The sequence below is a fragment of the Bombina bombina genome, chromosome 6 (assembly GCF_027579735.1).
Source record: "Bombina bombina isolate aBomBom1 chromosome 6, aBomBom1.pri, whole genome shotgun sequence".
Taxonomy (NCBI): Eukaryota; Metazoa; Chordata; class Amphibia; order Anura; family Bombinatoridae; genus Bombina; species Bombina bombina.
Window position 1 is genome coordinate 147,815,463 of NC_069504.1, and position 72,089 is coordinate 147,887,551.

The 72,089-nt window shown below is 39.6% G+C and overlaps 1 long non-coding RNA gene across 1 annotated transcript; it reads left to right on the forward strand.

Moving 5' to 3' along the window:
• Positions 1–21,804: 21,804 nt before the first annotated feature.
• On the forward strand, positions 21,805–60,623 carry LOC128664984 (uncharacterized). The gene is made up of 3 exons (XR_008402959.1): positions 21,805–21,844; positions 33,976–34,054; positions 60,510–60,623. It is a non-coding gene; the product is annotated as an uncharacterized LOC128664984 (long non-coding RNA).
• Positions 60,624–72,089: the final 11,466 nt, after the last annotated feature.

A 72,089-nucleotide genomic window follows, 5' to 3' on the forward strand; every position in this document is an offset into this window, starting at 1 on the left:
AACGCATAGATGTACTGCTAAATCTGCTAAATCTTTCTACACACAGTCCCCATTTTTGGAAACAGAGGGGAAAACTTTCTCACCTTTCTACCTAGTGACGTTTCTGAGGCTTGATTGGCTTAAGGAGGTCACCTGAGGTCTGATACAGACACAGGAATCACGAAGGCGCACACGGAGTGCAGACACCGAAGCGGTAGTATCCCTGTTTACATCTAAGGACAACGGCTGGGTCTGAGGCAGTGAAAAACATTCGTCCGGTCCCTGAAAGTTCCAATGTACTGGGTGTGCACTTAATAGGGGTATCCATCAAGCCTTCTGTAAGTCTCCTCTTGTTTACTAGAAGTGTGGATGTGATAATTCAGCTGCTTAAACATATTGCGCTGCTGAACAGACAAGTGTTGTCAAGGTTTGAAATATCACTATAGACATATAACAGAAGTACTGCCACAAGAGTTCAAACAAGCTGGAATGAACTGTGGATTTAACTTGATTTGGAGAGTATCATATGTATGAGGAGTATCATCCTATATAACTAAAAGGCCAAGTTGTGTTTGTCCGAAGCTGTCATGTGCAGTAGAGACTGCGCGCAAGGACAAACACACCTGGCCTTCCAACTGACCTCCTCCTGGCATCTGGCGTCACATGTGGTAAAGTGGGTGTGGCCAGCTGGGTGCGGTGTGCGCGTGGCGTGGGTGTGAATGGGTGTGCATGGGCGTGGCCGGGCATGACACAGGCAGGGCCGGGCAGGGCCAGATACGGCCAGATGCCAGACTGCAGTCAGTGAGGACAGACTGAGAGCTCTAAAAAGGGGGCAATAGAGAGAGCAGCAGAAGAGGGGGGATAAAGAGAGGGAGAGAGGGGGGAAGAGAGCACAAAGAGAGGGGGGGAGAGAGCACAAAAGAGAGGGGGGAGACGAGCACCAAAGAGAGCTGGGAGAGAGCACAAAAGAGAGAGGGGAGAGAGCACAAAAGAGAGGGGGGGGAGAGCACAAAAGAGAGGGGGTAGAGAGCACAAAAAGAGAGGGGGCGAGAAGAGCACAAAAGAGAGGGGGTAGAGAGCACAAAAGAGAGGGGGAGAAGAGCACAAAAGAGAGGGGGAGAGAGCACAAAAGAGAGGGGGAGAGGCACAAATGATGAGGGGGGAGAGCACAAAAGAGAGGGGGGGAGAAAGCACAAAAGAGAGGGGTAGAGAGCACAAAGAGAGGGGGTAGAGAGCACAAAGGAGAGGGGGAGAGAGCACACAAGAGAGGGGGATAAAGAGAGGGAGAGAAGGGGAGAGAGCACAAAAGAGAGGGGGGAGAGAGCACAAAAGAGAGGGGGGAGAGAGCACAAAAGAGAGATGGGATGAGAGCACAAAAGAGAGGGGGGAGAAAGCACAAAGAGGAGGGGGGAGAGAGCACAAAAGAGAGGGGGGAGAGAGCACAAAAGAGAGGTGGGAGAGAGCACAAAAGAGAGAGGGGAGAGAGCACAAAAGAGAGGGGGGGGGAGAGCACAAAAGAGAGGTGGTAGAGAGCACAAAAAGAGAGGGGGAGAGGAGCACAAAATAGAGGGGGTAGAGAGCACAAAAGAGAAGGGGAGAAGAGCACAAAAGAGAGGGTGGGAGAGCACAAAAGAGAGGGGGAGAGCACAAATGAGAGGGGGGAGAGCACAAAAGAGAGGGGGGAGGAAAGAAAGCACAAAAGAGAGGGGTAGAGAGCACAAAAGAGAGGGGTAGAGAGAGCATAAAGGAGACGGGAGAGAGCACACAAGAGAGGGGGACAGAGCACAAAAGAGAGGGGGAGAGAGCACAAAAGAGAGGGAAAGAGCACAAAAGAGAGGGGGAGAGAGCACAAAAGAGAGGGGGAGAGAGCACAAAAGAGAGGGGGGAGAGAGCACAAAAAAGAGGGGGGAGAGAGCACAAAAGAGAGGGGGAGAGAGCACAAAGGAGAGGGTGGAGAGAGCACAAAAGAGAGGGGGGGAGAGAGCACAAAAGAGAGGGGGGAGAGAGCACAAAAGAGAGGAGGGAGGAGAGCAAAAAAGAGAGGGTGAAAGAGCACAAAAGAGAGGGGGAGAGCACAAAAGAGAGGGAAAGAGCACAAAAGGGAGGGGGAGAGAGCACAAAAGAGAGGGGGGGAAAGCACAAAAGAGAAGAGGAGAGAGCACAAAAGAGAGGGGAAGAGAGCACAAAAGAGAGGGGAGAGAGAGCACAAAAGAGAGGGGGGAGAGAGCACAAAAGAGAGGGGGGATGAGAGCACAAAGAGAGGGGAGAGAGAGCACAAAAGAGAGGGGGAGAGAGCACAAAAGAGATGGGGAGAGAGCACAAAAGAGAGGGGGAGAGAGCACAAAAAAAGGGGGAGAGAGCACAAAATAGAGGGGGGGGAGAGCACAAAAGAGAGGGTTGAAAGAGCACAAAAGAGAGGGGGAGAGAGTACAAAAGAGAGGGAGAAGAGAGCACAAAAGAGAGGGGAGAGAGCACAAAAGAGAGGGGGGAGAGAGCACAAAAGAGAGGGGGGAAAAAGCACAAAGAGAGGGGGAGAGAAGCACAAAAGAGAGGGGAAGAGAGCACAAAGAGAGGGGAGAGAGAGCACAAAAGAGAGGGGGAGAGAGCACAAAAGAGATGGGGAGAGAGCACAAAAGAGAGGGGGAGAGAGCACAAAAAAAAGGGGGGGAGAGAGCACAAAAGAGAGGGGGGAGAGAGCACAAAAAGAGGGGGATAGAGCACAAAAGAGAGGGGGGAGAGAAGCACAAAAGAGAGGGTTGAAAGAGCACAAAAGAGAGGGGGAGAGAGTACAAAAGAGAGGGAGAAGAGAGCACAAAAGAGAGGGGGAGAGAGCACAAAAGAGAGGGGGGAGAGAGCACAAAAGAGAGAGGGGGGAAAAAAGCACAAAAGAGAGGGGAGAGAGCACAAAAGAGAGGGGAAGAGAGCACAAAAGAGGAGGGGAGAGAGAGCACAAAAGAGAGGGGGAGAGAGCACAAAAGAGAGGGGGAGGAGAGCACAAAAGAGAGGGGAGAGAGAGCACAAAAGAGAGGGGGAGAGAGCACAAAAGAGATGGGGAGAGAGCACAAAAGAGAGGGGGAGAGAGCACAAAAAAAGGGGTAGAGAGCACAAAATAGAGGGGGAGAGAGCACAAAAGAGAGGGGGTGCACAAAAGAGAGGGGGAGAGAGCACAAAAGAGAGGGGGGAGAGAGCACAAAAGAGAGGGGTAGAGAGCACAAATGAGAGGGGTAGAGAGCACAAAAGAGAGGGGATAGAGAGCACAAAAGAGAGGGGGGAGAGAGCACAAAAGAGAGGGGTAGAGAGCACAAACGAGAGGGGTAGAGAGCACAAAAGAGAGGGGATAGAGAGCACAAAGGAGAGGGGGAGAGAGCACAAAAGTGAGGGGGGAGGAGAGCACAAAAGAGAGGGGAGAAGAGAGCAAAAAAGAGAGGAGGGAAAAGAGCACAAAAGAGAGGGGGAGAGAGCACAAAAAGAGAAGGGGATGAGAGCACAAAAGAGAGGGGGTGAGAGCACAAACAGAGAGGGGGGAGAGCACAAATGAGAGGGGGGAGAGCACAAAAAGAGAGGGGGAGAAAGCACAAAAGAGAGGGGTAGAGAGCACAAAAGAGAGGGGTAGAGAGCACAAAGGAGAGGGGGAGAGAGCACACAGAGAGAGGGAACAGAGCACAAAAGAGAGGGGGAAGGAGAGCACAAAAGAGAGGGAAAGAGCACAAAGAGAGGGGGAGAGAGCACAAAAGAGAGGGGGAGAGAGCACAAAAGAGAGGGGGGAGAGAGAACAAAAAAGAGGGGGGAGGAGAGCACAAAAGAGAGGGGGAAAGAGCACAAAAGAGAGGGTGGAAGAGAGCACAAAAGAGAGGGGGGGAGATGAGCACAAAAGAGAGGGGGAGAGAGCACAAAAGAGAGGAGGGAGAGAGCAAAAAAGAGAGGGGTGAAAGAGCACAAAAGAGAGGGGGAGAGAGTAAAAAAGAGAGGGAGAAGAGAGCACAAAAGAGAGGGGGAGAGAGCACAAAAGAGAGGGGGGAAAGCACAAAAGAGAGGGGGAGAGAGCACAAAAGAGAGGGGAAGAGAGCACAAAAGAGAGGGGAGAGAGAGCACAAAGAGAGGGGGAGAGAGAGCACAAAAGAGAGGGGGAGAGAGCACAAAAGAGAGGGGAGAGAGAGCACAAAAGAGAGGGGGAGAGAGCACAAAAGAGATGGGGAGAGAGCACAAAAGAGAGGGGGGGAGAGAGCACAAAAAAAGGGGGGAGAGAGCACAAAATAGAGGGGGGGGGAGAGCACAAAAGAGAGGGGGTGCACAAAAGAGAGGGGGAGAGAGCACAAAAGAGAGGGGGAGAGAGCACAAAAGAGAGGGTAGAGAGCACAAACGAGAGGGGTAGAGAGCACAAAAGAGAGGAGGATAGAGAGCACAAAAGAGAGGGGGGAGAGAGCACAAAAGAGAGGGGTTAGAGAGCACAAACGAGAGGGGTAGAGAGCACAAAAGAGAGGGGATTGAGAGCACAAAAGAGAGGGGGGAGAGAGCACAAAGGAGAGGGGGGAGAGCACAAAAAGTGAGGGGGGGAGGAGCACAAAAGAGAGGGGAGAGAGAGCAAAAAAGAGAGGGGGAAAGAGCACAAAAGAGAGGGGGAGGAGCGATCACAAAAAGAGAGGGGGAGAGAGCACAAAGAGAGGGGGAAGAAGAGCACAAAAGAGAGGGGGGAGAGAGCACAAAAGAGAGGGGGTGCAAAAAAGAGAGGGGGAGAGAGCACAAAAGAGAGGGGGGAGAGAGCACAAAAGAGAGGGGATAGAGAGCACAAACAAGGGGGGGTAGAGAGCACAAAAGAGAGGGGATAGAGAGCACAAAAGAGAGGGTTAGAGAGCACAAAGAAGGGGGGGAAGAGCACAAAAAAGAGGGGGAGAGAGAGCACAAAAGAGTGTGGAAGAGAGCACAAAAGAGAGGGGGAGAGAGCACAAAGAGAGGGGGGAGGAGAGCACAAAAGAGAGGGGGGAGAGCAACAAAGAGAGGGGGAGAGAGCTCAAAGAGAGGGGGAGAGAGCACAAAAGAGGAGGGGGAGAGAGCACAAAAGAGAGGGGGAGACAGCACAAAAGAGAGGGGGAGAGCACAAAAGAGGGGGGGAAGAGCACAAAATAGAGGGGGTAGAGACGCACAAAAGAGAGGGGGGAGAGAGCATAAAAGAGTGGGGGAGAGAGCACAAAAGAGAGGGGGAGAGAGACCAAAAGAGAGGGGGAGAGAGCACAAAAGAGAGGGGGAGAGCACAAAAGAGAGGGGGTAGAGAGCACAAAAGAGAGGGGGGAGAGAGCACAAAAGAGAGGGGTAGAGAGCTCAAAAGAGAGGGGGTAGAGAGCACAAAAGAGAGGGGGAGAGGAGCACAAAAGAGAGGGGGTAGAGAGCACAAAAGAGAGGGGGGAGAGAGCACAAAAGAGAGGGGGGGAGAGCACAAAAGAGAGGGGGAGAGCACAAATGAGAGGGGGGAGAGCACAAAAGAGAGGGGGGAGAAAGCACAAAAGAGAGGGGTAGAGAGCACAAAAGAGAGGGGTAGAGAGCACAAAGGAGAGGGGGAGAGAGCACACAAGAGAGGGGGATAAAGAGAGGGAAGAGAGGGGGAGAGAGCACAAAAGAGAGGGGGGAGAGAGCACAAAAGAGAGGGGGGAGAGAGCACAAAAGAGAGGTGGGAGAGAGCACAAAAGAGAGAGAGGGAGAACGCACAAAAGAGAGGGGGGAGAGAGCACAAAAGAGAGGGGTAGAGAGCACAAACAAGGGGGTTAGAGAGCACAAAAGAGAGGGGATAGAGAGCACAAAAGAGAGGGGTAGAGAGCACAAAAGAGAGGGGGGGAAGAGCACAAAAGAGAGGGGGAGAGAGCACAAAAGAGTGGTGGAAGAGAGCACAAAAAAGAGGGGAAGAGAGCACAAAAGAGAGGGGGAGAGAGCACAAAAGAGAGGGGGAGAGCACAAAAGAGAGGGGGGAGAGAGCTCAAAGAAGAGAGGGAGAGAGCACAAAAGAGAGGGGGAGAGAGCACAAAAGAGAGGGGGGAGAGCACAAAAGAGAGCACAAAGAGAGGGGGAGGAGCACAAATGAGAGGGGGGGAGAGCACAAAAGAGAGGGGGGAGAAAGCACAAAAGAGAGGGGTAGAGAGCACAAAAGAGAGGGAGTTAGAGAGCACAAAGGAGAGGGGGAGAGAGCACACAAGAGAGGGGGGATAAAGAGAGGGAGAGAGGGGGAGAGAGCACAAAAGAGAGGGGGGAGAGAGCACAAAAGAGAGGGGGGAGAGAGCACAAAAGAGAGGTGGGAGAGAGCACAAAAGAGAGAGGGGAGAGAGCACAAAAGAGAGAGGGGAGAGAGCACAAAAGAGAGGGGGGAGAGAGCACAAAAAGAGAGGGGGAGAGAGCACAAAAGAGAGGGGGTAGAGAGCACAAAAAGAGAGGGGGGAGAGAGCACAAAAGAGAGGGGGGAGAGCACAAAAGAGAGGGGGAGAGCACAAATGAGAGGGGGGAGAGCACAAAGAGAGGGGGGAGAAAGCACAAAAGAGAGGGGTTAGAGAGCACAAAAGAGAGGGGTAGAGAGCACAAAGGAGAGGGGGAGAGAGCTCTAGAGAGGAGGGGGATAAAGAGAGGGAGAGGAGGGGGAGAGAGCACAAAAGAGAGGGGGGAGAGAGCACAAAAGAGAGGGGGGAGAGAGCACAAAAGAGCGGTGGGAGAGAGCACAAAAGAGAGAGGGGAGAGAAAGCACAAAAGAGAGGGGGGAGAGAAGCACAAAAGAGAGAGGGGAGAGAGCACAAAAGAGAGGGGGGAGAGAGCACAAAGAGAGGGGGTAGAGAGCACCAAAAAGAGAGGGGGAGAGAGCACAAAAGAGAGGGGGTAGAGAGCACAAAAGAGAGGGGGGAGAGAGCACAAAAGAGAGGGGTAGAGAGCTCAAAAGAGAGGGGGTAGAGAGCACAAAGAGAGGGGGAGAGAGCACAAAAGAGAGGGGGTAGAGAGCACAAAAGAGAGGGGGAGAGAGCACAAAAGAGAGGGGGGAGAGCACAAAAGAGAGGGGGAGAGCACAAATGAGAGGGGGGGAGAGCACAAAAAGAGAGGGGGGAGAAAGCACAAAAGAGAGGGGTAGGAGAGCACAAAAAGAGAGGGGTAGAGAGCACAAAGGAGAGGGGAGAGAGCACACAAGAGAGGGGGATAAAGAGAGCGAGAGAGGGGGAGAGAGCACAAAAGAGAGGGGGGAGAGAGCACAAAAGAGAGGGGGAGAGAGCACAAAAGAGAGGTGGGAGAGGAGCACAAAAGATGAGAGGGGAGAAAGCACAAAGAGAGGGGGGGAGAGAGCACAAAAGAGAGGGGTAGAGAGCACAAACAAGGGGGTAGAGAGCACAAAAGAGAGGGGATAGAGAGCACAAAAGAGAGGGGTAGAGAGCACAAAAGAGAGGGGGGGAAGAGCACAAAAGAGAGGGGGGAGAGAGCACAAAGAGTGGTGGAAGAGAGCACAATAGAGATGGGGAGAGAGCACAAAAGAGAGGGGGAGAGAGCACAAAAGAGAGGGGGAGAGCACAAAAGAGAGGGGGGAGAGAGCTCAAAGAAGAGAGGGAGAGAGCACAAAGAGAGGGGGAGAGAGCACAAAAGAGAGGGGGGAGAGCACAAAAGAGAGGGGGAGAGCACAAAAGAGAGGGGGAGAGCACAAATGAGAGGGGGGGAGAGCACAAAAGAGAGGGGGGAGAGCACAAAAGAGAGGGGTAGAGAGCACAAAAGAGAGGGGTAGAGAGCACAAAGGAGAGGGGGAGAGAGCACACAAGAGAGGGGGATAAAGAGAGGGAGGAGACGGGGGAGAGAGCACAAAAGAGAGGGGGGAGAGAGCACAAAAGAGAGGGGGAGAGAGCACAAAAGAGAGGTGGGAGAGAGCACAAAAGAGAGAGGGGATGAGAGCACAAAAGAGAGAGGGGAGAGAGCACAAAAGAGAGGGGGGAGAGAGCACAAAAAGAGAGGGGAGAGAGCACAAAAGAGAGGGGGTAGAGAGCACAAAAGAGAGGGGGAGAGAGCACAAAAGAGAGGGGGGAGAGCACAAAAGAGAGGGGGAGAGCACAAATGAGAGGGGGGAGAGCACAAAAGAGAGGGGGGAGAAAGCACAAAAGAGAGGGGTAGAGAGCACAAAAGAGAGGGGTAGAGAGCACAAAGGAGAGGGGGAGAGAGCACACAAGAGAGGGGGATAAAGAGAGGGAGAGAGGGGGAGAGAGCACAAAAGAGAGGGGGGAGAGGAGAGCACAAAAGAGAGGGGGGAGAGAGCACAAAAGAGCGGTGGGAGAGAGCACAAAAGAGAGAGGGGAGAAAGCCAAAAAGAGAGGGGGGAGAGAGCACAAAAGAGAGGAGGGGAGAGAGCACAAAAGAGAGGGGGGGAGAGAGCACAAAAGAGAGAGGGTAGAGAGCACAAAAAGAGAGGGGGGAGAGAGCACAAAGAGAGGGGTAGAGAGCACAAAAGAGAGGGGAGAGAGAGCACAAAAGAGAGGGGGGAGAGCACAAAAGAGAGGGGGAGAGCACAAATGAGAGGGGGGAGAGCACAAAAGAGAGGGGGGAGAAAGCACAAAAGAGAGGGGTAGAGAGCACAAAAGAGAGGGGTAGAGAGCACAAAGGAGAGGGGGGGAGAGCACACAAGAGAGGGGGACAGAGCACAAAAGAGAGGGGGAGAGAGCACAAAAGAGAGGGAAAGAGCACAAAAGAGAGGGGGAGAGATCACAAAAGAGAGGGGGGAGAGAGCACAAAAGAGGAGGGGGGATGAGAGCACAAAAAAGAGGGGGGAGAGAGCACAAAAGAGAGGGGAAAGAGCACAAAAGAGAGGGTGGAGAGAGCACAAAAGAGAGGGGGGGAGAGAGCACAAAAGAGAGGGGGAGAGAGCACAAAAGAGAGGGGGGAGAGAGCACAAAAGAGGAGGGGTGAAAGAGCACAAAAGAGAGGGGGAGAGAGTACAAAAGAGAGGGAGAAGAGAGCACAAAAGAGAGGGGGAGAGAGCACAAAAAGAGAGGGGGGAGAGAGCACAAAAGAGAGGGGGGAAAAAGCACAAAAGAGAGGGGGAGAGAGCACAAAAGAGAGGGGAAGAGAGCACAAAAGAGAGGGGAGAGAGAGCACAAAAGAGAGGGGGAGAGAGCACAAAAGAGAGGGGGAGAGAGCACAAAAGAGAGGGGAGAGGAGAGCACAAAAGAGGGGGGAGAGAGCACAATAGAGATGGGGAGAGAGCACAAAAGAGAGGGGGGAGAGAGCACAAAAAAAGGGGTAGAGAGCACAAAATAGAGGGGGAGAGAGCACAAAAGAGAGGGGGTGCACAAAAGAGAGGGGGAGAGAGCACAAAAGAGAGGGGGGGAGAGAGCACAAAAGAGAGGGGTAGAGAGCACAAAGGAGGAGAGCACAAATGAGAGGGGTAGAGAGCACAAAAGAGAGGGGATAGAGAGCACAAAAGAGAGGGGGGAGAGAGCACAAAAGAGAGGGGTAGAGAGCACAAACGAGAGGGGTAGAGAGCACAAAAGAGAGGGGATAGAGAGCACAAAGGAGAGGGGGGAGAGCACAAAAGTTGAGGGGGGAGAGAGCACAAAAAGAGAGGGGAAGAGAGAGCAAAAAAGAGAGGGGGGAAAGAGCACAAAGAGAGGGGGGAGAGAGCACAAAAGAGAGGGGGAGAGAGAGCACAAAAGAGAGGGGGAGAGAGCACAAAAGAGAGGGGGGAGAGAGCATAAAAGAGAGGGGGTGCACAAAAGAGAGGGGGAGAGAGCGCAAAAGAGAGGGGGGAGAGAGAGCACAAAAGAGAGGGGTAGAGAGCACAAACAAGGGGGTAGAGAGCACAAAAGAGAGGGGATAGAGAGCACAAAGAGAGGGGTAGAGAGCACAAAAGAGAGGGGGGGAAGAGCACAAAGAGAGGGGGGAGAGAGCACAAAAGAGTGGTGGAAGAGAGCACAAAAAAGAGGGGGAGAGAGCACAAAAGAGAGGGGGAGAGAGCACAAAAGAGAGGGGGAGAGCACAAAAGAGAGGGGGGAGAGAGCTCAAAAGAAGAGGGGGAGAGAGCACAAAAGAGAGGGGGAGAGAGCACAAAAGAGAGGGGGAGACAGCACAAAAGAGAGGGGGAGAGCACAAAAGAGGGGGGAAGAGCACAAAAATAGAGGGGGTAGAGAGCACAAAAGAGAGGGGGGAGAGAGCACAAAAGAGTGGGGGGGAGAGAGCACAAAAGAGAGGGGGAGAGAGAGCACAATAGAGAGGGGGAGAGAGCACAAAAGAGAGGGGGAGAACACAAAAGAGAGGGGTAGAGAGCACAAAGAGAGGGGGGAGAGAGAGCACAAAAGAGAGGGGTAGAGAGCACAAAAGAGAGGGGGTAGAGAGCACAAAAGAGAGGGGGAGACAGCACAAAAGAGAGGGGGAGAGCACAAAAGAGGGGGGAAGAGCACACAAGAGAGGGGGAGAGCACAAAAGAGAGGGGGGAGAGAACACAAAAGAGAGGGGGAGAGAGCACAAAAGAGAGGGGGAGAGAGCACAAAAGAGAGGGGGAGAGAGCACAAAAGAGAGGGGAAGAGAGCACAAAGAGAGGGGAAGAGAGCACAAAAGAGAGGGAGAGAGCACAAAATAGAGGGGAGAGAGCACAAAAGAGAGGGGGAGAGAGCACAAAAGAGAGGGGGAGAGAGCACAAAAGAGAGAGGGAGAGAGCACATAAGAGAGAGGGGAGAGAGCACAAAAGAGAGGGAGAGAGCACAAAATAGAGGGAGAGAGCACAAAATAGAGGGGGGAGAGAGCACAAAAGAGAGGGGGGAGAGAGCCACAAAAGAGAGGGGGAGAGAGCACAAAAGAGAGGGGAGAGAGAACAAAAGAGAGGGGGAGACAGCACAAAAGAGAGGGGGGGAGAGATAGTTTTTGATATATGAGATAATTTATTTGTATATCCTTACTGTTTAGATAGGTTGCTAGTTTTATGCGCACCTAATCAGAAACATAGACATGCCCAACAGCAGCATGGCCCCTATCAGTGAATGATTTCTTTTATAGGCGTTTATGGGGTTAATTGAGTAAGTGTATTATGTTTATTTTTTTTTATTAAAATAATTTTAATGTCATTCACATATAGGTACACATTGGTATTGATATATGTATTGAATTCTCAACTGGTTATATGTTGTAGATATGTTTTTTTTTTTAAATCATTTTTATAAAGGTTGAAAAATAAAAACAGTACAAGCATGCCGTAAATACAGCCACCATAAGAAATATGATAGCAATCAACAAAGTCATTGTTCTACATATCATCGTCAATATATGTTCAAAAGGCATGTATTATAGCACATGTTGGCAATTAAATATAACAGTAATCAACCTGAATTTTTCTTTATGTGAGAAAATAAGTATCACCTTCTTGGATTTTGATAAAATATAGATTATAAACTCCCAAACTTATAAACATTGGCCACTCTTGGACCACCAGGGATATGCATCAAACAATAGTAGGGAGGGTTAGGGAAGTGTCATGCCGTGCCGGTGCTAGGGGCGCGGTGTCTTCCCCATGCTCATTGCCTAGGGCTGTGTCGGCTCAGGATGCGTGTGGCGCTGATATCATCACTGCATGCTCCTGATGCCAGCTGGTCTCTTGGCGCCACTCCAGCAGGTACTTTAGTGGGCAGCAAGCGATCTGTCACTGCCCAAGTATAGGTGCTACTTTGTGTACTCCTGGGAGTGACAGATCATCTGCTGGACTGATACTTAGTTGCTGAATCCTTGCCTGTCTTACTACTCTACCTGATTAACCCCTAATCTGCTGGACTGATCCTTGTTACTGAACCCTGCTGTCTCACTAAGCTACTTGGTTAACCCCTAACTTGCTGGACTGACTTCTTGTTGCCGATCCCTGCCTGTCTCACTACGCTACTTGGTTAACCCCTAACTTGCTGGACTGTATTCTTGTTGCTGAACCCTTCCTGTCTCACTTCGCTATCTGGTTACCCCCTTAATTGCTGGCCTGATTTTCTGTTACTGTATCCTGTCTGCCTTATTTGCCTTGTGCTGTCCAGCCTGTGGTGAGTGCCGCTCTCCTCATTACCTGATACTCTCTGCTCTGGGATATTCCCTATCTTTCCGGCTCGACGCCGGGATAACAAGACTACTGGCCGAGTTCAGTCTGATAGAGGAGTATCCCACAAGCCTTACAGGAAGAAACACAATTATATGTGAAAGTAAGTATCACCTTCTAGGAGATTGACAAGTAAGAGTATAAGCTCCCTTGATTATAAACATTGGACCATATATAAACACTATTGGACCAAAGACATAAATCAAACAGCAGAGGAGAGAGTTTAGGGGAGGGACAAAAAGGGTCACTCTTGGACCCTAGCAGATATCTTATTTTGAGAGCATCTGAAGAACCTGGACCCAATATATGGATTGAATATGGAATGCATCACCTAATTTATTTCAATTAAGAGGATTGATAGACATTCTAGTGCTCTAACACAAATCCCTGTTCTCGTTGAGATGCTTTATGGTAAGCTAGAAGTATAGGGCCTGGGTGCGGTTCAAATATTAAGTCAGCTTTATTGCTGGACATCAGTTAGTCTCACAGCACTGAAGGCATGCTGTTTCATGATTATATTAGTCTAACAAGATACATTAGTCAAGAGTTTCTTCAGCCAACTGGAGCTTGCCTAAAACAGTTTCGCTTAATACTACTCTACTGACTAGACTTTTATCATCTAGGGCAATTTTCCATCCTGGAGATATGGACAGTCACTAAATGGTTATGTATTTTGGGTAAAAATATCTCTAAGTCAGGTTAGGCAATCCTAATATTTAAAGGATTGTGACACTTAAGCCTCCTCTTTTCTCTAGTACTCTGTGGTGTAGAAATATGATTACAATAAGATAGGATGCGTTAAGTATAAGCATGATGCTAACATTGAAGGAATTATACTACCCATCTAAGCTGTAGACTCTTGTGAGCTATACACATATGAATCAATACTTATGCAGACAATAAAAACAATTAGAACTAAGACATAATAAACAGCTATTAAGCTAACATTAACAGGAACAGTCCCGTAGATAAACGAACATACATGCTTAACAGTATAACATGGGGCTAAGCACTAGGATCGGTTATTTCACCCTATCTAAGTACAGTGCTGGGAAGTTGAATCTAACGAATTCCCTGCACACAGAGACCATGGTAAGGGTATTGTAACCAGTCCAGATCAATGCCAGAATTAGGCCCAAATGGACCGTCACTACTCAAATGTAGCACCGTTTCCAAACCTCCGATTTGTTATGACCTCCTTTCAAAAGCGACTGTGCATATAGCAGGACAAAATTGGGCTTCCTTTGTTGGGAGTTGTGGTACACCGCTTTTTAGATAACAAACTTCGGATCCGCACTAGCTGTTTTTAACTTCTTGAGGAATGGGCCAATCTCGCCCTGGGGGTGCCTTCCTGTGACTCGACCAGCCGGCTCTGTCAATGGCATGGTTAGAGTTCCCAAGGGTCTCTGCATCCTTCTCCCTTCCTCTCTGCATTGATCTCTCGAAGCCCAGTGTTCAGGGCTCGCAGTCATCACAGCCGCTACATGATCCCCTTCCAGCATCTCCAAAGGAGCTTGATGTGCGAGGGCTGTCGATAGGTTGGCGCAAGTATGTAAGGCCTCTGCAATAAGCTCCGGATCTCTGTATGTAGCTTCTATCTGATCCAGGGGTAAGACCGCTGTTGGGGGACAATTGTAGGTGGTGGATAGTATAGAATCCAGCTACCGCTCCAGTTCCCTGAAATTATTGCTGATTAGCTGTAGGATATTGTTTTCCCATTTGGTTATCGCTTCCATAATGAAATCAAAGGTGCCAGTAGGCCTGTGATAGCTCTTCCTCTTCTTATCTCACTATGTATCTGAAAGATTGCTTAGGGTCCAGACCAACAATGAACAAGTTCATTAGATTGCTCTTGAATAGTAGTTCACTGGAGTATCAAATGTACTCTGTAACCCAGTTGCCTGGGGGGGTATTCTTGAGGCAGCCCGAGCCATGCTGCAATGAAAACTAAACGACAGTCTCCTGAGTAGTGTAGATCCATGTGGCTTTTCTGAAAAGCATAGGCTAGGTTTGTCGTTGAATATCAGCTCCAAATTTCCATTGTTATCAAGCAACTTGTGTCTTTTATCAGACTAGTAATTTAAAGTGAATATTAAAAGTGAAATATATAAAATATTAGTGAAAAGACAACTCTTGGATCAGGAGCTTCACAGAGACGCGTCCTGCCGCTTCAGACATAGGCTCCGCCTCCCATTTTAGATATGTTTTATTCATGTTTAAATATTGATGATAATGACATATTTAGTATTATTTATTATTTGGTGCAAATATATCACCGTTAAAAGGGCAATCATCGTTGTTGGCATGGGTTGCCCTAATTTGTTTTTCTAATCTCAGCATGAGTAGATTAAATGGCCCATATGTGCCATTAGCTGTTAAACTTTACGTGTCACTGTATTTATTCTGTAACTTGTGGTCAGATGGATTGTGATCACCAACGTCGTTCATGCATAATATGGTTGCATTTTTCAATATGCACCTGGATCCAATACGCTCACTTTCAAATACGGAAATTGTGTTATTGTTTGCATTATACATCCAACGTTGACTAAGGCATTTTGGTCACTGTAAAACAATCAATAAACAGGATCAGAAAGTTTGGAATTGACCCTTTAATGTCTCTGCAGGACCAATTTAAATATCAAGTACCATTTAACAATGATACTGAATAAATTTAGATTTTTCATTACTTTATGTGGTATGTTATGTTGCTCCTATTTATTTATTTATTTATTTATAAATGTTATTTGCTTTTGTACCAATAAAATAAGTACAGAGGAAAGGACAAGACGCACTGACTTTCAGCAAGACCATGGAATGGTAACAGGCTGCTTGATATAGCAAAAACTTAAAATACATTTTTCCCTATGAAAGGACCACAGCATCACATATGACTTATGTCATTCTTCCTAGAAGCAATTAAGGTGAGTTGCTGAAGCATTTGGTGCTATGATTGCTACTTATGAAATTGACCTGCAGTGGTATGTGTCTTAGATTACATCTGTTACTGAAAACCCCAATACATATGTCAGTCAACCTATGTTGTTGGTGTCCCTGATAAAATGCAGGAAAAGTTGTAAAACGCAGCAGAATCTGTTGGTGTCCTACAAATAAATTATAATAATAAGAGTTCACTTCTACATAAACACATCTACTACATCTAGTACAAATCATCTTGCTTAAAAAAACAAACCTTAAAAAAGGAGAAAAGACATTGGATTCCTATCAGAGTGGAATTTCTCCTTTCGAGTCAACAGAATTTCAAAATCTGTGACAGTTAGAGGGATATTTACTTAAAATAACTAAATAGTTGTGGAGTATGATACATGCTGTTCTGTGCTGTTTTATATTTAAAGGGACAGTCTACACCAGAATTGTTATTGTTTAAAAAGATAGATAATCCCTTTATTACCCATTCCCCAGTTTTGCATAACCAACACTGTTATATTAATATACTTTTTACCTCTATGATTACCTTGTACCTAAGCCTCTGCAGACTGCCCCTTTATTTTAGTTCATTTTAGCCAATCTGTGCTGGCTCCTAGGTAACTCCTCGTGCATGAGCCCAATGTTATCTATATGGCACACATGAACTAACGCCTTCTAGTGGTGAAAAACTGTCAAAATCACCTGAGATAAGAGGCGGCCTTCAAGGGCTTAGAAATTAGCATATAAGCCTACCTAGGGTTAACTTTCAACTAAGAGAAAAAAGCAAAATTGATGATAAACATACATTGGAAAGTTGTTTAAAATTACATGCCCTATCTGATCCATGAAAGTTTACTTTTGACTAGACTGTCCCTTTAAGTACTAGCAAAAAGTGCGACATAACTGACTGAGCAGTAAGAGCTTGAATTATCAATCAATGGCAGATAGAGATGTACATATTCGCCTCTGTCCACCCGAGCTCTCCTCTGGCGGGCAGCAATCCACTGCCAGAATTTAACATTGCACTCGAGCACTCATGTGCAACCCCTGCCCGCGCACATCCATTCACGCACGGGTAGGAGCTATCAATCTCACTGGTTGAACGAGCCTGAAGAGATTGAAAATATCCACCTAAGAGGTGGAGAACAGGGTTGAGAAGCAGCGGTTTGCTTGACAAATAGTGACTGCAGGTTCTCTTGTGCAAACCTGCAGTCAAAGCGAGAAGGGCTTGGTAAATCGAGACTTAGTGTTGTACTCTGCACATAAACTGACCAAAATAGTCTTCTGGTTTATTTATAACTAAATGTAATTCCTACTTACAACTCTTACATATGTATGTATATACATAGGCATCTATTCATGTATTTATATATTTTAATTAAGTTGACCTCCATATATATTTTAATTTCAAAGTATCCTGTAATCCACAACAAATAATTGACAATAAAGTAATTTTAAAGACAGTAAACATGGAGTCTATTATAATTAATGTTATAATTTAAAAAAAGGTTTTATTTTGCTATGCATTTTAATGTTATACAGCCAGAGATCAACTGCAGTTTAAAATCATCATTTTATTTATTTATCAGTATGCAACTGAATTCACATAACAAATAACATAACAAACAACATAGCGATACAGGAAAAATAGCAAATGCCTTTTATGCTTACTTGCACTTTATCAATTATCTTTTGATTTATTTGATTTCTTTTTTTTGCCAGTAAACTACTCAAGCACAAGAATACCAAAAAAATATGTTTGGAAAATGCCAAGACCTAAATTAAGGGCAAGATTACATATTAACAGCTTTTGCGGGCGGCGCCGTTTTTACGTGGTTTTGGTATCACATATACAGCGTGGCGCGTATATTTCACCCATAATTTTAATCCCATAAGCAAACATAAAACCGCGTCGCAAATCGGTATCACATATTCAGCGCAAGGACTTACGTGGCGAAAATTGAGAAATTTTACTCCATTTTCACCTCGCAATACATAGGTAGGCGCAGCAAGCCTTACGCTTAAAATGTGAGCACTGTAACTCCCGTAACTGCCTAAAAATATTAACTAACACCTAACGCATGCGTAATATCGATCTACCTGTCAACCGCAATCACCAACCGCAATAATTAATAAAGTATATTAACCCATAATCCGCCATTAACCCACATTGCATAAATGTAATAAATGTATTAACCCCTAATCTGCCATTAACCCCCATCGCAATAAACCTAATAAATGTATTAACCCCTAATCCGCCATTAACCCACATTGCAATAAACCTAATAAAACTATTAACCCCTAATCCGCCATTAACCCACAACGCAATAAACCTAATAAAATGGTTAGGCCCCAAACTGCTAAACCAACATAAGGCAATAATCCTAATAAATCTATTAACCCCTAATCTACCAACCCCCGACAACGCAAATAACTAATTAAATTACTAAGCCCCCTAACCTAACACCCCCAAAATTAATCCCAATTACCTAAATTAAAAAATACTGTTACAATTAAAATAAAAAGCTAACATTACTTACAAATAAAAAAAATCTAAAATTAAATGAATCTAAGATTACAAAAAATAAAAAAGTCTATCATTACATAAATAATAAACCAAATTATCAAAAATTTAAAAATTAAATATAATCGCTATGAAAATAAAAAATCCCCCCAAAATAAAAACACCCCCTAATCTAATACTAAACTACCAATATCCCTTAAAAGGGCCTTTTGTAGGGCATTGCCCTAAGTTAAAGAGCTCTTTTACCTTAAAAAATATTAAGTCCCACCTTTAACAGCAAAACCCACCACCCAACAAACCCCCCAAAATTAAAAAACCTAACACTAAAAAACTACCCATTGCCCCTAAAGGTGTATTTGTATGAGCATTGCCCATGTAAGGGCATTCCGCTCTTTCAAGAGTGCCCAATAAATCCCTAAAAAAAAAAAAGCCTAAGTCTATCCCCAAAATATGTACTCACCGTTCCTAAAATCCGACGGAGAAGGTCCTGTTCCAGGCGGTGAAGTCTTCTTTCAAGCGGCCGACGTCTTCTTCCAACCGGGGACCATTTCCTTCTTCATCCAGGACCAAGCCGGCGTGGAGCAGAGATAAGCATGGAGCAGGACCGGCAGGAACAGCCGATACGATTTCAGTAGCTCTCATCCTATTGGCTGATGAATTTGAAGAATCAAATCAGCCAATAGGAATGCAAGGGAGGCCATATTCACTATTCAGTGTACGGCAGCGATCGTACAAGGAGGATCCTCCATGCTCCACGGCTACGCAGTCGCCGGTACTGCTCCGCGCTCATTTCTGCTCCGCGCTGGCTTGGTCCTGGATGAAGAAGGAACTTGTCCCCGCTTGGAAGAAGATGTCAGCCGCTTGGAAGAAGACTTCACCGCCTGAAACAGGACCTTCTCTGCCGGACTTCAGGAACGGTGAGTACCTATTTGGGGGTTAGAGTTAGGATTTTTTTTATTTTTGGGGGGGTTTAGATTAGGGTTTTAATGGGCAATCATAAAAGAGCTGAATGCCCTTTTAAGGACAGTAAAAGAGCTGACTGCCCTTTTAAATGCAATGACCATACAAATGCCCCTTTAGGGGCAATGGGTAGTTTAGGTTTTTTAGTTTTAGGTTTATTTATTTTGTGGGGTTTGGTGGGTGGTAGGTTTTACTGTTAGGGGGTACTTAGAATTTGTTTTTAAATGCAAAACAGCAGTTTAACTTAGGGCAATGCCCTAATGTAGTTTAGCATTAGATTAGGAGGTGTTTTTATTGGGGGGGGGTTTATTTTCATAGGGATTAGGTTTAATTTTTTTATTTTGGATAATTTTGTTTATTATTTTCTGTAATGTAAGACTTTTTATTTTTGGTAATTTCAGATTAATTTATTTTAATTTAATCTTAAATGTATTTTTTTAAGTACTGTTAGGATTTTTTATTTTAATTATAATTTAGTATTTTATTATTTTATATAATTTGGGGCTAATTTAGTGTGTGTTAGGTTAGGGGGCTTAGTAATTAAATTAGTTATTTATGTTGTGGGGGTTTGGTGGATTAGGGGTTAATAGGTTAATTAGGATACTTGCGTTGTGGGGGTTTGGTGGATTAGGGGTTAATAGTTTTATTAGGATTATTGCGTTGTGCAGGTTTGGTGGTTTAGGGGTAAATACATTTATTAGGTAGTTTGCAATGTTGGGGTTGGCGGATTTAGGGGTTAATACTTTTACTAGGTAGATTGCGATGTGGGTGAATGGTGGATTAGGGGTTAATAGTTTAATTAGGCATATTGCGTTCTGGGGGGTTGTCGGTTTAGGGGTCTGTACATTTATTATTAGTTGCGATGTGGGGGGATTGCGGATATAGGGGTTTTACATGTCAACTTTATTGTTGGGAGGCGTGTTAGACTTTTACTGGAGATTTAATATTTTAATTTTTTTTTTTTCTTAGGTGCCCTGGCAGTTTCTAAAGTGCCGTAAGTCACTGGCGACTCCAGAAATGTGTATTTACGCACATTTCTGGACATCGCTAGTTTATCCAATTTACGGCACTTTATGAACTGCCAGCACTGTATATGTGATGCCCGATGTGTGAGGTGAAATTACGGGCGGCGCGGCTTTCAACAGTTGCGCTGAAGCCTGCGCTGTATATGTAATCTTGCCCTAAATGAGCAAATAGAAGTGGTGCTATGGCATGCTTTGAGACTCAATTTTATACAGAAGTTATATTGTAATTTAATCTTTCACTGTTGGGAATCATAACTGTTCAGTCATAATATAAAACTGCATCATTATTCATACATAAAAGTGAACATTGAGATGATGTTATATTATCAATCTTTTATCTTAATGACTTTAACAAACAAGAGTCTAATCTCATTTATACAGAGAATATTTAGATAAAATAAACAGATTCAATATGTTGATGGATACTAAGTGCACTCTTAGCAAACTAGCCCCATCTGAATATCTGAGTTCACTGCAAGTTAATTGGAACAATCACTACCACACTTCATTAAACACTACATTTATGGGTTGTAAATATAGCTTTACAGTAATGTGCTCAGCTAATGATCAAATCATTTAAAGCTAAGCTAATGGAGGATAATCCATAAGTACTCCATAACCATTATTATAGAAAACTTACACCTAGATTTAGAGTTTTGCATTAGAAGGGGTGCTTTAGCTACGCGTGTTTTTTTCCCCCTCGCACCTTTTAAACAACGCTGGTATTTAGAGTTCTCTGAAGGGCTGCGTTAGGCTCCAAAAAGGGAGCATAGAGCATAATTTACCGCCACTGCAACTCTAAATACCAGCATTGCTTACGGACGTGGCCAGCTTCAAAAACGTGCTCGTGCACAATATCCCCATAGGAAACAATGGGGCAGTTTGAGCTGAAAAAAAAACTAACACCTGCAAAAAAGGAGCGTTCAGCTCCTAACGCAGCCCCATTGTCTGCACCTAACACCCTAACATGAACCCCAAGTCTAAACACCCCTAACCTTACACTTATTAACCCCTAATCTGCCGCCCCCGCTATCGCTGACCCCTGCATATTATTATTAACCCCTAATCTGCCGCTCCGTACACCGGCGCAACCTACATTATAGCTATGTACCCCTAATCTGCTGCCCCTAACATCGCCGACCCCTATATTATATTTATTAACCCCTATTCTGTTCCCCCAATGTCACCGCTACCTAACTACACTTATTAACCCCTAATCTGCCGACCGGACCTCGCCGCCACTATAATAAATGTATTAACCCCTAAACCGCCTCACTCCTGACTCAAAAACCCTATAATAAATAGTATTAACCCCTAATCTGCCATCCCTAACATCGCCGACACCTAACTTCAAGTATTAAGCCCTAATCTGCCGACCGGACCTCGCCGCTACTCTAATAAATGTATTAACCCCTAAAGCTAAGTCTAACCCTAACCCTAACACCCCCTAAATTAAATTTAATTTAAATCTAACTAAATAAAATAAATCTTATTAAATAAATTAATCCTATTTAAAGCTAAATACTTACCTGTAAACTAAACTCTAATATAGCTACAATATAAATAATAATTATATTGTAGCTATTTTAGCATTTATATTTATTTTACAGGCAACTTTGTATTTATTTTAACTCGGTACAATAGCTATTAAATAGTTAATAACTATTTAATAGCTACCTAGTTAAAATAATTACAAAATTACCTGTAAAATAAATCCTAACCTAAGTTACAATTAAACCTAACACTACACTATCAATAAATTAATTAACTAAACTATCTACAATTATCTACAATTAAATCAACTAAACTAAATTACAAAAAAACAAACACTAAATTACCAAAAATAAAAAAAGATTACAAATATTTTAAACTAATAACACCTACTCTAAGCCCCCTAAAAAAATAACAAAGCCCCCCAAAATAAAAAAAAAGCCCTATCCTATTCTAAAATAAAAAGTTAACAGCTCTTTTACCTTACCAGCCCTTAAAAGGGCCTTTTGCGGGGCATGCCCCAAAGAAAACAGCTCTTTTGCATTTAAAAAAAACATACAATACCCCCCCAACATTACAACCCACCACCCACATACCCCTTATCTTACCCAAACAACTTTCAGGATATAACAACTTACTATCGTTTACTGTGCCTTTAAGACTGTCATTTGCCTTACCCTATATAAACTCATTCCGGTTACCTTACAGTTCTTGGTGTTTTCAGTCCTAGATAGATCCTTTGTACACTTCAGGGGTTTCCCTGCTACTTCCTGCTGCAACCTTGTGCTGTCACGTGACGTCACACGCCATTCTGTTTACTACGGACCGGGTGAGTCCTGTAAGCTAGCTCGTCTGCTGCATTTAACTCCTCATAAGGTACCTTATTAATGTTATTTAAAACTTATTGCTACCTTATACCGTAGTGTGAACTCTGGGACTTTTGTGCAACTTATTTCCTGACTTTCCTTTCAACTGAAACACAGTAAACTTACTATATTTTGTTCCTCATTATTCTTAGAATTGGTAAGTCTATCTTTTAAGTAATCTGCTGTGTATGCTGCGCCCATCAGCTATAGATTACTTTGAGAAGCATACCTAAATTAAGGAAGATATCCAACTTCACACTGTTCTCTCTTAACATTTGTTGACGTATGATATCTACCACACACAATATATTTTTATCTAAGAGTAACTTATTTCTACAGTTGTGGTTCTTAAAACATACGCTTTATTAAATGTTTTACAGGAAAGGAAACCTGCACTACATATAAAGTGTCATTCTGAAATAGGAATAGGAATTATTCTATCAGTATTTATTCCAATCCTACAATAACTTGCACATATTGTTACATAATTGTTACAGTAAGGGCCTAGCTTGGACAGTAAAATACTTCAAGGTATAGTGGTAATGATGTAGCTCTGAAATAATGTTATTCATAAAGTGGCCATTATGGTCAAATTATTTACCACTAATCTCTAGTTATATCATTGGCTAGTTATAGATATAACATTTTTTGTTAGGTCTAAATAGATCAGACTAGTACATTCACGTTTCAGATGATAGACCAGTACACACTGTTAGTTTATGAATATAGTCCCTCAGAATTTTCTACTACTTTTATTGTAGTATAATGATTGAATACACACAGTGATAGTGTGATCATGCTCCCATAGGTATATATTGGCTCTGAAATGTACTCTTTATGTTTCCCCCTGGACGATGTCAGGATGTATATGCATATATATTGTTTTTAACCTGTTTTTAAAATTTGTGTGTTCACATCCATGTTGTAACATCACATTTAGCACATATTACACTTCATGATGAATACAATGGCCTGCAGTGGTTTAGGGGGTTTCAACTAATATGCTCAAGGTTTAGGTATGGTCTAGATTTTTACCCAACACAATACATGAAATAGGGTGATTAAAACGATGGTATGCGGCACTGGTTTAACACTTTAAGTGTATTTACTGCCACATTAATGGATTCATCATTTCAGTGATCATCCCACAAGAGGGGTGGATATTTGAATTAGTCACATTGTTGATTTGTGTGTTGTACATACACGAATATGCTCTGGATTCTCTCATGGACATACCATCTTACGATTTTAGTAAGATTACACTATTGCTCTATATATGGTCTGTATATGTGATATAGACTAGCAGACCACTCTATGAGGTGGATAAAGCCGGTTTTTTAATAGATTCGATACTCCTAGTTTTGGAGGGTTATGGTGAATACGTTAATAGTGCTTTTGAAAAGGAATATCTAAAATGACCATCATCAAACACTCTAAGGTAACTCATTGATCATCACATGATTTGGTGATATAGGGGAGTGTTAATAATGCTGGTTTGACCTTCATTTGTACGTAGAACTCTGTGTTGTTTTGTTCTTAGGGGATGGTGTACGCCCAAGTGGGCCGACGAGTTGGAGCAGTGATGGCTACAATTGGTTGGTAGTAAGTTACATGCATGCCCACCTAGGAATGACAGCTCTTTGAATGAATGTGGCACCCCGTCTAAGTTGACATTACGACGGTAATACAAAGGGGTCTTTTGGAATAGTGGACTGGCATTTTCACCCCACTATGCACTTCACAGATGACAACACGGCTTGGTGTTATAGTACCTCGCCTAATTATTGGTTGGATCTGTATCCGTAGGCCCTGGGTATAAGACTGCGGAGGATTTTTTTAGTATTTGTTTTTAGTATTTGTTTGATCATGTGATCGTGTTGGCTCAGGGATGGATACTAGGGTGGTTTTAGCGATCGTGGCTTCATGAAAAAACTATATGTTGACACTATCATAAGGTATAATGGTGTGCCGTAATTGGAAGAGCGGATGGTGATGCAGACTTATCGGCTTTTACATTCTCTAGCCAGATTACGTTGATGAGTGAGCGATGTCTATATTTGCATAGATACTGAACAGATCGGGGCAGTTATAGAATGAATGTGGATGACATTAGCAACTCTGACCACATTGTGTAGTAGATAATAGGTTCAATTCCACCAATGATGAACGGGTGAGTTGGGTGAGTTGCTCGTGAAAGAGTGTTTTCAATATACTCTAGAGGATTGGTTGAGAATAGTGGTGTGTGGCCCCGTCCGTGAGCATGGTTGGTCCTGTGTTATAACATGGGAATCTATGATCATAGTGATGTTTTAGCTCTTTGTAATTAGCTATATAGCAATACACTAGGTTGTGTTATGTTTATAAGAAGGTGCATGACCAGGGCCGATTAATTGGAGCAGTTATGGCTGTAATTGTAATTAAATGAGTTGATGGTGATGGAAACTTGTCGGCTCCTACATTCTCTAGCCAGATGATGTTGATAATATGCGATGTCTTTATTTGTAGAAATATTGAATTGACCGGGGCTGTAACATAAGGGGTGTGGTTGTTGTCAGCACCTCTGACGTAACACAGTGTGTAGTAAACAATAGGTTCATGTCCACCAATGCTGAACGATGGGAGTTACACATGAAAAGGTTGTTTCTGATACACCCTAGATGACTGGCTGAGACCAGTGTTGTGTGGTCCCTGTCCGTGAGCGTGATTGGTCCTGAGTTATAACACAGGAATCTACGACCATAGTGATGTTTAAATGCTCATAGGGGTTATTGAATTTAGTTCTAGGAGTATAAAATACCCTGCAGACCTTGAAACAATAAATATACACTTACACACTGGTTTATTTTTTGAATTGCATTCACCAACACATAGGATTACACTTAATGATTAACACATTGTTAACCTATCAGAAACTTTGTTTCTTCTGTCTTGGCACACAGACAGCCGTGATTGGCTGAGATGAAGGGAAGGGTTTCACTTGCCTTTAAAAGTTTGTCATTTTGCACAGATGTTTGTCAGAGGAAGGGACTGTTTTTGTGTCCCGAAACGTCACATTAATAAATATTTGTTGTATCAAAGATGGCTGAAGACCAGTGAGTGCTTAATACCTGAACTTATTCACAAATCTTTATAGCACCCTGGCTGTTGTGGCATGATGGTGAGAGTGCATACACCTAACAACGATTAATATATATATATATATATATATATATATATATATATATATATATATATATATATATATATATATATATATATATATATATATATTTCTGTATATATCAATACAGATATAATCATCTATATATATAGGAATAGATATATATATATTGTGCCAAAATACCACCAAAATATATAAAGAAATATATTTTTATGAATAAACAGACCATATTCTGCTATGTGAAGATTGAACATTTTCATATTTTCATGTCAGGCTAGCGCATTTGAGAATATGTGATCATGCTTACGTGCGAGTAGGGTGTTTTTTTCCACTTTTTTTGCTCCATCGACTTCTAAAGGGGAATACGTTAACTCGGTATTCAAAGTTTGGATTTTTGAGTGCATTGTGTTAGCATGCAAGTGAAAACTGTGTGTGTGTGTATGCTTGTGTGTGTATGTATGTATATGTATGTATGCTTGTGTGTATGCGTGTATATGTGTGTGTGCAAGTGTGTGTGCGTGTGTGTTTGCAAGTATGTGTGTGTGTGTGTGTATGCATGTGTGTATGTGTGTGTGTATATGTATATTTATGTGTGGTGTGTGTATGTGTGTGTATGTATGTGTTTATGTGTGTGTGTGTGTATCTATCTATCTATTGGGTACTTGTAAAGCGCAAACTAATCACCCGTGAGGGTCTCAAGGCGCTATGGGATGAGGAAAAGAGGGGGGCTAAGGGAGGACAATTCATTCGAAGAGCCAGGTGTTGAGGTCATTCCTAAAGTTAGTAAGGGAGGTGGATTGTCTGAGGTGCAGGAGGGTGTTCCATGTCCTAGCTGCCATATAGGAGAAGGATCTTCCTCCAGCTGTTGTTTTCTTGATGCGGGGGATGACTGCGAGTGCTTGGTTGGCAGAGCGGAGTTGTCTGTAAGGGGTGTAGAAATTGATGCAGTGATTGATGTATTCGGGACCGATGTTGTGGAGGGTTGTGAATGCGTGGGTTAGGAGCTTGAAGGTGATTCTCTTGTTGATGGGGAGCCAGTGCAGGTTCCTTAGGTATTCGGTGAGGTGGCTTTGGCGAGGGATGTCGAGGATGAGTCTGGCCGAGGTGTTCTGGATGCGTTGAAGTCGTTTCTGGAGCTTGATGGTGGACCCGGCATAGAGTGCATTGCCGTAGTCCAGTCGACTACTGACAAGGGCGTGGGAGACAGATTTTCTGGTTTCGGTGGGGATCCACTTGAAGATTTGTCGCAGTAGGTGGAGAATGTGAATACAGGTTGAAGAGACAGCATTGACTTGGCAGTCCATGGAGAGTGATGAGTCGAGGATAACGCCTAGATTTTGTGCATGTTGTGTTGGAGTAGGAGGGTGTCCGAGGGCTGTGGGCCACCAGGAGTCATCCCATGCGGACGGTTGTAGTTCATCCAGGTGGTGATTGCTGTTAGTCCTTCATGGACGTTTTTCTTAGCGGTGGCGGGGTCTCGGGTGAGTGAGATGATTAGCTGGGTGTCGTCGGCGTAGGAGATGATGTTGAGGTTGTGTCGTTGGACGATGGCGGCAAGAGGGTCCATATAGATGTTGAAGAGGGTGGGGCTGAGAGAAGAGCCTTGGGGTACGCCGCAGCTGATTGCTATGGGATTGGAAGAGAAGGGTGGGAGTCTGACTTTCTGGGTTCTGCCGCTGCGGAAGGAGGTGATCCATTCCAGGGCCTTATTGCGGATGCTGCTGTCGTGTAGGCAGGTGAGGAGGGTGCTGTTCGACCTCAACTTGTGGTCGGGAGGGAGGTGAAAGAGCAATTGCAGCAGGTGAATGGTCCTCTGGTGTTCGTCGGGGATGCGAGGTGGCATGCTGATGATTTACCGGTGTTGAGAGAGCGGAGGGTGCTGGCGTTATAGCGGTGGCGGGTGCGGAGGTCATGGTTTGTGGCGCTGGGTGCAGTCCAGACGTGGACATGAGCTAACAGGATTGCCTTTGGTGCGCCGTCGGCGCACCTGCTGCGCGGTTGCATGGCAACCGCAAGTAAATAGAGGTGGGAGGGTTTGGAGCAGGAAGGCGGGCGGGCAGCAGCAGAGGGAGCCCAAAAAGATTAAAGGGCAGGGAGTCCCAGAGGGGACTCAGAAGCTGCGGAAGAGACCGCAAGTAAATAGAGGAGGGAGGGTTTGGAGCAGGGAGGCAGGCGGGCAGCGGCAGAGGGAGCCACAAAAAGATTAAAGGGCAGGGAGTCCCAGAGGGGACTGAGAAGCTGTGGCAGAGATCGCAAGTAAATAGAGGTGGGAGGGGAAAGGGTTTGGAGCAGAGAGGCGGGCGGGCAGTGGCAGAGGGAGTCACAAAAAGATTAAAGGGCAGGGAGTCCCAGAGGACTGTGGGTGTATGTGTGTATATGTGTATGTATGTGTGTGTGTGTGTGTGTATGTGTGTGTGTATGCGTGTGTGTATGTATGCTTGTGTGTGTGTATGTGTGTGTATATGTATATGTATGTTTCTGTATGGTGTGTATGTATTTATGTGTGTGCATGTATGTGTGTGTATGTGTTTATGAGTGTGTGTATCTATGCGTCTGTGTGTATGTGTGTGTATGCGTGTGTATGTGTGCATGTGTGTATGAGTGTGTATGTGTGTATGAGTATGTGTGTGTATATGTATGTTTATGTGTGGTGTGTGTGTATTTATGTGTGTGCGTGTATGTGTTTGTATGTGTATGTATGTGTGTATGAGTGTGTGTATGTATGCGTGTGTGTGTCTATGCATGTGTGTGTGTGTATGTGTGTGTGTATGTATATGTGTATGTGTGTGTGCATGTGTATGAATGTGTGCGTGTGTGTTTTTGTGTATGTGTGTGTGTGTGTGAGTGTGCTTGCTACAGCAAGTACAGTTTGCTAATTATTAATCATCTCTGTGCATTTCCTAATGGAATTTTTATATATCGATGAAGAAAAAAATACATTTTTGTATCATAACCTGTTAGTGGAGCTGTCAGTTTCCATCCACTAAATTAATCAGCTAGCCAAATTTGTATCCCATTCCTTTTTCTTGAGTACCTTCCCCAAGCTATACAGCCTGCAATTTATCTTTTAACAGAAATATTATAAATTTAAAATAAATCATCAAAAATGTTCATTTAAATAAAAACAGGCAACAACATTATTTATTAAGAAATCTCATTAATTATGTATGATTTAAAAACAAGATTAATATAAAGGCAATGACAAAGCAACCACACCAAATATCCTGGACATCAAGCACATCCTTTTACAAAGACTAATGAATGCAAAATACCATTCTAAAGTCCTCAAGTAAACAAGAGGCAAACTATCAATTCCATATACCCATGTAGTCTCTCTGCTGTAATAATTTATGATTATAGCCCCTATCAAGGATTATCTCTCCTTTTTTTTTTAACTGATACCCTTAACAAACATAATTGAGCTTGCATGATAATTATTGATAATTTTACTACCAAACAGGCGAAAATACTTCAGGAATCACCCTAAAATATACCCTTAACCCTACTCTCAACATCCAGAATGACCTACATTGGAAAGATTAGACCGGCTGTCCCAACGCTGCTACCAGCCGTGATTACAATCACGGCCTATTGACGCAGTTCCACTGAGACAAGCCGGCTTCTGAGGGCAGAGCACCTGAGTTGCATTCTACTCCAGAGGTTCGGGGATCCGCTCTGGAGCTTAGAACTGCCGCAACAGTGTGTATGATCGGCGGAGAGCACTGAGGCTTTCACAGGTGGTAAGCGGACTATGTAATAACCCACGCAGCCCACTACACACAATAAGCCCAGTCCGACATCCTACCCCAGTCGATAAAGACCTTCCTATTTACCCAGTCACGGATTTACCCTCAATAGACAGAGGGGCTTAGTGTAAAAAGACTTGAGACTTACTTTGGGCCTGCCACCCACGTGGCTCTTATTTGCTATACTTGGGCCTAAATTGCTTACAGTGTGCAATCCACCTAGACTCTATCACATAATACCCTACATCTAACCCTTGCACACCATAAAGGACTCTCTGAAACCTGATTAAACAAGACTAATTCAGCTATGAGCAGTAGCCATCCTGGTGGCCTCATTACAACATCTTCTAAAATTTCACATCAGGATACAGTCCTAGTGAATTGCTGGTATCCCATGAAAATATAGACAGACAAAGAGACGCACCTGAAGTGGAGATTAATTCCACCCCTGACCGGGAGCCTGCCAGTGGGTCATAACCCTCACTCCCTTCCCTACATCATCAATGGATGACACACTTCCCCGGGGAGAGGCACTACTCCACGAGAATACACACACACAGCGAACCCAAGAGGGTCTGAGAGCCATGCCAGTTTCTATAGGAGAGCTCCCCAAGAAACCCAGCCCAAGGATATCAACGTACATATACACCATAATAGCTCCTCTCAATAGGGTGCTCATTTATCTACCTACAGTATATTAATTTACCCTCTACTATGCTGCATGGTAGCTCTCGGATCATGATGGGCTACGCGGTGTGTGGAACACCCAGGGGGAGAACAAACGAAGCGTTACCAATAGGATTCCAGTCTATAGCAGTCTTTCCTGACATCACAATACCCGCTCTAGAAAAGGAGTTCCTTTTCCCTGTTCACTCAAGCTCTCAGGCATCATAACATCAAATACCGCTGGGGATACCCTATCAAACTTATTGCCAACAGGAATGGGACTTTGTACACAGTTATGTCACTGAACAAAGGACTAGACCTACTGAAAGAAGGGACTTGACGGTGTCACCCTCCCTTTTCATCCCAACTCGGGCTCCTAAACCTTTGCAAGCAGCAGCCCCGAAGTGGACACCTCTTCCCCAATGCATAGAGGCTCAGAGAGACAAGGAGGTATCTACCATCAAGATAAGTTAAATATGTCAGGGAGCTCAGTGATAACAGTTGTAGCCTACCCACTATTCACACTCCTCACAGTGTGTGAAAAAATCATTAAACCAAGAAAAAAGGGGGTGTGGGTGGCGCCACTGAAGGCTAACTGTATAACAGATCAAATAAAATCAAATAAATAATATTAATAGTATAATATCAATGTTGTAAATTGATTGCGATCCAATGCATAAAAGAGGTAATAAAATGCCCCTTTGGGTCTATACACAAGGTAATAACTATCAGTATAGATAAATGGATAAGTCACGGGGCTGGGTTATAACAACAAATACTAGTAGGACTCCTATGTAGCTAAAACACACTCAGCTGAAAAATTGTGATACAAATAATGGGGTGTTGAATAAAACTAGTTTAATAAAGGTACATTTACTAATAAAACATTTTATCACAGGACATTCAGACACATATAGCTATAATAGCACCGGTGCTAACAAACTTTAAAAACCTTAATAGAACAATGTTAAATTCATATGAGACTAAAAGTTAATAACGATAATACTAGCTAAGAATAATAAATAAAGAGCTAAATGCATACAAAAAAGGCTCAAAAATAAACCCAAAAATGCAATAAAATGGACATAAGAAAACGTTGTCAAGGAACCTAATACAGCAGCATTTTTCAAAGTCTATTTGGATACCTCTGCTGCGTGAGCACTAGTAATGGTTCTATTTGATACTGTTCCGGACCAGGGTTATAATGTTGCAACATACAGTGAGTAAAGTGATTGTGTCACATGAGTCTTTAAATAACCCGGACTCTTTTTTGGATGTTTGTAACTTTGTAACGAATTTGTGGCTTTATATCAAACTGGAATTAAGTCACAGAAATAATGCTGGATTTTGAATTGACGGTTTTCACTTACTTGAGAAACCACAGACCAGTCTCGGGGTCGAATAACCACCAGGTTAACTTCTTAGCACTTGGAACTTTCACTTACATGAATTAGACGATGTAGCTGGCAGCTCTAAGTATTTGCTGATGCCGTAAGGGAATTCCTTCTGATCCGTCGGTAGTCGTATAGGAACTCAGTGCGCGCACTTTTTTGAAAAAACCCGCTCCTTCCATTCAACCAATCAGCCTTCCTCCTTGCTTGGTCGGTTCAAGCTATTGATCCTGGCTTGATGGTACGGTTCTGGGAGCTCAGTAGCTGTTCATGCGAGGCTTTCAATCAGCCTCTCCTTGTCTTGCAAACACTCTCACAGGTGTTTTAGGGAATCAGTACAATCCACGCGTATCGGCTTTAGGCCTTTGTCAAGATGACTGTTCCCATGTCTTCATCTCCTAATAAAGGCTGCAAAATTAACCCCTTATTGGTTAAGTTACAAACATCATCAAGTTAATTACTTTCATAGTGGCTTCATTTATCCCTTAATCTCCTTCTCCTTATTCGTTTGTTGAAGAATTTTTTCTATTCCTAATTGTCAAAGTCAATCACTATACTGTATTACAAAACATATACATATACAAAAAAATATATAAAAATAGCAGAATCTAATTCATTAGTAAATGGGATATAATTTTTCCTAAAAACAAGCAGGTTTCATTTCTCACCATTTAAATTATTTGAATTATTTGAAGAGCAGAGAAATTTATTTAGTGGAATATCTATTTGGAATATGTACATATATATATTTAATATTTTCAATGTGAAAAAATATTATTTTTTATTTTTTAGACTTCAAAGACTAATCTATAAGGGGCATATTATTGGCTATATCACCTCAAATGGTGAGAAATGAAACCTGCTTGTTTTTAGGAAAAATTATATCCCATTTACTAATGAATTAGATTCTGCTATTTTTATATATTTTTTTGTATATGTATATGTTTTGTAATATAGTGATTGACTTTGACAATTAGGAATAGAAAAAATTCTTCAACAAACGAATAAGGAGAAGGAGATTAAGGGATAAATGAAGCCACTATGAAAGTAATTAACTTGATGATGTTTGTAACTTAACCAATAAGGGGTTAATTTTGCAGCCTTTATTAGGAGATGAAGACATGGGAACAGTCATCTTGACAAAGGCCTAAAGCCGATACGCGTGGATTGTACTGATTCCCTAAAACACCTGTGAGAGTGTTTGCAAGACAAGGAGAGGCTGATTGAAAGCCTCGCATGAACAGCTACTGAGCTCCCAGAACCGTACCATCAAGCCAGGATCAATAGCTTGAACCGACCAAGCAAGGAGGAAGGCTGATTGGTTGAACGGTAGGAGCGGGTTTTTTAAAAAAAGTGCGCGCACTGAGTTCCTATACGACTACCGACGGATCAGAAGGAATTCCCTTACGGCATCAGCAAATACTTAGAGCTGCCAGCTACATCGTCTAATTCATCTAAGTGAAAGTTCCAATTGCTAAGAAGTTAACCTGGTGGTTATTCGACCCCAAGACTGGTCTGTGGTTTCTCAAGTAAGTGAAAACCGTCAATTCAAAATCCAGCATTATTTCTGTGACTTAATTCCAGTTTGATATAAAGCCACAAATTCGTTACAAAGTTACAAACATCCAAAAAAGAGTCCGGGTTATTTAAAGACTCATGTGACACAATCACTTTACTCACTGTATGTTGCAACATTATAACCCTGGTCCGGAACAGTATCAAATAGAACCATTACTAGTGCTCACGCAGCAGAGGTATCCAAATAGACTGAAAAATGCTGCTGTATTAGGTTCCTTGACAACGTTTTCTTATGTCCATTTTATTGCATTTTTGGGTTTATTTTTGAGCCTTTTTTGTATGCATTTAGCTCTTTATTTATTATTCTTAGCTAGTATTATCGTTATTAACTTTTAGTCTCATATGAATTTAACATTGTTCTATTAAGGTTTTTAAAGTTTGTTAGCACCGGTGCTATTATAGCTATATGTGTCTGAATGTCCTGTGATAAAATGTTTTATTAGTAAATGTACCTTTATTAAACTAGTTTTATTCAACACCCCATTATTTGTATCACAATTTTTCAGCTGAGTGTGTTTTAGCTACATAGGAGTCCTACTAGTATTTGTTGTTATAACCCAGCCCCGTGACTTATCCATTTATCTATACTGATAGTTATTACCTTGTGTATAGACCCAAAGGGGCATTTTATTACCTCTTTTATGCATTGGATCGCAATCAATTTACAACATTGATATTATACTATTAATATTATTTATTTGATTTTATTTGATCTGTTATACAGTTAGCCTTCAGTGGCGCCACCCACACCCCCTTTTTTCTTGGTATCTACCATCACACAGGACTCTCCGATTAACCTGGAAACTTAAGCTAAGATACTTTCTCCACATGCTGCTTTTTCAGTTTGAATTGATGTAATGAGAAATTTAGTTAATTATTGTTTATATAAGTTGTTTTTCTGGTTCGAATGGATGTATTGCAAAGTTTAATAAAGTTATAACAGTCACAAGTTGCTATGTTCAAAGTCAAATTGTTATACTGGCTCATTTTCCTGTAATATTGGTTAGAGACCTGTTATGTATACATTCATAATAGCCAGCGTTGGTACCTTTGAGACCACTAACCTGTTTTAAACACTAGCACATACTGGTACCAACCCATAACTTACCCTCAACACAGGTCCCAATTTTGCCTCTTAGAGGTCATGGTCAATATGCCTAGGTCAGGTAGTAGATATGTCACACACTAGTCCACAACCAACTCATCAAACCTTCTAGAGATGGGCGATATCCCTATATGCATACATACTGGATAGATCATATTTCAGTTCTCCCCCCCCCCCCTGGGATATTCCTTAACACCCATTCACCCGGCTATTATTATATTGGATAGTACTACATCTCTCACTCCATCCACCCCCCCCCCACACACACACACTTTTAATTCTCATATTTGATGAGATCAGGGAATTTGCTTATATGTTCGAGTTCCTTGTAAGGCAGTGAACAGGGCCGCCGTGATACACCTATCAGTGTCAGGTACAAAGTGGTTAAGCTGAAACATCTAACTGGTATTCATTGTACTGATTGTTATATGCGGTTTACTGTAGGAGTGTTTTATTACCTATTCTTCAAATAAGACCCTGTTTGATTTCTTACAGAGAAGGTTCCTATATATAGATGCAGCAGTCTCAAGTTGCCACATTCTACAAGGTTTTCTTTGGCAAACTCCACTTCCAGGTAGGATGTAGCTTTCCCCACCCTTCTCCCCCCCTTTTTTTTTTTTTTTTAACATGCATGACAAATTGATAACCCTCACATTTGCGTCCCTGAATTGTAAGGGCCTAAATTCCTCTACTAAACGCAGTCTATTAAGTATCTACTTGCATGCTATTAATGCAAAAGTTGTATTTGTCCAGGAGACACATTGGATGACTACCTCGACTTCCTTACTCAGATCTCCATACTATGCACACTGTATGTCAGCCCCATACACAGATAAATCTAGAGGAGTCGCTATTCTAATACACAAACAGATAAGCTTTGAAAAGCTGTACTTAGAGGTTGACCCTGAGGGCAGATTCCTCATCCTTACATGCAAACTATATGGACAGACGTACACCCTAGTTAATCTGTATGCCCCTAACCAAAACGAACCCCGCTTTCTCAAAATAGTGTTGAACAAAATAGAACGACTTAAGACTGGTATACTCCTTATCGGCGGGGACTTTAACATGATTTGGGACCCAACCTTAGATATGCAAGTTGGTCATAACAAAAAAGTAGATACTTACTCTATCAATACAGCTATCAAATTTTGGGATTACACTACACAACACAATCTATATGACATTTAGAGGGCATGTCATCCCTCTACCAGGGATTGCACATTCTTCTCTAGACCTCATGGTTCATATTCAAGACTGGATTATTTTTTTTATGGATGCCTGGACCCTAAATAGTATCAAAGACGCTAGGACTTGCTCTTGGTCAGACCATGATGCTCTCACTTTTACACTAGACTCCAACTCACACACCACTTCTTTCCCCGGCTGGAGCTGCCAGGCTGTCTATGGTCAGACCCAGAATTTAAAACTCTGATGCAAACCTCTAAACAGGACTATTTGGCGCATAAGTTAGACCCACTGATCTCCAACCAGATAATCTGGGCAGCTATAAAAGCTTACATCAGAGGAGTCTGTATTAGAAAGCAAACCTACATTAAAAACTACGAGGAGCACCCCTAGGGCTCCTAGTTGCCAAGCTAATGGATAAAAAAATAAAATTAAACCCTCTCCAGACATAACCACAGAAATAGAATCCCTACGCAACCAGATCAAAGATATAGAAACTGAATGAGTACAGGAAGCAGCCCTTTGCTATAAACAGCTATTATATTACCAAGGCAATAAGGCTTTGTCCATTCTTGCACATAAGTTGAAAGGTAGATCCGCAAATTCTCATATCCACGCCATCCAAAAAGAAGGCAAACTGGTCACTGCCTCCAGAGATATAAGTGAGGCATTTGCCGCATATTATACTAAACTCTACAACATTTGTGATTCTGTAGCAGACGATAGCTTCCAATCCTTCTTAAGGAAACTTAAACTCCCCGCACTATCAGAGGAAACAAGAGGAACTTTAATGGCCCCATTTTTGATGACTGAATTAAAGGAAGAAATTAAGCAATTGCAGAATAGCAAAGCACCTGGTCCTGATGGCTTCACTGCAGTTTTCTACAAAATTTTCGGGGATTTCTCTCACCTTCTGAGCGCTTTTGCAAAGGCTAGGGAATGTGGATCTTTTAGAAGAGAACTTTTAGAGGCCTTGATCCTTACCATCCCAAAACCCAATAAAGACCCTACTCTATGTAATAGCTACCGGCCCATATCTCTCATCAATATAGATGTCAAACTGTATGCTAAGCTCTGGGCCAATAAGTTGCAAACTGTCACTCCTTCGCTCCTACATCTAGATCAAGTGGGGTTCACATGGGGTTGAGAGGGTCTAGATAACACCAGGAGGTTGCTTGATATTTTCACTGAGGCCCATAGACGGAAGGTTCCCATGCTGGCCCTTTCCCTAGGTGCCAAAAATGCCTTCGACAGGGTCAGATATCAATACCTGTGGGAGGTTCTACTCCAGTTTGGATTTCCTATAGAAATAGTAACAGCCATACAGGCACTATACTCTCCCCCTCATGCAAGAGTCAGGGTATGGGGTTCTGCTCAGAAGAACTCTCAATCACCAATGGAACTCGCCAAGGCTGTCTCCTATCCCCATTCCTTTTTGCTTTAGCTATAGAACCCCTGGCCCAAGCCATTAGATGCTCTGCTGTGATCCACGGAGTCCCACTAAGCCACCAAGGTGAAAAAATAGCACTGTTAGCAGATGACATCACCTTATTCTTAACTAACCCTATTGGATCACTCCCAGTGCTCTTTGACCTCATAGCTTAGTTTAGTGTCTTAAGCTATTATAAGATTAGTTTCTCTAAAACGGAAGCCTTGCCAATTCATATCCCGCAGTTTGAACTGGAGGTCCTCCAAGAGTCTCAAATGGGAATCTGAGACTATTAGACACCTGGGATTGTAACTAGCCACCAATATCCTTACAGTAAGAGACACAAACTATAATACTCTAACTCAGAACATTATGAGTCTCTTGAACTCCTGGACCTTTTGTTAGGTGTTCTGGCTGGGCCGGATAGCCTCGGTTAAAATGACCATTTTGCCAAAAATTCTATATCTCTTCCGCTGCCTACCTCTGAACCTACTCATAGAGTTCATAGACAAGTTAAATGCCCTGATTATGAGATACATATTGCAGAACAAAAAAACAAGAAATTCCAAGAAAATATTACAATAAGAAAAATAGATAGGGAGAGGGGCAACAAGAGATAATAATATGAGGGAAATGTCCCATACCCAGTAACACAAAGAGAGAAAAATTTTGAATACATGTTTTTTTTGTGTGTGTTGTGTGTGTGTGTTTTGTATGAGTGTGTGTGTGTGTGTATCTTGTGTGTATGTGTTTTGTGTGTGTTGTGCGTGTGTGTGTGCATGGTGTGTGTGGTGTGTGTGTGTGTTTTGTATGTGTGTGTGTGCATGGTGTGTGTGTTGTCTGTGTGTGTGTTGTGTGTGTGTGGTGTGTGTTTTGTGTGTGGTGTGTGTGTGTTTTGTATGTGTGTGTGTGCATGGTGTGTGTGTTGTCTGTGTGTATTTTGTGTGTATGTGTTTTGTATGTGTGTGTATTTTGTGCGTGTTGTGTGTGTGTTTTGTATATGTGTGTGTGCGTGGTGTGTTTGTGTTGTGTGTGTTTTGTATTTTTGTGTGTGTAGTGTTTGTGTATGTTAATCAAAATTTCTAAACTATGAGAAGTTCCTGCATCCCAGAAAACACCTACTGAAATCCATGTTTCTGATCTCGGTTAGGTAAATTTCACCATACTCCAACCTCGTGGGAGAGAGTGAAATATATACAATTTTAAGAGGCATTTTACAGAAGAATCAAGTAATAAATTAGTGTATTTTGTAATGCTATTTTTAATTTTGAGACCTCATCCACGTCAGATTAATACCTTTGCTATAGGAACCAGAGTGTCTTAGGTGTAAGGTTGTGCACTGATGCAGCATTACTAACTAAAAATATATTTTCAGTACAGTACCAATAACAAATTAGACTTAATTTGGCCAGATTACAAGTGGCACGCTATTTAGTGACTTTCGTTTGCACGCAAACATTGCTAGAAGTAAACTTTTAACGCACGTGGGTTAGTGTGCATATTACAAGTTGAAAGTAAAATGTTTGTGTGCAAGCGAAACCCAATGCCCGCTAACTTCAGGGCTTCGGATATCACGACCGCATTTGCCCCATAGACTTTCAAGAAGTGCTCTGTTAAAAAAAAATGTAACATTTATTGTTCTCCGACACCGCGTTAGGCCTACATCGCTAAATCCAAAAGTAGTATTTCACATTCCAATGTTCTTCACATAGAAGAAAATATATATATACAGCTATAGATGTATACAGCCTCTCTCTTTTGGTTTGTGAATTGAGTCCTGAACCATCTGCTGCTAAATTCACTGCTTTCTGTTGCTATTGTATCCTATGCAACTCTCTCTTTTGGTATGTCGAAAATAGAAGTGTATATGTGCGCTACAGAAGCGAAGGAGTTGTTATTTTTAGTCTAGGAAATCCCTAATTATATTAAATTATATTGATGCAATATCATTAAAGCAATATGTTTGATTCAATAAAAAACAGAATTTTATAAATTGTGGATGTTTATTGCTATACAAAGTTGCTATGCACTTATTTCTAAAAGATCTTTTTTACTAAAAAGTACACTTCTACACTTAAAATAATGTGATATACACAATTCTAAAAAATAGTATAATATATACAATTCAATAGTGTGATATACACACTTGCTCAAATAATTTCATACACACATTGGCTCACAAAAAATAAATAAATAATAAAAAATATATATATATATATAAACTCTTAAATATGACCGGTCATATGTTTAAACAATATTATTTTAAAATAGTATTGTTTAAACATATGACCGGTCATATTTAACAATTTATATATTTTTTTATTTTTGGGGGGAGCCAATGTGTGTATGAAATTATTTGTGCTCTTTTGTTTACCCAACCCCTTTTAGTGGGTGTCCCAGACTACCTCATCAACAGTGCTAAACTGGGATCTTCTAAGAACATTTTTAATAGGTTTTATACTGGATTTTTAGATCGGTATCTGTGCATATTCTTCTTTATAGTAGTGTCTATTACATGCAGTTATATGAAAATTGATGTATACTATACTGTCCCTTTAAATTTATTTGTAAAAAAAACAAACTACAATCCCCCATAGTGTTGAATCCTCTGTGGACAACTTTGTTACAAATAGTGTACCCATCTAGACTCCAGGTGTACGCTGCTCTGCCTCCCCTGCAAAGTGGGCAGGAAGATGGTCTATAAGTATAGTCATTAAAGGGACACTGAACCCAACTTTTTTCTTCCGTGATTCAGATAGAGCATGCAATTTTAAGCAACTTACTAATTTACTCCTATTACCATATTTTCTTCATTCTCTTGGTATCTTTATTTGAAATGCAAGAATGTAAGTTTAGATGCTGGCCCATTTTTGGTGAACAACCTGGGTTGTTCTTGCTGAATGGTGGATAAATTCACCCACTAATAAACAAATGCTTTCCATGGTTCTGAACCAAAAAAAATAGCTTAGATTTCAAATAAAGAAAGGAAGAGAACGAAGAAAAAATAATAATAGGAGTAAATTAGAAAGTTGCTTAAAAATTGCATGCTCTATCTGAATCACGAAAGAAAAAAATTGGATTCAGTGTCCCTTTAAGAAAGAAATTTCATGTCACTCCTGTAAAAAAAAAAGATTTTTTTTTGTTTAAAAAGATAGATAATCCCTTTATTACCCATTCCCCAGTTTTGCATAACCAACACTGTTATATTAATACACTTTTTACTGCTGTGACTATCTTGTATCTAAGCATCTTCTGACCGCCCCTAATAACATGACTTTTAGTTGTTATCTATTGACTTGCATTTTAGCCAATTAGTGCAGTGTCTGCCACTAGCCACGGGCGTGAACACAATGCTATCTATATGGTTTACCTAAACTACTCTCCCCTGTTGTGAAAAGCAAATACAAAAGCATGTGATTAGAGGCGGCCTTCAAGGGCTTAGAAATTACCATATGAGCCTTCCTAGGTTTGCTCTCAACTAGAATACCAAGAGAACAAAGCAAAATTGTTGATAAAAGTAAATTGGAAAGTTGTTTAAAATGACATGCCATATTTGAAAAATAAAAGATTTTTTTTGGACTTTACTGTCCCTTTAAGGGTTTTTTGTTTTGGAGGTTGCTAGGAAAAAAATCCTTAATTGTCCTTATGCTGAGATGAAGATGCCTTCTCTGACATCCTACATCCACACCTGAATTCCTTGTTTGCTAGTGAATGAATATGGAGAGGCTGCAGAAATAATGATGTTACACAAAGTGATGTTACATGCAATGTGACAGTGCCCAAAGACAGATGTATTTTCTTATTATTCCTTACGCAGCATATATATCTCATATTGTGCACTACTTAAAAGCACAAAAGACTCTTTGAATTTGAAATACTGCATTCTGTTACATGTGGAGGTGATCGCCATAACTACAATTGCCGGAAAAAAAAATCAGGGCGTATTGCCTGAGTGAAAGAAGGGAACTAATGGAGCCCAACCCAATACCCCTCATTTGAAAGAGGAGATACTCCTTTTTCAAATAACTGATTATTTAACGTCCTAGGATTCTGGTGATCACTGTGAGAAATCATCATTAACTAGCCCACTGGACTCCAGTAAAATTATTTAAGGAAGTTTATTTTCTAGTCTTTATTTTAGAATCACTATCCACCTTTTCTTTAGACAAAAGCCCTTCTTTGAGAAAGGTGAATTAATTTTTTTTTAGGAGGGATCGCAGGTCTCTCTAACAAGTATGTGATTGCCATTCTAACAGGTATCATCAGCCTCCTATGTTGTTAAGGTATTTTATAATAATTTGTCTTAGATGCCTGTGGTGCCCAAACAATGGGCTAGATTACGAGTTGAGCGCAATTCATCGCTCGCATGTTACATTTGCTAGACTTAGGCTTTTTGCATGTGTCGGGTAGCATGTGTATTATAAGTTGAAAGTAAAAAGTGTTCACACGAGCGCTAACCCGACACATGCAAAAAGCCAAACTTTAAATATCATGACCGCATTAACGTATTCCCCCATAGACTTCAATGGAACACGAAAAGTGTGAAAAAATCTTACTTGCGCATATATACATGTACCTGTGCATATATACACATACAAATACATATGTACACACATATAAACATATATATATACATACAGTATATATATATAAATATATGTATATATATATATATATATATATATATATATATATATATATATATATATATATATATATATATATATATATATATATACAGTAGACATGTATATGTATGTATTTCTATGTTAAAGCCCTTTGCATTACTTTTTTTTTTCTAACACCTGAGACCCAGGGGCCTATTTATCAAGATCCGTATGGAGCTTGATGCCCCGTGTTTCCTGCGAGCCTTCAGGTTATGAAGCAGCGGTCTAAAGACTGCTGCTCCATAACCTGTCCTCCTGCCAGACATCGCTAAAAATCAACCTGATCCAATACAATCGGGTTGATTGAAATCCCCTGCTAGCGGTTGGCCGCAAATCTGCAGGGGAAGCGTTGCACCAGCAGTTCAGAAGAACTGCTGGTGCAATGATAAATGCCAACAGCGTATGCTGTCGGCATTTATCGATGTGGGGCAGACATGATCCGCAATATCAGATCATGTCCGCTCACACATTAATATATAAGCCCCCCCATATCTTTGAGCCCATATAACTTTTTTATGCAATTTTTTAAAAATAATTTTTATTAGACAGTTTTATTATGAATGCAGCTGTACTTTTAAATGTATTTTTGATGTTTTTTGTGCAACTTTTTTGTCAAGCGTAACAGTTAACCAGAGCTCTATAGTCACGCTATCCCGACACGCGTTAAATTCAATTGTGCTCACATTTACTTTCCACTTGTTATACACACACTAATTCTGAAGCGTGCTAAGAGCCACAATATACCCCTTATGGCTTGCGCACAACAGTTAGCGCGCCACTCGAAATCTAACCCTAAGCCGTTAGTTTTGCATTATTTACTTGTTGCATAGTATATTGCTCAACAGCATCCTCCCAAGTCTCATTGCTCAAGATACTGACAATATTACTAATGTGCAAAACATGACATAAGGGCACTGCCCTACACTGAGATACAAAATGCACGTTACTTTTTATCCAAAATGATTTTTAAACCAAGTATCATGGTTAAAATGCTTAGAATTTGTCCCCTATATTTTGCTATTGGACAACTTTTTTTGCTATATATATGTTATGAATGTTATTGTTTTAAAACATTCTACAATATGGTTACCATACATTTGTAAAAAAATACTTCATCAAACACTAAAGAGCTTTTGCCTTAAGTTGCTTCAGACAGAATGTAACAAGCTTGCTAGTCAGTTTTCTTACATCTGGTGCACACTGTTTTTGTACATCTATGTCTGATCTAACAGATTGCTGAAACCATGAAAAAGAGATAAAACATAATTCACAGATGCATCTCATTATGCGCACCATATACTGTAACGCATCCTTAACTCGGCAGTTGAATCTGCTCCAATTTTTTATCATATAAATTACATTGCAATTTGAGAAAGGTACCCATAGAAACCAAGTGATTATCACTGTATCATCTTTCAGAATTGCTTTCATGCACAACCATCAAAGATATGGATGCTTAATTTCAAAAGAATTATTGTTGATCTATTAAAATATATACTATGTATTGTAGAGATTTATAGAAGTTATCCTTTTTTTATTTGAACTAAAAATTATGTTGAATGACAGTAAACAATAATGATTGTTTTTTAAAAAAAAAATCACAAATGCTATCGAGAAAATTGATAGTTCAATGACTAGGGTGATCATATAATGTGATAAACATTAAACCCACAGCAGCACACGGGGCAGAAGGCAGTTTTGTATAGAATGAAATTCTTTGAAATATTTAACCCTTTTTAACACAATGCTATTTCATGTGAAATAAAAAAAATTTAAATTACATTTCTACCTAACCCAATTAATGGTAAGAAAAAAATATAGCTGAATGTCAGCAATAAAGAATATAATGTTGTCTAGAATCACACTAGGATTACAGGATCTATTTATATACGCTTTGCCTTTGTTCCGGTCATCTAAAATAAGATCTTCTAAAAATAGGACAGACTAAGTCACTCACAAGGACTGCATGACTAGGAAAAGCAAAGATGGAAATTTGAGGATCTGAACATGTACTGTTTACAATGAAGGAATATTAAAAATAATACATGTGTGTGTTAGTGTTTGTGTGTATTTATCTGTGTGTGTGCTTGTGTGTAATGTGTCTATGAGAATGTATTTGAGTGTGTGTTGTATATAAGGTGTATGTTTATGTATAAATGCTTGTGTGTGTGTATGTAGTGTGCATATGTGTATGTATGTATAATGAGTGTGTGCGTGTGTCTATGTATGTATGTCTGTCTGTGTGTGTGCTTGTGTGTGTGTGCGGTTGTGGGTGTGTCTATGTGTATGTATGTATATGCTGGACATGGGTGTGTCTATGTGTATGTGTGTGTTTGTAGTGTGTCTGTATTTATATATGGGTGTGTGTTTGTGGGTAGTACATAGTATCTATGTGTGTATATATATGTGTGTGTAGGTGTGTGTAGTGTGTCTGTGTGTGGGTGTTTGTGCAGTATATTGTGTGTCTATCTGTATTTATATATGAGTAGTGTCTCTTTTTGTATGTATGTATGTGCTAGTGAGTGTAATAAATCTATGTGCTTGTATGTATGTCAGCATGTATGTGTTGTATGTCTATGTGTATGTATGTGTGAATGTATATGTTATATAAACAAATAAATCCTAATTAGGTGACATGAGCAAAACTAATTAAAATTATTAATATTTGTATTATAATGGCACTGCTATATGTTATTAGTATCATTAGGGTTACACAGTGTCAATGATTAAGGGTAAAAGAGAAATACAGTAACATAAAAAAACAAAAACAAACACATCAATATAGAAAGAGGGCCATACCCCCCCCACACACACACATATATATATATATATATATATATATATATATATATATATATATATATATATATGATCTCTCTCTCACTCACTCACTCTCTCTCTCTCTCTCTCTCTCTCTCTCTCTATATATATATATATATATATATATATATATATATATATATATATATATATATATATATATATATATATATATATATAAATATATATATATATATATATATATATATATATATAAACATACATACACACTTATATATACTTATCATCCAATCATTCATGGATTATTTGACAAGATAAAGTAGTCTGTAAAATTCAAACCAGAGTATGCTAATTACACCCATCCCCCTATCTAAAAAGAACCCTTTTATAACCGTCACGCTGTTGTATCCCAGCTGGGATATTTAAAGGCTTTAGCCATCAGCTGCTGCTATAGCACCAGAGCAATGTGCATTCTATAGTTAACAATTGCTTTACTTAATCTAGACATTAGGTAATGAAATTGCTACAACCATAAAAAACAAAGCTTACACAATAAGGGAAGACAATTAAGACGCGTTAGTCCTTAAAACCTTTAATATTATTTCACAAGGTTACAGTTTCTGTGTGCTCTTCAATTATTGCCAAACTATATTCAGAATTTGCAATATCAGATGCTAACAATTTTCTAATTAGAGTAAAGAATAAAATTCCCTTTAATTTAGTGATAAAAATATTAGAAAGCATTAGGCAAAATGCTTACAAATATTGTACAACGTTCTGCAGTTAATTAACTAAAAAAAATTACATTATTCTGTTTATTTTCTGCACTATATATTTTATAAATGTATAATTGTCCATGTGTCCTATTATATTTCTATACTGAATATGATGACTGAATTTGAAACTATAATTACATATATGAATCTTATTGAAGCATAATCAATGCAGTGCTAAATCCAATAATTCTATCATTACATTTCCATCCAGTTTAGATTCCAAATATCATTCTTAGAAAGACAAACAATATATACTGTATATTACAGTTTTTATATTATAGCTCTTAAATAATAAAGCTTTGTGCAGCAGAGAATAGAGGGTTAAGAGCGAGGAATATTTATTATTAATGAACTATTGTAATGATTTTTTCATGAATATATTACATTAATTGAATTAATATATTAAAGCTAACAAATATTTAAAACTATTTAATAAAAAAGTATCCTAGCAGATTTCTTTTTTTTGTGCATACGAGGATTTAAAAATAAATTATATGGATGTGATTGTTTAAACAATCGTTGGATATGTAACTCCAAAACGCGCATTTTCTTTCTTCAGTTTTAGTGAATGTGTTACTGTAACACTGGAAATAGACTTTGGAAACCATATAGTAAACAAGAATTTATTGTCTCACTTTTTTATTCAATAGAAAATTAAATAAACTCCTAGGTCCATGGCATATTTAGGCTTTGGGCTGTTCTAAGCACAGATTAATGATCCAATTTAATGATGTGTGAGCCATATTTCATAACAGTAGATCTATCATTACATTTTGCATTGCTTACAATTGGCTCATAAATCAGTTATGTGCAAGTTGAAATTATTTTTAACATAGCTACTGCTAATTACAGGTTATTTTGCAAATTATTGCTATAAACAGCACAACAGTTACCTTTCAGATACATAGGGCCAAATGTATTAAACAGCATACGAACAAGGTTCTCAACTTGAGAACTTGTCCACACGGTTCAAGCAAGTGTGTAATGCTGCCCTCTTCTCAAGAGCCTGTCAATCACCCTGAGCAAGCATGTTGGAGGTGATATCTCTTCCCCAACTCAGAGGTGATGGCCACTGCTTCTTTCATAGCGGGAAGCAGGTTTGCATGTGCAACCCTGCCCCGCAAGGGCTCCAAAGGAGCTTACGCTGCTTAGTACATGGAACCTATAGGGCCTTATAATCTAATCTCTATTTTTCAGCCTAGTAAGATATACCACACCAACCCTAGCATAGACAGAATTATATAAGAAAAGGGACTAATCAAGGAATTCTTATCAAATTGTGAAAGTAATGAAGCTCATGAGAAAGTGGTATCTAACATGAGAGACAGAATGTGATGGGTTCCCAGCGCTGACACCAACATTTTTTTAAAGCACATACACGTATTTCCTATCCTTTAAGACTAAATTCACCAAAAAATGTTATAAAGAACCCAATTTTTTTATATTTTTTACAATTTCAACTTTGTTTTTGTAAATGAATGTGCACCATAAATACGAGATTTACTATTTATATTGGATACCCATTTTTTTCCCACATACTTTTTTAGGACTTTTTGTCTGCATAATGTAAAATTACAAATTACCGTAGGTTTTTAAAATCTGTTCAGGTGCAAATTGTTTCCAATTTTTTTACGCGTAATAAGATTCTAGTGTGTTATCAATGCACTTTTGATATGCTTAGTTTACTGAACACTATCCTGTGTGTTTGTATCTCACCAACACATACAGAAAGATAGCTCATGCCCCTTTGTGAGATACTCATCTCACAATGCAAAATAAATCTTTAGATCATCGCGTTGTGGACCCCGAAGCACTGACAACCATTTTAGATCATCTTACCTGAGTGAAGAAGTTTAGATCAGCAGCATTAACCTCTTACTTTGGGGCTCTTTAGGGATGAGCATTTGTGGCTAAATTGAAATTCGAATGGTAGAATGAATTTTTTTTTGGGATATTCGTATTATACTATTGAATATTTATAAGAACAAAAATTATCTAAAATTTGAAAATTGAATGTCATTTTCAAATTCCAATTTTATTCTCGAATTTGAATGTTATTTTAAAATTCCAGTTTTATTTTCAAATTCCAATTTTATTTTTGAATTTGAAAGTTTCTTTCAAAATCGAAGGTTTTTTTCTAATTCAAATCTTTCTTTCGAATTTGAATGTTGTTTTTGAAATTGAATGTTGCTTTCAAATTTGAATGTTCATATCAGTTCAAATATACACATTCGATCTTCGAATGTGTATATTCAATATATTATGAACATTCTAAATCATTTAAGTATTCCATCTGCAAGTTATTTTATAAATAATGTATGGCTTCTATATCTTTACATTAAGGCAAATGTTTGCAAATATCAAAAAATGAGCATTAGTTTGCAAATCGGTGCCTATAATAACGCCAGAATTGGCAATAACAATAAGCAACACATTTTTTATCAAGAAATTATCATAAAGCTTATAGCTATTATAAGCAGTTTAAAGAGGAGACAATGCTCCCATGCAGAATCCCCAGAAACGCGTTTCATACTTGTGCTTCCTCAGAGGGGTCTAATAGTGTATGTGTGCAGCTGAATGCTTGTTTTCTAATTAATAAACTTGTGGTGTGATTGAAGAATGAGATAGATCTTTCTATAAGTAAATATGATAATTTGGTAACAACAACCAGATTTATTTTAGGATTTTGCATACTTTTTGAGTTTGGTCTTGTAATTTAAAAATTTTTTTTAGTTAATCAAGACCGGAAGTGTCAGCTCTTAGATATTAAACTATTCTGCTAATACAAATGTTATCAGCCCATCCTTACTTATTCACAAATATAGTTAATTCCACACATTATGCACTGCATTTTCCAGGTTCTTTATTTACCAGCAGTCTTAATATCCTGATACAGCTTTTCTCTCAGTGTACCAATCAATCCTCATAATAGTCTCTCAAAGGCTAAAAACTATTAATAATTATGTTGTTAATGCTTAGAAGTCATAACTTCCACTTAACTACAAGCTGTTTGGTTTGCATCATCAGTGCTTGATAATATATGATCAAAAAACCTCCATGCAATTTTGTTCCATTTGTTTTGTTTAATATTTGGGGTTCATGGGGTTGTTAAGAATTTGGTTGTTAATGAAAATCCATTCATCCAGTATCTCCTGTGGCAAGACCTTAAGTTCTGCAAACGATTGGACAACAATTTAAGTTTAATTGAACATTAAACTGCTGGGTATAACTACAGTAGCACAGTGATAACTCAACATGCTATTGTTTTTCCCCTTGTGTTTGCAGCTCTCTTTAAAGCCATTTACTTATTTTAACATTTTACAAGTGCTGGTTAGCGAAGCTCTGAATCTTTACACTGGGCCCTTCACTACATCTTAAAATACTAATTTGCCAGATGAAGCACAAGTGTAAAGCTGTGAATCTGCAGTGTGTTTAGTAGTGTCACCCTTATCCACATCAAGGTACTAATTATCACAGTTATTGTAATTTGTCACTCACCCTCTGACTGTTGTATTGGTGCCAAAAACGTTCCTTATGGTCACTCAGAAAGAACCGTCTTCTGATCAGGCACAGTACTATTATAGCTGAGAGCTTCCAGTGAAACACTTGAATGCTGAAGTGTGAAACACACCATGTGTGGATGAATGTCGGCTACGGATGATGATGTGTTTAGGGTACGGAGATGCCTTAAACCTCCGCTCAAAATAACAGTGTGAAGTTACATTATATCCCAGATACACGGACCGGCTCATATAGTAAAAACAAACTTTATTATGTGCATTAAAAAAGCATAAATGGTTGCAGTAACCAATACATCACAGCCAGGGTAACTAGCCATCAAAAAAGAATCCTGTCATTGGCTCAGCAGATGCATTCAGCTATTTCCTAGAAGTGAATTGATGCTTCTGAGCCTACTCTTCAACAAAGGATACTAAAAGAGCAAAGCACATTTGATAATGGAAGCACAGTGGAAAGTTGTATAACATTGCGTACTCTGTCTGATCCATAAAAGTTTAATGTTGACTTTACTATCCCTTTAACATTGCTATATTCTACACAGTGTTTGTTGAACACTCTAGTAACCTATTTAAAACTGCCCATACTTGTCCTTAGGTTACATCATTGCTTTATGGTCATTTAATTTTTATTTTTATTATTTAAACAACTAATATAATTTTTTTTTAAAATGCATCTGCATGTTATTTTTATGCTAATCTTTGCTTTGAATACACCATTCTAGCCATTTATTACCACACCATTTTTAAGTGTTTAATGTCTCTTTAAAGGCCGTTTGTGGCAGTAGGCAGAATGTAAGTACAGGTAGCCCTCAGTTTACACCGGGGTTAGGTTCCAGAAGGAATGGTTGTAAATCAAAACCGTTGTAAATTGAAACCCAGTTTATAATGTAAGTCAAAGGGAAGTGAGGGAGATAGGTTCCAGGCCCCTCTCAAAATTGTCATAAGCAACACCTAGTACATTATTTTTAAAGCTTTGAAATGAAGACTTGAAATGCTTAACAGCATTATAAATCTAATAAAATAATCACACAACACAGAATATATAATTAAACTAAGTTAAATGAACAAAAACATTTGCTAAACAGCATTATAAACCTAATAAAATAATCACACAACACAGACTTCACTTGCATTTTTCTGCAAACAGTTCTTTCTATGCATTCCAATCTGGACTGATTTATAGACAGGAAGATCTTGTTCCTTTGAAATCTGCTCGACAGCTCAGATCTGGTTAAACTGATTAATTTCCGCTTGCTTGGCTTTGCTGCAACACAAGCGGACATCTCCACCTACTGGCTATTTTAATAAATGCACTGCTTCTCAATGCTTTTCAATAGCAGTCACATGACTGGAAAAAAGGTTGTTATTCTGAAACGGTGTAAATTGAACCGTTGTAAAACAAGGGCCACCTGTATGGCCTCATTTATTAAGCAGTGCCATGATTTTCATTTTTTAACTGCTCATCCCTAAAGTGGTGAGTTATGGGTATTTTGTGGTAATACAGTGAAGAAGGTTATTATTATTGTTCCTAGACATTCCATTATATACCATTTTGTTACTAATACACAGATGTTATAGGGTTCGCCAGTATGTTTTTTTTTTTTTTAAAGGACCATTAAATACAGTAGAATTAAATCAACAAATACATACTTGATTTTTTCTGACAGATTTCAAAGTTACTTCTATTTTTCCCTCCTTCTGTATCATGTGACAGCCATCAGCCAACCACAAACACATATACTTATATACTATTATCTCTTGCACATGCTCAAATGGAGCTGATGTCTCAAAAAGTGTGCACATTTAGTAAAGAAAATTACTTCCATTTAGATAATGGAAGTAATTTTGACAGTTTTTGAAAATAAAAGAAAAAAATGTATGCTTTTCCTGAAACATGAAAGTATAATTTGACTTTAGTGTCCCTTTAAAAATGGAGGTAAACCTGAAAGCACAAATGGAAAGTAATGAAGGTCTCTGGAATTGTGAATCTTGCATGGGAGAGCGAATATGACAGAGAGCACCCGGCACTGATAACAGCATTTGTTCCGAAGCATATAAAATTGCACTGTTTTTAGTGTACCTTAACTTGCATTCACTTCTAGTTTCACACACACACACACATATATATATATCATATATATTATTAATAAGTGCATTGCATATTTCAAGACAAACTCACCAGCATTCTTTTTGCAAGATAAATCAGCGACACCTGCAGGGTTAAAAGGCTTAGAGAATACAATGAAAACTGTGAAATAACTTCAGACAGACACAAGAACATCCCTGTCAAGCCCACATACTGAGAATGCGAGAATCGACTGACAATGAAAAAAGTACAATGTATGACTTTTTCTTTTTAAATTGTTTGATGAAATTATGATTTTTACTTTGTGTTTTATTAAAATTGTTATTTTCTCTTTGTTTTATGAAATTACAATATTAAAAAGATGTTATTAATAATTTTTTACATTCTACGTTATGTACAATGTTGTGCTTATTTTCTTGATAATTGAACAATATAATATATATCTGCTTTGCAAATCAAAATGTAGTAAAGTTTGCATGTAGAGAATCTTGTGACAAAACTTTTTAGGTAATCTTGTCCCAGATAAGAGCTTTAGAGAATTAGGCTCTATGGGGTAAATTCCATTCTTTCCCACTTTTGTTTTTTATATCAGAAAAATTGGACCTTTTTCTTTTTTAACCCCTTTGCTACCTGGAATTTCAGAGAAAAACTTGCCCAAAGTACCAGAGAATTTTTAGCATTTTTACTATCACTCTGTTTAAACAGAAATAGAGCTCTTGATTTTTGATTTAGCTATGAAAACTATATAAATGTTTTAAAGTAGACAACTTAAGGTATTGAACTAGGCCCAGTTTGATATATTTAATGCCACTATTTGGCTACCAGATGCGATCATATAAAAAATCATTAACTTTTTAGCAGACTTTTGGCCAGATTACAAGTTTTGCGTTATGAGGGGTGTGGTACTAACTTGCACGTTATTGTCACCGCTCACTTACCTACAGCGCTGGTATTACAGGGTTTTACAAACCCGGAGTTAAGGCAAGAAGTGAGCGTAGAGCAAAAACTGTAAGTGGATCTTCAGGGGTTAGTGTTAGGATTTTTTAAGGGTGTATTGGGTGGGTTTTATTTTTAGGTTAGGGCTTTGGGCCGCAATAGAGCTAAATGCCCTTTTAAGGGCAATGCCCATCCAAATGCCCTTTTCAGGGCAATGGGGAGCTTAGGTTTTTTTAGCTAGGGTTTTATTTGGGAGGTTGGTTGTGTGGGTGGTGGGTTTTAATGTTGGGGGGGTTGTTTGTATTTTTTTTCAAGTAAAAGAGCTGATTTCTTTGGAGCAATGCCCCGCAAAAGGCCCTTTTAAGCACTATTGGTAGTTTACTTTAGGCTAGGGTTTTTTTTTATTATTTTGGGGAGGCTTTTTTTATTTTGATAGGGCTTTTAGATTAGGTGTAATTAGTTTAAAGATCTTGTAATTTGTTTTTTTATTTTCTGTAATTTAGGGTTTGTTTGTTTTTGTAATTTAGGTAATTGTATTAAATTTATTTAATTACTTTAGGGAATTTATTTAATTGTAGTGTAGTGTTAGGTGTTAGTGTAAGACAGTTAAGGTTTTATTTTACAGGTAAATTTGTATTTATTTTAGCTAGGTAGTTAGTAAATAATTAATAACTATTTAGTAACTATTCTACCTAGTTAAAATAAATACAAACTTGCCTGTAAAATAAAAATAAACCCTCAGCTAGATACAATGTAACTATTAGTTATATTGTAGCTAGCTTAGGGTTTATTTTATAGGTAAGTATTTAGTTTTAAATAGGAATTATTTAGTTATTAATAGTAGGTTTTCTTTAGATTTTATTTAATTATATTTAAGCTAGGGGGTGTAAGGGTTACGGTTAGACTTAGGTTTAGGGGTTAATAAATTTAATATAGTGGCGGCGATGTTAGGGGCGGCAGATTAGGGGTTAATAATATTTAACTAGTGTTTGCAAGGCGGGAGTGCAGCGGTTTAGGGGTTAATATGTTTATTATAGTGGCGGCGATGTCCGGAGCGGCAGATTAGGAGTTAATAATTTTATTGTAGTGTTTGCGATGCGGGAGGGCCTCGGTTTAGGGGTTAATAGGTAGTTTATGGGTGTTAGTGTACTTTTTTAGCACTTTAGTTATGAGTTTTATGCTACGGCTTTGTAGTGTAAAACTCATAACTACTGACTTTAAAATGCGTTACGAATCTTGCAGGATAGGCTGTACTGCTCACTTTTTGGCCTCCCAGAACAAGCTTGTAATACCGGCGCTATGGAAGTCCCATAGAAAAAAGACTATACGCAATTTGCGTAAGTTGATTTGCGGTAAGGCCAAAAAAGTGTGCGGTGCCCCTAAATCTGCAAGACTCGTAATACCGGCGGTAGTAAAAAAGCAGCGTTATGAGGCTTAATGCTGCTTTTTAACTCATAATGCAAGACTCGTAAACTAGCCATTTGGGTTTCTCATTGAAATTATTTACACACAACCACTGCAGTCAAATGACAAATAGGTGTAAAAGCTTTTTAGGGATCCCCTTTGTTCAGAAATAGCAGACATGCATGGCTTTGCCATTGCTTTTTGGCAATTAGAATGAAGGGGTTAATCAGTTAGCTTCTAAGGTTAATTTTTCATGCAGAGTAGAGATTACCCTCCCACCTGACACCTCACACTCCCTGATCTCTACCTGTTCTATCCCAAACAGCTCTCTTCCCTCCCTCACACCCCACTAGTCACCACCATCTTAGGTACTGGCAAAAGGTCTGCCAGTTTACAGTTTAGGGCTTTTTATTATTTATTAATTTTTCTTGTGGTGTAGTGATCCTAATTGAACCCTCCAACTTCCCCGACCCCCCTCCCCCAAAAAGCTATTTTACCCTCCTACTAGTGGCGGCCATCTTAGGTACTGGCAGCTGTCTGCCAGTAGCCAGTTTATGTTTTATTCTATTTTTATTTATTTAGTAATTTAATTTTTTTTTCTGTAGTGTAGTGGTGCCTTCTACCTCCCTCCATCCGTGTGATCGTTAGTTAGGATACCCCCCTTCAAATTCTCGTTTGCCATAGTGTATCTTCCCATCCCTCCCTCTCAATTCAAATTTTTGTTCTGTAGGGCTCCTCCTACTACCTCCCCCACCCTCCTCTTTCACCTCTGTGCCACCAACTCACCTCCTGCCTTCCCTCCCACACCTCCCGTCGGCACAAACAGTTGATCACAACAGACAGTGACACACACAGTGTCACTGACAGTAACAATCTGGCATCTGCCTTCATATTGTAATGGTGCACCAATCGGGCTCTATCATATGAAGACAGATGCCTGCAGCTCAGGAACAGCAGCTCTCAGCTGTCACTTGACAGCCAGGACTGCTAGAGTGTGATGCAGCTGTGACATAGATCTAGGTAATGCGGTAAGATGGGCTTTGTACTGCAGATGTAGATCTACGTCATTTTGGGTCAAGGGGTTAAATTACATCCCTATTGCCACCACTACCAATCAGAAACACTGACAATATGTTCAATATGCAACATGAATAGTATCAGTGATGGGGTTAATTGAGTGTACATGTGTGTGTTTGCTTTATAATTGGATAGACTGGTCTTTGCTTGTTTATTAAAATATTTTTGTAATGCTATTTAATAATTGGTTTACATTGGTATTTATATCTATATTGCTTTCACAGCTGTCAATAACTTGAAGATATGTTAAGTTCATGTTGTTTACATATTAATGATGATGACATATTCAGTATAAATTCTTATTTGCTGCAAATCTATTATCATCAAAAAGTGGCATCGTTGTTGTCATGGGCTGCACCATCTTGCTTTTTTTCTGCTCTGAGCATGCGCAGATCCTTGGTTTATGTGTGTTATCTGTCCATCTATGGGTGCCTTTGGCTGTTGAATTAGATGTGTCTGTATTTATTCAATAACTTGAGGTTGAATTGATTATAATCACAGTATGTTGTCTATGCACAGTTTGGGGGAATTTTCTGATATCTGCTCTTTATCTAATCTGGAAATGGTGTCATCATTTGGATTTAGTATTGTATTTGAGTGCCACACCCCTTTAAAGAAAACCTTCTTTATTCATCTATAAATGTGAAGTTTATATTGTCAAATTCATAACCTAGCACAATAGGATGAATTAGTTAAAACAAGTCTAACTATAAATATACATTTACTGAATGTCAGTAACTGCTATATTTTAAACCTTAAATCTCAGATATTATTATTATTGTTTATTTATAGAGCGCCAACATTTTACGCAGCACTATACAAATTTACATTACAATTATAAGCGTACAATACAATAAAAAACTTACAGTGAGACATTATGTAAGACTATACAATATACATTACTACACTTACATTGACAAACATAAGCAAAAGGAGAAGATTGCCCTGCCCATGACCACAATCAGTTGTAGATGCGCTTTTTATACAAAGTGAGCTACAGTTAGAGAGGCTCTTAATCTTAACACCTACTTGTTCATGGTAAAAGTAAAATATTTCTACAAACCAGATGAAATAAGCAGAGTTAAAATATATAGTAATATATAGAAAATGTATCTGATATACAATAAAAAAAATTAAACAGGACTTCAGGTCAGATTTAAATTTGCCATTAAAGAGCAGGTGGAAATGTAGTAGGTTAAAAACCACAGACTGACCTCCTCTTTTTGAAAGTATATGAAATGTATCCACTCAAATTTATTTGTCAATATACAGCTGACTAAATCCCACAAATCCAATGCCATTGATGTGAAATTACTATTTAAATACAGATGCAAGATTCTAAAGGAACCCTGCAAGTTCAACACTGACATCTACTGACAAACTGTGAAATTACATCATATGCTGATTAACTTTAAAGTATAACTGGAATAAGACATAAACTTTGATGTATAGTAGTATCATTATTATCCTTTTAATTATCAGAATTTGCTATCAAATATTTAATGTCAGTCTAGGGAAGGGGGCTGAATTATTTAAAGATTTTATGTCAGTTATGGAGCTGGTTGAAGCCAATTATAAACTCATTGGTTATTTATTTAGTACTTTTAAATATTAGTTGAATTTTATATCAGTAACATATTTTCAGAAGCTGCTTGTCGATTTATATATTTCAATGTATAAAAATGAATATGAGCTTTTGCTTTTTTTTTCTTCATATTTCTTAAAATATGTGTTCTAAATATTTTTGTAAAAGTACTTTCTGTAAATCCTATTTATTTCTTTATTTCTTCATTTTTAATTATTTTACTTATACAAACAATACCTAAAAGGTCTGTATAATGACCCTTTAATTTACAGGATGATCATGGAACACAGTGACTTTATTTTTAAAATTAAACTAATTATTAGAAACAGGAATACATTTTGGTGTATGTCAGCTAGATCTGTGCCTATTGCAGCAGCATATTTTGAGGCGTAGTTCTATTACATGATGCCTACCCTCTACTATTGTTTTCAAATGTTTAGTTTATTAATTGTATTGCACACCAATGATCGCTAGTTGTCCAGTTCTATTTATAATAATATTTAATAATGGGTTTTACTGTGTATTTACTGTACATTTTTAACATTCCAATTCTTTATATTGGGGAAAATATTATTTTTATTTTTAATGAGATATTCCTGTATATATCTGTATATATCTATACGTGTTTATATTCATATTGATATATAGGTATAGATATATATTTTACATTAAACTTATCAGATATATAGAAATATATATTTAAAAATTTAAAATATGCATAAACCATGAATAATTAGTTATCTTAAGGCGCATTATATAAAATATTGAACCAAATAATAATTATTATTAATTATTATTACAGTTAATTTAATATATATATGTATATATATATATATATATATATATATATATATATATATATATATATATATATATATATGTCTATATACAGTATATATGTATAGACTTCAAAAGACGGATGCACTCGCCAGGGTTTCGATCCATGTCACCTCTTAATTTGTAACATTTCGGGGGTTTACCCCCTTCGTCAGACATTCAAAAAAGCGATAACCATATATGTATATATATATATATATATATATATATATATATATATATATATATATATATATATGGATTTTTTTAATGTTTAGTACATCTATAATAACTATTTACATTAATTATTCATATTTTAAAATATTTTATATTTAATTAATACATAACTTACCTTAAAATAACTCATGTCGGGTTAGCGCACATGAAAAATTAATGTACTCCTGTCTGACTTATGTGCGCAAACCTGACAGAGGGAACACTAATTTTTCATGTTCACTAACCCGACATGAGTTATCTTAAGTTGTGTTATGTATTTATTAAATATAAAATATTGAAAAAAAATGAATAATAAATGTACATAATTATTATAGATGTAATAAAATAGCCAATATTGATAAATAAGTGGCGACTATGAATAGGGATGACTTACTTAAGCCCATACCCAAAAAGGAGAATGACAATAGACCAGTCTTTGTCACCAAATTTTCTGAGCAGTACTACGAGGTTTGTAATATAGTGAGAAAATACTTCCCAGTACTTTAAAGAGATGTAGCCCTAAAAAGAGTAGTATAAACTGGTTTTAGAACTGTTTACTACAAAGGAAAGACCATAGGTGGAATATTATTACCTAGCATGCTTAAAAAGAAAGACTACAGAAAGACCAGTTCTTGGCTGACCATTAATGGGTTTTATAAATGCAGTAGTGCTAGATGCATAGCTTGCCAGCATGCTAAAGTCTCTAAGAGTTTCAGGTCACATACCACAGGTGAAACTGTTGATATAAAAGGTTGCATAAAATGCTATTCTGAATACGCCATTTACCTAATTGAATGCTCCCTATGTGGGGAACAATACGTGGGCATGACCACTAGGGTTGTCAAAACCCGAATTAGGGAACATTTATTATATATAAAAAACAACAACCCTTGTTCTGCCCTTGCAAAACATTTTATCACAGTTCACAAACAAAATGTCAAAAGCTTTGTATGGGTGGCCATTGAAATAGTCAAAAAAATGATCAGAGGAGGGGATAGCTTGCACATTTTGAGGAAACAGGAGGTTTTCTGGATCTTCAGATTGAGAACCCAGGTACCAGAAGGATTTAATTCCGATAATGATATCATTAACTTCTGGGAATAATTGGTTCCATATCTGAATACCCAGAAGAAAGATTATACTAGATTATACTATGTTATATTATTCTAAAGGTATTTAGACCCCCTCTTTTTTCTTTATGGGTTCTCCCTTGTTTAGATTTAGATATATACTAATTAATAGTGTATTTCTATTTATAATAGAAACTATGTCTAACCTGTCTTACACAATAATAATCAACACTATTATCCAGGATCAAACTTATTTATAGTACTTTCTGAAAAATACTTTGAAGTAACAGATATAAACTTTTAAAAAACCGGAAAATCTGTACTGGTAATACCACAAATCACCTATAGGAGGCGCTACGCAACAGTGGTAAAAGTTACCCAAGTGTTAAATGTGCATTTTGAAACACCAAATATATAAAAAGGTATAGAGAAGAACAAAATATAAAATACAAAAATAATTTAAAAAATTATATACAAATGGATATATATATATATATATATATATATATATATATATACACACGTGGCACTGAGTAGTGGCCAATGTGAAAGGTATATGGAGATAGTCCCACAAAAGTCCGTATGAGGAAAAGGCAGCTCTCGGTCTTCACTTCACAAGTGATGCAACTTCTGAGATGGAAAACTGTAATCAAAACATAAACAGAGGCGCCACATGTGTAGGTCAACGGATACCACAAAAACCAAACTAAACAAGATGCAGGGTACTCACAAACGTGAAGGCACTCTCTTGTGCCTATTAGAAGCGGGCTGGTATTCAATCAGCAAACCAGCTGGCTGTGTGAAGGAATCCCCGTCGTGATGTCTTGTAACAGTGGATCTCCTGAACGGCAACCCTTGCCTGGATGGCTTCCTTTTGTCTTCTTCAGGTTCTTCACTAATTAGCAGCTGTGAGATGTAAGCTCTGCTGGTTTCAGTACAGCTTCCATGATACAAATCAGTAAGTTATCTTGCAGAGGTTCTTTGTTATATCCCAGATATAAACTTGGCTGCCCTCTCTTTGAATAGTAAATACAAATATTAATTGTTTTGTTGATTTAACATGAGGGTATCTATGTTATTTACTTGACAGGTCTCTTTGTACCTGTTCTGTTATCTTCAGTTAACAGAAGTATATTATCTTCATTTTGTTAGATGAGTAATATTGCTATTCAATAACAACATTTCTTAAAATATTATCTTTATTTTTTGCTTAGCACAGTTCTTTATATATGTCTTTTTTCTGTCAAAATATGTCAACAATTTCAAATTCTTATGTATTAGTTGTTATTTAATTATGCATAGTGGTTGTTCCATGATTAAAAGTCATATATATTTGCTTTGTATTAACCTATATACCTAAGGGAATGAAAGAGTTAAATTTCCTTGTGCACCGGTAGGTTTGGGCTATTTAAGGAGCCCCAGAGTGCTTGTAAATTATGGTCTATGAATACGGCATGAAACTCATCCGAAACATGTCAGACCGCTTCTCTTGCTCTGTTATGTGTGGTGAAAAATAAACCTTTCTTTTTTGTTTTACTTACCTGGAGAAGTCCTTGTTTTTGTTTCTATGTAATACAATACTCCAAAAATACATAGAATATATGTGTATATATATATATATATAAAGGTAACAAAGGCAGAGTGCAGCAGACGAAATTGATTAAAAAGTCCAAACTTTAATACAAATAAGTTAAAAGTCCACAACATCCATGGGAACAGTGAGTGAGACACAGTCACTTGTGCAAAACGGCTGACATGTTTCGACCCTCAGGTCGTAATCATAGCTGTTTAAGGAAACACCTAACAACCTATTTAAGGGAGTAGGTTACATCTCATTGGTTAAAAGATAATGAATTAAAAATTCAACAAGGTGTGTCAATAGGTAATTTCATTGCCTGCTCAAACAATTTAATTTAAAGTGCCCTATACAAAAAATACTTTATATTAAAATGTAAATGAGTCACTGGGTAAACCAGTTAAGGGAAAATACATAGATACATGAATTGACATTATGTTAAATGTTCATAGTATACATTATGTATCATATACAACACTATATTTGATGAATGCAGAAATACTTGAGTTTTAAGAATAGAAACTTAAGTGAACTAAATCACTAGATGACTATTGGAAATAGTAAGCTAAATATCAGTACATGATAGTAAAAAAACATCTTGTTTAAGAAAAGTATTAAGAGTAAACCATAAAATGAATAGAGTATGAGAATATATTGGTTTACATAACAAAAATCTTTGTATACTTTTCATATTTCATATATATAGCTCACTGAAGTGTACATATGAGAGTAGCAAAAACAGGAATAGCAATTGTGGTTCTTGCACAAAAGCGAATTGAAAATAAATATGAATACGCTGCAGAAGAGGGAGATAACCATCGGACAAAAGCCCCAAAAATGACTACTATTTCCAAAAATTGATTAAGTCATATTCAGAGTTAAGACCATTTGGCACCCTAGTTTGGAGCTTGAAAATCCAGTACATCTCCCTCTTCTGCAACAATTTCTCTCGGTCGCCACCTCTAGGGGGGCAAAAAACCCTTTCTATAGCTTGCCATCTCAGGGTACTAATGTTTTAACCTATATACCTAAGGGAATGAAAGAGTTAAATTTCCTTGTGCACCGGTAGGTTTGGGCTATTTAAGGAGCCCCAGAGTGCTTGTAAATTATGGTCTATGAATACGGCATGAAACTCAGCCGAAACATGTCAGACCGCTTCTCTTGCTCTGTTATATGTGGTGAAAAATAAACCTTTCTTTTTTGTTTTACTTACCTGGAGAAGTCCTCGTTTTTGTTTCTATGTAATACAATACTCTAAAAATACATAGAATATATGTGTATATATATATATATATATATATACACACACTGAAAAGCGCACTCACAGGAATGAACAACCAGCTCAATAACATTGTTGCTGTGTTCCTTGTTCAGAGAGGAATTGCCTGGTATTTCAGCGCTGGACTGACCGTAATAGGCGGGATCAGACTGATATACTACTGGAGAGTTCTACTCCGTGAAAAGCATTGCTGTGCTAAAAAAGAAGCTGCACCCAGATGGTAAATCACCATAGAACAGGCTAAGTTATTGATTGTTTGTTCCTGAGAGTGCGCTTCTCTCTATGTATGCAACCACAGCACATCATGCTGGTGAGTAACATCCCACACACCAGTATTATATGTATTTGAGATATAAAATCCTTTAATATCACACATTCATGTGAGGAGTATGGTATTTGGCCTGCTAACAAAAACATCTACAATTATATTTGGCCTTACTGCTACTTAACACAATGCAATTCATGATATGAGGTGGAATAGTGCAATACTAACATGTCTCAGAATAACACAGAACACATGTTATAGAGTTTGATATGGCCCTAGCATGTATCAATGTATATTGTATGCACATGTGAACATATATCTGACTGTACTAAACCCTCTCATCCTTTGACTCATTCACAGAACCTCCTGTTATGAGGATACAAACATCCATGCCACCACCACCACCAGTCTTCAGGCAACCGCAAGAACAGTATGCTCCCAGGCATGAGCATGGTTGGATGGCTTCAGATGAGGACCTGAGATTGATGCCACCACCATTGCCATATGACCCCTGGCAAGATTCCTGGCCAGAGGAATATCCTCCCTTTGGCTTTGAGGGGGAGCCAAGACAGCCACAAAGGTCCATGTATTTACCACCCCCCCCCCCCCCACAACACAATCTCATGGCATTTAGGGATTTTACCTACAGACAATGTCACAGGAAGTGCCAATTGGACAGGCTGAGTGGTCACACACTGGTCATCAGTGGGACTATCAACCAACCATGAGAGCTCCGCCATCCTCATCAATTGGACGAGCTCCACCATCCTCATCAATTGGACGAGCTCCATCATCCGCAGATGGAAATATAGCAGAATCTACAGCTGCACCTCAAGCACCATCAGTTGTAGCTGACCCTGCCCCACATGAACCAGCAGTTGTAGCTGCCCCTGCCCCACATGAACCAGCAGTTGTAGATGACCCTGCCCCACATGAACCAGCAGTTGTAGCTGCCCCTGCCCCACATGAACCATCAAATGTAGCTGACCCTGCCCCACATGAACCATCAGATGTAGCTGACCCTGCACCTCAAGCACCAGCAGATGCAAGTGACCCTGCCAAACAAGCACCTAGAAGCCCTGCTGCTCAAGAGCCCGTGGATGCATTGTATTCTCCCCTGGGTGAGGAACTCCAGAGGAGGCTCATACAAAGAGGCCACCGAGAGCATACAAAGAGGCCAATAGATGTTCTTCAGGAACCATGAAAGGTTCATCAGGAGCCAAGAGAGGACACAACAACATAGCATAGAGCTACAGAGGGACATGGCAGCATCGTTAAGTGCAAGTGTTCACAACCAGTCACAGATGATGCAAACAATGGACAATAGATGGAGAGAACAAAATCAAATCTTGGGTGTATTGGTTGAGCACTTTACACACCAGCAGGACACTGCTTCCAGCCTATCATCTGTGGCCAGCACACCAGCAGAAACACCAGAATCATCTCAAACCAGGAGAACAAGGAAATCCACTACTGTCACCTCAGCTTCCTCATCCAAGAAGCCAAAAAGAAATAAATATTCTTATAGTTCACCATAAATCGTGTCCTCTGTTATTTACCATATAATTGTCATCCACTAATTACACTAATATTGTTAAAACATACAATGCCTTGCAAAAGTATTCACCCCCCTTGGCATTTTTCATGTTTTGTTGCCTCACAACCTGGAATTAACATGGATTGTTTGAGGATTTGCATCATTTAATTTACAGAACATGCCCACAACTTTGAAGATGTTTTTTTTATTATTATTGTGAAGCAAACATCAAATAGGACAAAGTAACAGAAAAAGTCAATGTGCATAACTATTCACCCCTCTAAAGTCAATACTTTGTAGAGCCACCTTTTGCGGCAATCACACCTCCAAGTCGTTTTGGATAAGTCTCTATGAGCTTGCCACATCTTACCACTTGGATTTTTGCCCATTCCTCCTTGCAAAACTGCTCCAGCTCCTTCAAGTTGGATGGTTTGTGTTTGTGAACAGCAATCTTTAAGTCTGACCACAGATGTTCTATTGGATTGAGGTCTGGGCTTTGACTAGGCCATTCAAACACATTTACATGTTTCCCCTTAAACCACTCAAGTGTTGCTTTAGCAGTGTGTTTGGGGTCATTGTCCTGCTGGAAGGTGAACCTCCATCCTAGCCTCAAATCACGCACAGAGTGGTACATCTTTCCCTCAACTCTGACCAGTTTCCCAGTCCTGGCTGCTGAAAAACATCCCCACAGCATGATGCTGCCACCACCATGTTTCACTGTGGGGATGGTGCTCTTTGGGTGATTTGATGTGTTGGGTTTGCGTCAGACATAGCGTTTTCTTTGATGGCCGAAAAGTTCAATATTAGTCTCATCAGACCAGAGCACCTACATACATTTTGGGAGTCTCCCACATGCCTTTTCACAAACTCAAAATGTGCCATTTTGTTTTTTGCTGAACGTAATGGCTTTCTTCTGGCCACTCTGCCATAAAGCCCAACTCTATGGAGCATACGGCTTATTGTCGTCCTATGTACAGATACTCCAGTTTCTGCTGTGGAACTCTGCAGCTCCTACAGGGTTACGCTAGATCTCTGTGCTACCTCTCTGATTAATGCCCTCCTTGCCCGGTCTGTGAATTTTGGGCAGCCGTCTCTTGGCAGGTTTGCTGTTGTGCCATGTTCTTTCCATTTGGTTATGATAGATTTGATGGTGCTCCTGGGTATCATCAAAGATTTGGATATTTTTTTATAACTTAACCCTGACTTGTACTTCTCAACAACATTGTCCTTTACTTGTTTAGAGAGTTCCTTGGTCTTCATGGCAATGTTTGGTTAGTGGTGCCTCTTGCTTAGGTGTTGCAGCCTCTGGGGCCTTTCAAAAAAGGTATGTATATGTAATGACAGATCATGTGACACTTACACCTAGATTTAGAGTTCTGCGTTAGCCGTCAAAAGCAGCGTTAAGAGGTCCTAACGCTGTTTTTTACCGCCCGCTGATATTTAGAGTCAGGCAGGAAAGGGTCTAACGCTCACTTCCCTACCGCGATTACAGGATACCGCAGATCCCCTTACGCCATTTGCGTATCCTATCTTTTCAATGGGATCTGCCTAATGCCGGTATTTGGAGTCTTGGGAGAAGTGAGCGGTAGACCCTCTACCGACAAGACTCCTAATGCCAAAAAAAGTCAGTAGTTAAGAGCTTTATGGGCTAACGCCGGAATATAAAGCTCTTAACTACTGTGCTCTAAAGTACACTAACACCCATAAACTACCTATGTACCTCTAAACCGAGGCCCCCCCACATCGCCACCACTCTAATAAAAATTTTTAACCCCTAATCTGCCGACCGGACACCACCGCCACCTAAATTATCCCTTTGAACCCCTAATCTGCTGCCCCTAACATCGCCGACCCCTATATTATATTTATTAACCCCTAATCTGCCCCCCTCAATGTCGCTGCTACCTAACTACACTTATTAACCCCTAATCTTCCAACCGGACCTCGCCGCCACTATAATAAATGTATTAACCCCTAAACTGCCGCACTCCTACCTCGCAAACACTAGTATATATAGTATTAACCCGTAATCTGCCTTCCCTAACATCGCCGCCACCTACCTACAATTATTAACCCCTAATCTCCCGCCCGCACCGTCGCCGATACTATTATAAAGTTATTAACCCCTAAACCTAACTCTAACCCTAACCCTAACACCCCTAACATAAATATAATTTATATTAAAAGAAATAATATTCCTATAATTAACTAAATTATTCCTATTTAAAACGAAATACTTACCTATCAAATAAACCCTAATATAGCTACAATATAACTAATAATTACATTGTAGCTGTTTTAGGATTTATATTTATTTTACAGGCAACTTTGTATTTATTTTAACTAGGTACAATAGCTATTAAACAGTTAATAATATTTAATAGCTACCTAGTTAAAATAAATACAAAATTACCTGTAAAATAAATCCTAACCTAGGTTACAATTAAACCTAACACTACACTATCTTCCGGATCCATCTTCATCCCGCCGACGCGGAACATCCTCCTTCCCCGACGGACTAACGACGAATGAAGGTTCCTTTAAGGGACGTCATCCAAGATGGCGTCCCTTCAATTCCGATTGGCTGATAGAATTCTATCAGCCAATCGGAATTAAGGTAGAAAAAATCTGATTGGCTGATGCAATCAGCCAATCAGATTGAAGTTCAATCCGATTGGCTGATCCAATCAGCCAATCGTATTGAACTTGCATTCTATTGGCTGTTCCGATCAGCCAATAGAATGCGAGTTAAATACGATTGGCTGATTGGATCAGCCAATCGGATTGAACTTCAATCTGATTGGCTGATTGCATCAGCCAATCAGATTTTTTCTACCTTAATTCCGATTGGCTGATAGAATTCTATCAGCCAATCGGAATTGAAGGGACGCCATCTTGGATGACGTCCCTTAAAGGAACCTTCATTCGTCGTTAGTCCGTCGGGGAAGGAGGATGTTCCGCGTCGGCGGGATGAAGATGGATCCGGAAGAAAGAAGATAGAAGATGCCGCTTTGAAGAAGACATCGCCCAGATGGAAGACCTCTTATCTTTGCCGCTTGGATCAAGACTTTGCCCAGATGGAGGACATCTTCTTGCTCCACTTGGATGAAGAATTCGGCTCGGCTGAATGAAGACAACTCAAGGTAGGGAAATCTTCAGGGGGTTAGTGATAGTTTTTTTTTAAAGGGGGTTTGGGTAGGTTAGAGTAGAGGTATGTGGGTGGTGGGTTGTAATGTTGGGGGGTATTGTATTTTTATTTTCATGCAAAAGAGCTAATTACTTTGGGGCAAGGCCCCCGCAAAAAGCCCTTTTAAGGGCTGGTAAAAGAGCTGATTACTTTTGTATTTTAGGGAATTTTTTATTTTGGGGGCTTTTTTATTTTATTAGGGGGCTTAGATTAGGTGTAATTAGTTTAAACTGCTTGTAATTCTTTTTTATTTTTTGTAATTTAGTGTTTGTTTTTTGTATTATAGAATAGTTTATTTTATTGTATTTTATTTTAGGTAATTGTAGGTAATTTATTTAATTAATTTAATGATAGTGAAGTGTTAGGTTTAATTGTAACTTAGGTTAGGATTTATTTTACAGGTAATTTTGTATTTATTTTAACTAGGTAGCTATTAAATAGTTATTAACTATTTAATAGCTATTGTACCTAGTTAAAATAAATACAAAGTTGCCTGTAAAATAAATATAAATCCTAAAATAGCTACAATGTAATTATTAGTTATAGTGTAGCTATATTAGGGTTTATTTGATAGGTAAGTATTTAGTTTTAAATAGGAATAATTTAATTAATTATAGGAATATTATCTCGTTTAATATAAATTATATTTATGTTAGGGGGGTGTTAGGGTTAGAGTTAGGTTTAGGGGTTAATAACTTTATTATAGTAGCGACGACGGTGCGGGCAGGAGATTAGGGGTTAATAATTGTAGGTAGGTGGCGGCGATGTTAGGGAGGGCAGATTAGGGGTTAATACTATTTATTCTAGTGTTTGCGAGGTGGGAGTGTGGCGGTTTAGGGGTTAATACATTTATTATAGTGGCGGCGAGGTCCGGTCGGCAGATTAGGGGTTAATAAGTGTAGGTAGGTAGTGGTGACATTGGGGGGGCAGATTTGGGGTTAATAAATATAATATAGGGGTCGGCGGTGTTAGGGGCAGCAGATTAGGAGTTCATAAGTATAATGTAGGTTATGGCGGTGTCCGGAGCCGCAGATTAGGGGTTAATAGTATAATGCAGGTGTCAGCGATAGCGGGGGCGGCAGATTAGAGGTTAATAAGTGTAAGGTTAGGGGTGTTTAGACTCGGGGTACATGTTAGGGTGTTAGGTGCAGACTTAGAAAGTGTTTCCCGATAGGAAACAATGGGGCTGCGTTAGGAGCTGAACGCTGCTTTATTGCAGGTTTTTTTTCAGCCCAAAATGCCCCATTGTTTCCTATGGGGATATCGTGCACAAGCACGTTTTGCCAGCTTACCGCTACCGTAAGCAACGCTGGTTTTGAGGGTTGAAGTGGAGCTAAGTTAGGCTCAATGCTCCCTTTTTTAGCCTAACGCAGCCCCTCAGACAACTCTAAATACCAGCGTTGTTGGAAGGGTGCGTTGGCAAAAAAGCAGCGTTAGCTACACCGCTTTTTACTGACAAAACTCTAAATCTAGGCGATAGATTACACACAGGTGGATATCATTTCACTAATTATGTGACTTCTGAAGGTAATTGGTTGCACCAGAGCTTTTTATGGGCTTCATAACAAAGGGGGTGAATACATACACACATGCCAATTTTCTGTTTTCTATTTCTAAAAAATAGTTTTATGTATATATTTTCTCATTTCACTTCACCAACTTAGACTATTGTGTTCTGATCCATCACATAAAATTCAGATTAATAAAACATTAAACTTAAGGCTGTAATGTAACAAAATAGGTAAAAAGTCAAGGGGGTGAATACTATTGCAAGGCATTGTATAATATGATCTGTGTGGAAATTGCAATAAAAACAGGTAATATTATCATGTTTATGACATATTCTTGTACTATAACTCACATCCACAATAGTTGTTTAGGAAGGGTACATATAGTAATATTCACTTCTAAGATGTAAATCAATGTATCTCACATCCAATATAAATTGACACATTGGTATATATAGTAGTGATGTTACTGATAGGGTGTGCATTATCAGGTATTTTAAGGCTGCAGGTGAGAGGTTATGTTGTCTGTGATTGGTTTGACACAATTGCAAAGAGGCGGCCTTCAAGAAGGTCTTAGAAATTATCATATGAGCCATCCTAGGTTTAGCTTTCAACTAAGAATACCAAGAGAACAAAGCGAGTGTTAGAATTAAATTTGAAAGTTGTTTGAAATAACATGCCCTATTTGAAACAAGAAGGTTTTCTTTGGATTTGACTGTCCCTTTATATATTTTGGCATCAATGCCTAGCTGTGTTAACATTAGAATAAATTACACTCCAGTGGGTTCTAAAGAGATGAAGGTAATACAATTATCATTTCCAATTGTTCTCTCCTCCAAGTACTGTTGATTGTTTTAAGAACAGATATAAAGTAAATAAGCAAGTATATGTCCACAACGTGATAAAGTGATGCGATCTGATTATACCTACAAGGTCAATCTATTTGATTAGGTTGTGGCTTCAAACAACAAAATCAGCTATTTCAAATACACAAATAAACCTTAAAAAAACAATATCATAGTATACTGTCCCTTTAACCTTGAGATGCTGCTTAAATGTATGTGTTTGTTAAGGCTTCCAGGGAGGTACGTTGCTTTTTTAGTCAGTGCAAGGGTTGCTGCGCCTGCAATATGTGGCGAGATGAGAATGGAGTAGATTTTCTGAATTCTGCATGCGTAAGTCCTTACGCTGTATATTGGATACCAAATTGCGCGTCTGTTCTATGTTAGTCTATGGGGATAAAAAATACAGCCGAAGGGTGAAATATACGCACGTAACTTGTATGCTACGCCGTCTATGTAATACCAAAATCGTGTAAAATCCGGCGGTGAAGGATTTCGCGGGCGACACTGCATATGTAATGGAGCCCCTGTTGTATATGTAAGTTTTTTCTGTACCTGATCAATTTAGCTGTTGTAGGAATCCATGTTGTAATTTAGTTAAAAGCAGAAGGAAATCTATCGTATATCGCCAACTTGTGTAAGGTTAAAGGTCATAAAGCTCAAAATTACATAAATCTTGAGACTGTAAAATAATTATTATAAGTATTAAAACTATTAAAATGCCATATTGCAATATACTTTTGTTATTTAATCTCCCTTTTTCTTTAATTTAAGTCTGACAATTAGGAGTATTCCAATTTTGAGAACTTGAAGTGCACACTTCAGAATTCACAAGCCTAACCCTGCCACATATCTGTCCCTAAATAGCCCCAGCAAAAGTGATAAAAAATATACTTTACAGTAATGTCAATTTTACTAAAGAAATGACAGCGGCTAGCCTTGTCCATTCCAGTGACAAAACCAGCTCCTCCAAACAAAGCAAGCAGTGGGCGGGGTTTAGCCATTGAAAAGAAATTGCAACAAATAATGTGTCAATATATTCAGAATGTTTTCACACTCAGTTGATATATTAATTTATTGCAATACAACATAAAAGTATTCTAATTACAAGGTGCTTTAAGACCCTTTAAACCCCCATAAATGCATAATGAAGCATAATTAAACAAAGCAGAACATACACCATCAATTATTTTCTTTAATTTACTTTTGCAATTTGTGTTATTTTTTTTCAAAGATTTAATCAAATTTTTATTCATGTCACATTTAAAAAAAAAATTGGAAAATTGTGAAATTGTGAAAGTCCTCTTTGTAAGTAAAGGACCAGAGAGAAATGTATTCTCCATTGTAGCAGGGAAATGACAATTTTGCAATCTACACGAGCTGCTGTGTTTACTGAATATGGTTTTTGCATCAGTGAGCGTAAAAATAAGGATCAGCAGCAATTCCAGTAATTGGGTGCTATATAATCCTCCATGGAAAAAAGCATAGAAACTGACATTAGATTCAGCAGGAAGAAATCAAATATATTATCAACTGTTTGATCAGGGATGCAGGCAAATACAATAAATAGAGTTCAAAGATGAATTAGAATGTTTGAAATAATATTTATTATAGCATATGAAGGATGGGAAGAAAAATATGTAAGAGTGACATTGTAATCAAAATGCAAATTAGTGTATTTCAGTTTTGAGCAGAAGCATTTTTTCAAAACCCTTGTATCAGCGAAATGCTAGTAAAAGCTGTCACTATCACAATTGGCAACAGTAAAAACACTGAGCAGATATAGAGGCCTATTTATCAAATCTCTGTCGGACCTGATCCCACAGTGCGGATCAGGTCCGACAGACATCGCTGAATGCGGAGAGCAATACGCTCTCCGTATTCAGCATTGTACCGGCAGCTCTTGTGAGCTGCTGGTGCCACGCCGCTCCCTGCAGATTCGCGGCCAATCGGCCGCCAGCAGCGAGGTGTCAATCAACCCGATTGTACTCGATCGGGTTGAATTGTGGTGATCTCTGTCCGCCTCATCAGAGCAGGCGGACTGGGTTATGAAGCAGCGGTCTTTAGACCGCTGCTTCATAACTGCTGTTTCTGGCGAGTCTGAAGACTCCCCAGAAACACGGGCCCTTTAAGCACCATTTAGAGCTTGATAAATGGGCCTCATGGTGTCTAAATGCAGGTGCATGGGGCATATGGACGTATGCTCTGCACACCCAGTACACAATGAAAGCCATATCACTGAAACATTTTAGCTACTAACATTTTTATTATATTCAAAATATGCACTGATTGTTAATTCAGCCCCAATGTCAATTTATGTATTCTTAACAAAAAACACTATTATTATTTTTTTTTTTTAAATCCCACTCCTCAAAGGGCAAGGGAAATTAATCAGGTCCTACAGTATTTGCTGCCTATATTATAAGAAGTCTTCATCCAAAAAGTCCGTATAGGCCTAGTTTCCTTTGAGGTGGTAACGTTTGGAAACTGGTGATAAAAACATTTATCTCCAGTAAAGTCTATGGAGATTTTTTTTAAGTTAACGCCAGTTTCCAAACTTTACCACCTCAATAGAAATTAGGCCTAAGACTGTAGATACCATGGGTCTGGCATATATAGGGTTAAAAAAAATCGGCCATCTAATTTAACCCATTAGCTTCTTGCTTTTTTAAGTTTCTGTTTGAAAAAAAAAACTTTGCAGACAGCAACTCAAAATTTATCTCACCATCTTAGCTTCCATTCTCTCTCTCTCTTTTCACCTATAGTTATGTCACTATCACTATCTAACTGTATGGCTGGATAAGCTAGTATGGTATTGCTTCCCAGGTTGGGACAAGACTTTTATTTATATTACAGTAAGAGCAGAGCTGTGAGGGGTACAATACTTTAAGATTGGTTATGGTAATTTTGTGGAAATAACTGGTTCTGGTTCTTTCCCAGTCGGTTGAACAAAGGGTGCTTCTTCAGAAAAAGCAGAGCACTAAATTGCAACTTTTTGAAATTATCAACTCAATAATTATTATTATTATCATCGGTTATTTGTAGAGTGCCAACAGATTCCGTAGCGCTAAAATTATCTCTTTGCTATTCCATGCTGGGCTTCCTCACATAAGCTCTGGTTCCTGACAAGTCAACAGGAAAGCCTAAGGGGCATATTTATCAAAATGTGAGCAGACATGATACGCTGCATACGCTGTTGACATGTATCATTGCAAAAGCACTTCACCAGAACTGCTTGTGCAATATCGCCAATCGGTCGCTAGCAGGGGGTGTCAATCAAGCCGATCGTATTCGATCTGGTTGATTTCTGTCCACCGCCTCAGAGCAGGCAGACAAGTTATGGAGCAATGGTCTTTAGACCGCTGCTTCATAACTTCTGTTTACGGCGAGCCCGAAACAAGAGGGAACCAAGCTCCATTCAGAGCTTGATAAATCGGCCCCTAAGACTTTATCACAAATAAGGAAAGGTTCAATAATCTTGACCCTCTTGAAGTTTCAACAAAGAGCCAGAAAGAGAGTGAGGTAACACAGATGCAAAAAGTGTGCATCAGGATCTTCCAAGGAGATCACCATGGAAACAGTAAAAGGTGGCAGATATCCCTTGCCTAGATTTGAACAAGAGTTGAGACTGCAAGAAATATTCAATAAAGATAAAAAACAGAAGAGCAATACAAGTAACAAACCTGCATTGTCTACCTAATTCTACATATTTAAATTAAAGCTATGCAGTTACATTTTCCCAATGAGTTTTCCTCTTCTTAAATTGCACCAATTCCACTCTGTAATGTGTTATTATTATTATTTTCAGGTATTTTTAGAGCGCCAATAGGTTCTGCAGCGCTATGAACATGGGTGGTATATAAAAAAAAAATATTACAGGGTTCAAATGGGGAGAGAGGGTCCTGCAGAGAGTTGCACTGGCTGGGCTCATAGGCTTACATGCTATGGGGTTTTAGGGGATAGCAGTGGAGATAGGAAGGTTAGTGTAAGTTGTAAGCGTCCCTGAATAGTAGAGTCTTCAGGGAGCACTTGAAGCTTTTAAAACTAGGGAAGATTCTTGTGGAGTGAGGCAGAGAGTTCCTTAAGATGGGAGTCAGTCTTGAGAAATCTTGTAGAAGGGAATGTGAGGAGGTAACAAGAGATGAGGAGAGTAGTAGATCATGAGCGGAGCGAAGGGGACGGGAGGGAGAGTATCTGGAGACAAGGTCTGAGATGTAGGGGGGAGCAGTGCAATTGAGGACTTTGTGTGTCAGAGTGAGAATTTTGTGTTTAGTCCTGGAGGCAAGAGGAAGCCAGTGAAGGGATTGGCAGAGAGGTGCAGCAGATGAAGAGCGACGTGCAAGGAAGATGAGCCTGGCAGAGGCATTCATTATGGATTGTAAAGGAGCTAGGCGGCAGCTAGGGAGACCAGAGAGGATAGAGTTGCAGTAGTCAAGGCGGGAAAGGATGAGAGAGTGAATTAAAATCTTTGTTATGTCTTGTGTAAGGAAATGACTAATTTTAACGATGTTTTTAAGGTGGAAGCGACAGGCTTTAGCCAAGGACTGAATGTGAGGAGTGAAAGAAAGATCTGAGTCAAGTGTGACCCCAAGACATCGGGCATGTGAGGTTGGGGTAATGATGTTTTCAACAGTTATAGAGACATGGGGTGTGGAGATTTTGGAAGAAGGGGGGGAAATAAGGAGCTCAGTTTTGGAGAGATTTAGCTTGAGGTAGTGAGAGGACATCCAAGATGAGATATGGGAGAGATAGTTAGTGACACGGGTTAGCAAGGTTCTGGTGCAGAGAGGTAGATTTGGGTATCATCTGCATACAAATGATAATGAAACCCCGTGGGGCTTTATTATGGAACCTAGTGAGGACGTG